General features: G+C 47.2%; 1 protein-coding gene across 1 annotated transcript; it reads left to right on the plus strand.

The window, feature by feature from the left end:
- The first annotated feature begins 14,208 nt into the window (after nt 1-14,208).
- LOC119400571 (uncharacterized) lies at nt 14,209-37,728 on the plus strand. The gene is made up of 3 exons (XM_037667632.1): nt 14,209-14,466; nt 31,061-31,295; nt 37,202-37,728. Exons 1-3 carry the CDS (start codon nt 14,209-14,211, stop codon nt 37,726-37,728), a joined length of 1,020 nt encoding a protein of 339 aa, XP_037523560.1.
- Nucleotides 37,729-72,089: the final 34,361 nt, after the last annotated feature.

Here is a 72,089-nt window from a genome sequence, read left to right on the forward strand (position 1 = left end):
ACTCACTGCAGAATAAACTTGGTTTTCCGCGCGCGTGGTACATAGTGGAGCCGTAGGAGCAGGCTGAAGGGCAAGAAAGTTGACATGATTGTGTTCTTCACGAGAGTGCTTTGCTTACGCATGATCATAAAGGCAAACTGTTCAGCTGTAGTGGAAAGGAAGCCTTTACATGTGGTAGGACTGCGCGACTTCAAAGTGATATTGCATTTTAGGATTTCAAAATAAAAAAAAGTACCAAGAAGTTAATTGTAAGGTGTAACTGGTTGCTTTTGAATACGAATTTATTGATGCACATTTTCCGCCATTTTGACGGCGGTAATAATTAATTTCTCTGCCAAAATTGCTCATAAATTAAGCGAAGCTGGTGGTAGGCTATCGCAAATATTTTGGCAATATGGCCGGCCAGCAACCGCATCATTATTCACACCACTATCGATAGTATTGTCACGTGGTTGTGACGGTGAAGAATGCTGTAGCAAGACTGGGAAATACGGAGCTCTTTATATGGGAGAAACTTGTGCCCGGAAAATCAAAACTCAAAATACAAGCGATACATGCTGCGCACTGACAGCGGCGGGAGCAGTCGTCAGCCGTTGAGCAATCTGATCATCGGTGGAACGCGTCGTCCTTTATACATCAGTCATCAAACCTTCCAGCGTTATCGCTGGTGCTCGAGTAAGCTCTCGAATAAACTTGACTATTCGCGTCCGGCGCGTAATCTTAACAGAATGATCTCAAACAATTGTGAAGCTTCCCACACATTATTGCGCTGTGCTGTGTGTGTCAAACTTTGCTAACAGTCTTTGTGGGTGAAACCCGAATACGTCAAAACAAAGCAATAAACCGCATGGCATAATATCGCTATAGTAATATTAACGATGGCACTACCGATTGCACTCTCGATAGCTTGTCGATAGTAGCACTATCGATAGTTTGTTTTCACTATCGATAGTTTCAAAAAAACTATCGATACTATCGATAGTCACTTTACCGATAGTTCTGCATCACTAAGGCAAGGTCAATTTCTTCTTTCACTTTTTCTCTAACCTTGCGCGCTTCTGGTGTATCGTAAGATACACGGATGTGCAAGACGGCTAATGTCCACTGTAGTGAAGAGTCAATAAAGAAATCACTCATTCGTTTGCCAAAAAGCCAGATGGCCTTTTTTGCGCATAAATGATGATGATGATAAATAATATTAATAATAATAATAATAATAATAATAATAATAATAATAATAATAATAATAATAATAATAATAATAATAATAATCAATCAATCAATCAATCATTTATTTAACGTGCCCAGGAACAACCGTAAGGTCTTTGTGCAGGCGCACGCAAAAAAAACAATAAAAATAAACTATACAATACAGACAGTCTTCAGAAATAAAAAGAGCAAATACACGTAGACAAAGAGAAATGAACACAAAAGGGGAGGAGTAAAATAAGACAACACGAGAAATATTGAAGGGGAATGAAAAATTAGATTGCATATATACAACTATGCGGAAAGACGGAGAAGGGAAGACTTTGTACATTGTGCCATACTATGTCAAAACAGTACAAAGCTCGGATAAAAACAATGATTGTGGACTATGAAAAATGTCAAGATCAAGAAAATTAACATTATAGAGACTTTGTATTCTGTGAACGGTAGAGTGTTGGAAGAAGCAGGCGGGTACATGAAACGGTCTGTTCTCTCTGGTTAACTTACGCGGAATTCGAAAATTAACACAATTGAGAAGTACAGGGCAGGATATGATACCGTGGACTAGCTTGTAAAGAAACAAGAGATCAGAACGATTTCGTCGGCAGTGAAGTGATGGCAATGATAATTCAGCAGTATTTGAACGAGATTTTTTAGCAAAGCGATGGTTATATATGCTAAGGAATTTTTTCTGGACTCGTTCAATGGTGTTACCGCTGGATTGAGCAATGCCATTCCATATCACGGACGCATACTCCAGTTGACGAAGACATAGCGCGGTGTACAATTTTCGGAAGGGCATAGGAGAACGGAATTCTCTAGACAATCTGCAAACACAGCCTAGGGAGCGAAGACCCCGCAAAGCAACACGCTTAGCGTGAGCAGAAAAGTTTAACGTGCTATCAACAACAACACCAAGATCACTGATCTCATAAACCTTGCATAAGGACACAGAATTGACAGAGAATTGAAATGACACGCTAGATGTTTTGCGAGTGATAGACATGAATTTTGTCTTCGAGGCATTCAGAGAAAGGTTATTAGCGTTGCACCATTCGGAAAAAGAGCGCAAATCTGACTGCAGCAAGCGACAGTCGTTAACTGAATGAATTTCCTTAAAAATCTTGATGTCATCGGCATACAAGAGGAAAGAAGAATTACGAATGGCAAAAGAAACATCATTAACGTAAATTAAAAATAGGAGTGGGCCTAATACTGACCCTTGAGGGACCCCACTAGTCACTTTATACAAAGAAGACGTTTGGCCATTTACCGCTACATAACAATATCTATTGAGCAGATAGCTCTGCAGGAGATTCACAACCGACAAGTCAACATCAAATTGCGCAAGTTTAACCATAATCAGTGTGTGGCTGACTACGTCAAAAGCATTGCTCAGGTCACAGTAGAGTACGTCAACCTGTCCTCTCTGAGAAATAGGTGTGGAGATCTGCGTCATGAAACTAGCAAGATTTGTGGTAGTTGAGCGGCCAGCGAGAAAACCATGTTGATTAGGAATCAATGAGCTTTTAACTCTAAAAGACAATATTTTGTGAAGAGCCAGCTCGAAGATCTTTGATGTGGCACATAGTAGAGAAATCGGGAGATAATTAGAAACATCTGTTTTAGAGCCCGACTTAAATACTGGGAAAACACGAGCAGTTTTCCACATGCTAGGAAATGTGGAAGTGTCCAGGCAGTTATTAAATATCGTAGTCAGTACTGGGACAAATATACTACTATAAGCTTTTAGTATGGCGGAGGGGATGCCATCTGGGCCACATGAAAAGGATGGTTTTAAGCACTTAAGGCATTCGCAGATAAGATTTTCATCCAGCGACAAAGCACTGGGTGAGCGAACTGCCTTAGGCTGTCTGATATCAGTGCTAGAGTCTGAGGCCTTATAAACGGATGAGAAATGTGCGGCAAAACAGTCAGCGACGGCATGCACTTCTACCCCATTTGAGTCTAGTAGTCTGAAAGACTCTCCGCTTTTGCTGGACCGTTTACGTACATACTTCCAAAACTCAGCTGGCCTGTCAGAAGCGCTTTTTTCTAAGAATTCAATATACGAACTATGATCCCGTTTATATAGGCGTTTAGCGAGAGTTCGAAAAAAGCTGAACTCTTCCTTCCACTCGCTCGATGGAGAACATTTAGATTTCCTGTGTGCGCGATCTTTATGCTTCAGTGCACTGATAAGTTCAGATGAGAACCAGTGGGGATATTTACGTTGTTTATGTGTGTATTGGGGAATAAAATTACGCATGCTGCTCAGTACAAGCTCCGCAAACTGATCAACCTGGTCATCAACATTCTGTTTGTCAGTAACCTGTGACCAGTCAACGGTGGACAAGTGATGATAGAGGCCCGTGTAATCACCTCGCTTGAACGCAAATCTTGGAGATTTGTTTACGTAACTGCTGTAGCTCGTTGTTTCGGCTGATGCAGATAATCTTACGTTAAGTGGTGCGTGGAATTTGTCCGGACGTACAAGAGAGATGTTGGAGCGGGAAACTTCAAGGGGTTGATCGTTTGACACACACAGGTCTAAGACGTTGCCACTGGAATTGACGACTGAATTATGTTGCACTAGGGAATTAAACGCCAGAAAGTCCAAGAGCAGGCTGCACTTTTTCTCTGTGAAATGATTGTAATGAGAAAAGGTAAGCGTGCTCCAGTCAATTCCAGGTGCATTGAAATCCCCAAGAACAATAATTCTGTGCCCACTATGAGAAGATATCACAAGTTCAATAGAAGACATGACATCGTGAAACGAGGCAGGGGAAATGCTGGGCGGTAAATAGAAGCATCCAATCAACAATTTTTCACGGCGCTCAAGGTTGATTTCTAGCCAGATCGATTCTTCGATAGTTTCTAGGTCTTTCCGTCTAACGGATTTCAGTGAATTGTCAATGGCAATCAGCACGCCACCGCCTTTCTGTTTGGTTTCACTGAAATCTCGGTCACGGCGGAAGGTGGTGTAGGTCGGGGGAAAAAAGTCCGATGATGGAATTTCAGTGCCGAGCCAGGTTTCAGAGATAGCAATAATAGGAAAAGCAGACGAAAGAACATTAGAGAAAAACTCGAGTGTCTTGGTACGCAGACCCCGAGCATTTTGGTAGAATATGTCTACGTCACACGGCACTTTGGATTCCAGTCACTATCTCAGAGGGATGAAGCATGTCATCGCGCAGCTCCCCACGAAATGGCTTGAAGAGGCATCCGAGGGGCCACATCGAAGGGTCATTCAGGCGTTGTAGTGTTTCCTCGTCAACTTCAATATAAAATGAAGAATATGACTGGAACTTTGTTTGAAGTCGCCGGCAGGAGATGGGAGACAGATCCAATGAAGCAATATGTTTCTTAATGTCAGCAGTAGTGGTGTCCGGGCTCAGCTTCGTAACAAAAATGGCCTTTGGCCATTGTGGCCTTTGTGGCCGTTGAGCTACAGATATAGTGGATGTTTTCATAACTCCAAACGAGGCGGGTTTCTTCTTTCTTTCACCCTCAGTCACCGCTGCAGAAGAGGCTGTCACAGGCATCACACTGACACGCTCCGACGTGTCTACGTCAGCTGGCGGCGAAGTCGAAGATGAAAGAATTTTGGAGAGTGGTTGTTCGGAGAACGCAGGTTGCTTGGAGGTCACAGACGGGTCAACGGTCACATGCGCTGGGGGTTTCACAGGTGCCTTCACTGCCACGGCGGCCGTGCGGCGCGTCAGCTCCTCACGCAGGAAGCGGACCTCTGCACGAAGGGAGGCGACCACGCGAGCTTGTTGTTCAACACCGCGGGAATGATCCTTACGGAGCCGCTCGTTGTCTTCGCGTAGTTGGGATACCTCGTCGCTGAGGAACGAGATTCCCTCCAATGCGTCGAGGAGGAGGCGGCGCAGCCCGGCGAGTTCGTCACCCGGAGGGGTACACGTGGAGAGGGAACCGGTTTGAGAACTGCAATGCTCACCGCTGCACCCCGACGAGTTGCTTTCGCTAGGCTTACCAGAAGCACGGCTCAGATCACATAAATTGCAGCAAAATGAGCGCGATCCAGACTTCAGGAGTTGCAGCTCTTCATCAGGCCAGGTTACACATTTCGCATGAACGCGTTTAGAGCAACTTTCACAGCGGAAAAACTGCTGCTTACCGAAAAACGGGCAGGAGCATAGCAAGCATGCATCCCGACTGGGAGCCATGGTGCGGGACTAATAATAATCAATCATTTATTTATTTAACGTGCCCAGGAACAACCGTAAGGTCTTTGTGCGGGCGCACGAAAAAAAACAACAAGAATAAACAATACAATACAGACCATTTTCAGAAATAAAAAGAGCAAAAACACGTAGACAAAGAGAAATGAACACAAAAGGAGAGGAGTAAAATAAGACAACACGAGAAATATTGACGGGGAATAAAAAATTAGTTTGCATATATATAACTATGCGGAAAGACTGAGAAAGGAAGACTTTGTACATTGTGTCACACTATGTCAAAACAGTGCAAAGCTCGGATAAAAACAATGATTGTGGACTATGGAAAACGTCAAGATCAAGAAAATTAACATTATAGAGACTTTGTATCCTGTGAACGGTAGAGTGTTGGAAGAAGCAGGCGGGTACATGAAACGGTCTGTTCTCTCTGGTTAAATTACGCGGAATTCAAAAACTAACACAATTGAGAAGTACAGGGCAGGATATGATACCGTGGACTAGCTTGTAAAGAAATAAGAGGTCAGAACGATTTTGTCTGCAGTGAAGTGATAGCAGTGATAATAATTCAGCAGTATTTGAACGAGATCCAGAGTCATTTTTAGCAAAGCGATGGTTATATATGCTGAGGAATTTTTTCTGGACTCGTTGAATGGTGTTACCGCTAGATTGAGCAATGCCATTCCATATCACGGACGCATACTGAAGTTGTGGAAGACATATTGCCGTGGAGGGCCATGGGAGACCTGAATTCTCGATGATGAAAACATTCCTTTATTAAAATTCAAAGAAAACGGGGAGGGTCCCTATTCCGGGACTCCTATGGCAACCTCTGCGATAGCCCGGGTCCGCTGGACGAGCGCCCGACAGACCTCGGGGGCGCCTTCGCGAAGGATGCCTTCCCACTGCTCTGGGGTACGGGTGGACCGAAGGATTGGTGGGAGGGGAGGGAAGTAGGCAGCGGTGCACTCTACGGTGACGTGAAATGTTGTGGGGATGGCGCCACATCCTGGACAGGCGTTGGTATAGCGAGTCGGATATAATTTTCGAGATATTCTACAAACACATCCGAGAAAACGAAGGCCCCGCATAGCAGCCCGCTTAACGTGAGCAGAAAAGTTTAACGCGCTGTCAACAACAACACCAAGATCACTGATCTCATTAACCTTGCATAAGAATACAGAAGTGACAGAGTATAGAAATGACACGCTAGATGTTTTGCGACTGATAGACATGAATTTTGTCTTCGAGGTATTCAGAGAAAGGTTATTACCATTGCACCATTCGGAAAAAGAGCGCAAGTCTGACTGCAGCAAGCGACAGTCGTTAACTGAATGAATTTCCTTAAAAATCTTCATGTTATCGGCATACAAGAGGAAAAAAGAATTACGAATGGCAAAAGAAACATCATTAACGTAAATTAAAAATAGGAGTGGCCCTAATACCGACCCTTGAGGGACCCCACTAGTCACTTTATACAAAGAAGTGGTTTGGCCATTTACGGCTACATAACAATATCTATTGAGCAGATAGCTCTGCAGGAGATTCACAACCGACAAGTCAACATCAAAGTGCGCAAGTTTAACCATAATCAGTTTGTGGCTGACTACATCAAAAGCCTTGCTCAGGTCACAGTAAATTACGTCAACCTGTCCTCTCTGAGAAATAGGTGTGGAGATCTGCGTCATGAAACTAGCGAGATTTGTGGTAGTTGAGCGGCCAGCGAGAAAACCATGTTGATTAGGAATCAATGAGTTTTTCACACTAAAAGACAATATGTTGTGAAGAGCCAGCTCGAAGATCTTTGATGTGGCACATAGTAGAGAAATCGGGCGATAATTTGAAGCATCTGTTTCAGAGCCCGACTTAACTACTGGAAAAACACGAGCAGTTTTCCACATGCTAGGAAATGTGGAAGTGTCCAGGCAGTTATTAAATATCGTAGTCAGTACTGGGACAAATATACTACCATAAGCTTTTAGTATGGCGGAGGGCATGCCATCTGGGCCACATGACAATGATGGTTTTAAGCGCTTAATGCATTCGCAGATAAGATTTTCATCCAGCGACAAAGCACTGGATGAGCTAACTGCCTTGGAATGTTGTCTGATATCAGTGCTAGAGTCTGAGGCCTTATAAACGGATGAGACATGCGTGGCAAAACAGTCAGCGACGGCATGAATTTCTACCCCATTTGAGTGCAGTAGTCTGAAGGACTCTTCGCTTTTTCTAGACCGTTTACGTACATACTTCCAAAACTCAGCCGGCCTGTCATGGGCGCTTTTTTCTAAGAATTCAATATACGAACTATGATCCCGTTTATATAGGCGTTTAGAGAGAGTTCGAAAGAAGCTGAACTCTTCCTTCCACTCGCTGAATGGAGAACATTTAGATTTCCTGTGTGCGTGATCTTTATGCTTCAGTGCACTGATAAGTTCAGGTGAGAACCAGTGAGGATATTTACGTTGTTTAGGTGTATATTGGGGAATAAAATTACGCATGCTGCTCAGTACAAGCTCCGTAAACCGATCAACCTGGTCATCAAAATTTGGTTTGTCAGTAACCTGTGACTGCTCAACGGTGGACAAGTGATGATAGAGGCCCGTGTAATCACCTCGCTTGAAGGCACATCATGAAGATTTGTTTACGTAACTGCTGAAGCTCGTTGTTTCGGCTGATGCAGATAATCTTACGTTAAGTGGTGGGTGAAATTTGTCAGGACGTACAAGAGAGATGTCGGAGCGGGAAACTTCAAGGGGTTGATCGTTTGACACACACAGGTCTAAGACGTTGCCACTGGAATTGACGACTGAGTTATGTTGCAGTAAGGAATTAAACGACAGAAAGTCCAAGAGCGGGCTGCACTTTTTCTCTATGAAATGATTGTAATGAGAAAAGGTAAGCGTGCTCCAGCCAATTCCAGGTGCATTGAAATCCCCAAGAACAATATTTCTGTGCCCACTATAAAAAGATACCACAAGTTCAATGGAAGACATGACATCATGAAACGAGGCAGGGGACATGCTGGGCGGTAAATAGAAACATCCAATCAACAATTTTTCACTGTGCTCAAGGTTGGTCTCTAGCCAAATTGATTCTTCGATAGTTTCTAGGTCTTTCCGTCTAACGGATTTCAGTGAATTGTCAATGTCAATCAGCACGCCACCGCCTTTCTGTTTGGTTTCACTGAAATCTCGGTCACTGCGATGAGTGATTGAGTGAACAACTTTATTGAACGACCCGGCAAAACAAGGAGAGGGGAATGGGGTGGTGGGGACTCTTGCGTGCATGCGAGCCTCTCAGCCGCGAAGAGAGCCCCTCGCGCTGCGAGGGTGGCATGTCACGTGCTGGACGAAGGTGGTGTAGGTCGGGGGAAAAAAGTCGGATGAGGTTATTTCAGTGCCCAGCCAGGTTTCAGAAATAGCAATAATAGGAAAAGAAGACGAAAGAACATTAGAGAAAAACTCGCGTGTCTTGGTGCGTAGACCACGAACATTTTGGTAGAATATGGCCCGTATTCACAAACGAAACTTATCCTTAACTTATGACTTAAGTAACCGATCGGCACTTAACGCGTTTCACAGAACAATCTTGTACTTAAGTGAAACTTAAATCGCCACTTAAGTACCGGAAAGTAAAGTACAGAGACTTGCTACCTTAAAAAAGTTATCCTCAACTTATGACTTAAGTAACCAATCGGCACTTAACGCGTTTCACAGACCAATCTTGTACTTAAGGTAAACTTAAATCAGCACTTAAGTACCGAAAAGTAAAGCTACTGGCTACCTTAAGTGCTACTTTAGCTGTTTTTTTTGTCAAACAACATGGCCGACCACAAGGCCATGTTGTACACGTCAATAATTTACGTAGCCTCAACACCATGCGACATAGTACTCTAGCACTGATATATATAGGCAACGGCGGCCGCGAGAAGACCCCGAAGCGATGGAAGGCCTAAGCCAACGACGACGTGGCCGTAGATATTGTCACGTGGTCGTGACGTCCACGAAGGCAGCAGTCAGCACGTCCGAGATGAAACTCTTTATTTGGCCGGACTTGTGGCCGGGAAACTGAAAGTCAAACCACAGCAATGCACTGATAGCGGCGGACAGAGCGTCGACCGCCGATCAACTGACAAGCGGTCAAGCGCGTCGGCTTTTATACAGGCGCTATCGAACTTTCCAGCGATATCGCTGGTGGTGGTGTTATCTCTCGACAAAGCTGAAACATTCGCGTGCGGTGCGCAATCTTAACGGAGTGTTCTAAAACAATCGCAAGGCTTCTTACACATCGCGGCGCGGCCTACGCAGCGCGTTGCCCAGTCTTTGTGGGTGAAACTTCAGCTCATGAAAAATAAGACGCGCGGCAATATGTAATAGGCGCGAACGCTTGCTTCCAGCGCAAGTTTGTCTCTGTTTGGATATCCATGCCGTGTGTGTGACTGTATGAGAGCTGCGAAAGATCGAGTTTGTCTCTGGAGTTCGGACACCCGTGTCGTGTCTGTGACTGTGTGCGCTGAGAATCAACGTAGAGACAACCTAGCATCACCTATCTGAAGGCTAGCAACGAAGTAGAAATATCCTAGAAACAACCCGCATTACCTAGCTATGGCCTTGAAACAAACAGGATACAACCAGATTAGTCTTCAGAATCGTCCAGTGTCGCTGTTTCAAGCCTTGGACGGCTTATTGCTCAGTGCAAGCTTCGCCAATGTTTTACAATATAGCGCTCTTTGCCTTCTCATCCTACGGCGGCCTTGCATTACAGTGCTCTATTGCGAACAGCATACGATGGCCGGCGATAAGCCGAACGGTGAGTGCGGTGACCTACCGTACAAACAGCTCCATCCACTATATGGGCTCCGTAACTTTACTCCATCGTGTTCGCAGTGCACGCTGACTGAAGAAAGCGAAAACAAAATAAAAGGGAGCTGAGGTAAGGGGCACTAGTGTTGAAGATTGGGCGAGTTGGTTCGTCGTACTTGATCTGGTACAGCGGATTACGGGAAAAAAAAGGGCACAGTTTCGCCGCAACGGCGAAACAATGAATGCGATATCAACAAACTGGAATGTAACGCAAAGAAGGGAAAGCAGCTCGAAATTGCCAGCGCGTCGCGCCAGCCCAAAGGACGCACGAAAGCAGGACGCACGAAACGAACGAACAGGTACACACAGGACGAGCGCGAACTAAGTGTCACAGTTGTTACTTATTTCTGTTTGAACAGCGCGCTCCTTTCGCAAACGCGGACGCTTCAACAAGCGAAGTGACCTTCGTATGCCCTTATGCCCTGTGACTTTAGAGCGGACATCGAGGGGAAAGCACAACACATAGAACTCTCCGCTCCACCCCCCCCCCCCCGCCCCCCGGCCGCCCCTTTCTTTCCTCGAGATAAGCGCACGAAGGCGACCACGCCAGCAACGGCGTTCGCAGGAGCGGGGCGAAGATCTTTAAAGCGCGCAACGCACGCACGTCGCGCCATCTATGTGGTGATTAAGAAAGCATGCTGAAGCAAATGATGTATATAAAGAGCTCGCCGTTAGCAGGCTGAAAGACGGTAAAGTTGATGGCGTAACCGTCTAACGCCGCGCGCTGGAAAGCCAGAGGTCACCCGTTCGATTCCTCGCGTCGGAAAGTTTTCTGAATTATTTTCTTTGTGGCGTTTATATATATATACATATATATATATATATGTATATATATATATATATATATATATATATATATATATATAGACATATACGGTGCATGACGGCGGCGACGGTGACGGCAAAAATCAGCTGAGACTGTCCATATAATTGCTATCGCAATAAAACGGCCGAGCAGAACGGCACAATAGGACGGTTGTAAGTTAGCGCTCAGTCTTTTTTTGTGTCGGTCTGCTCGGTCGTTTCTTTTTTCCAGTAATGCGCTATACCAGTTCAAGTGAGGTAAGGGGGCCTCAAGCAAAGGGCAGAAGCGGCATGCGCACTATGTTCTTTGGAACGCACTGGTTTGTGAAGCTTGCATGGAGGTGCATGTTGTGGCCTTTGTGTCGATCCGCAAACCGGATTTCCGCAAACTTGAGTCGAGCCGACGACCTCTCGGTCCTCGACAGTAGGTGACGGACGTTCTAACCACTGCGCCACGGTCACCCATGCTGGAGCCTTCAAAAACGCGCCTTTTATCTCTCACTCTTCTCTTTCACAGTGCTCTTGGCGCGGCTTAGTGCTTAGAGCCAATTGTCTCTTTTTGCGTGGCTTTAACAACCTTATTCAAAGCTTCGCTCTACAAACAGGCAGCTGGGGATGTTTCTATCACGAGATTCTGTTTCATTTCCGAAGATTTCGTTGTTACACGTACGATGTTGCGTTTATCAACTACTTCCTACGACGCATGTCAATAGAGAAAGAAGTCAACGAAGGGAAGCGTTAAGCATCGTGGGCTGCGTAATGTTATGAAGAGTTTCTTCCCTTTCACGCCGCAATCTCACACCCCCGTTCTTTTTTGGCATGCCGCAATTAAAAAAGAAGAAGAAAGGAACTTCTTGCCGTGACACATTCTGCCTAAGGGCTTTAAACGCTTCACTCTCATTCGCCTCTTCGAACGAACGAAAGAAAATTGGATAATTTCGCTTTAACGTTAATAGGAGCCTGTGCCCGTGAAGAATATTTATTCTATCCGTATAGGCAAATAGCATGATATGAGCACGTGAGTTAAAATAGGAAAATCTGTGACTGAGAACGAAATTGAGCCTTCAGCCTCGGGCATATGTTCTTTTTCTGTCAACGTAATACGAACTTTTCAGGTTGAGGCACAACGGAGGAGGGGGGGGGGGGCGAATCTTTTGGTTTGCTCGCATGACTGAAACACATCTTGAACTGCCTGCATGCCTCTCGTTTAACTTATGTTTGTGAAAAGGAGTTCGAACCCAAACCAGTTTTGCTTGATATATTTAGGTTGAGCTTTTGAGAATATAAAGATGGGTATCATATAAATTAAAACTATGCCAGCCTGGTACTGGGGCTTTCATTAACGCAGAAGTAATATTTCGCTAACATTCGATCCATATTTTTCGTCCTTTCGGTTTGTTTCTGTGTACTTTTCATCTTCTTTTTGAAAATGTTGACTTTTGTCTAAAGAAATTTTCTGTGGCCTGGATATCAGTGCTCTAAACCGGCGCGGAATGTGTGAGTTGCGTAACTGCGTAATGTTTTGTTGTTGTTTTACTTCTATCGTTACAAAAAACTGGATACGTGCGGCGAACCCTATTGTATTTTAAATGTTACATTTTATAAGAAGTCTGAAAATAAAGCAGCGCTACTTTACGCACCGACGAGGGAAGAGCTAACAAGGACGGGCGCTTAAACACTTTTAAGTCGCCTGTCAGGAACTGCTATACCTTTAACTTCTGTACTTTTTTGGCGTAATTCAAGAGAAATAAAAAATCTCAAGAGGCTGACCAAGTGCTCATGTTGTCGCTCAGAAGCAACTGTCCTAAACATAAAGACCGCTAGCAATGTACCTTTTACTAGATTACCAAATTTAGAAATTTTTACATAATGCAAGACATACGGGTAGCGTCTGCTATGCCGCCTGTGCTAAGTAATCTATTTTTAGTTAATGCTGATAATGCTCTGTGCAGCAGACTTGAATGTAGTTACGTGAAGAAGCTTTTTGTTCCTAGATGATTATTTCATTTTTATTCAGTCCAGCGTGATTTCACTTGAATTGAACATTGTTGGCATTATTTACATAACCCACGAATGTTTCGGATCATTTATCATAGCCCGTGATCTTCCGGTCGAAGGAAAAATGTACTTTCTTCAGTTGACCTTCAATTTTATTGACGGGCGTGTGTGTTGAAGATATCACCCTAGAGCAGGAAAACGTTTAGTGCCTTTGCAGTCTGCGCATTCGGAACTGGTAAAAAAAAGTGCGGCAGGTTTATGTTTCGGAAGTACTCTGTCAAGATCCCGCTCCCATTTTATGATTGCAGGAGTACACCTTCAGTCAGAACGCTTACGCCTAGCTGGCGCCAGTGTAGCAGCACTGCCGCTCCACATGCTCGGCATTTTATACTTCTCGGGCGACGTGTTGCCCAAATGTGCGACATTAGAACTCACGCGTTTTCTAAGAGTCTACACCACGAATTCTGTCTAGACTTGGTCGCCGTGGTGTCAAAAAACCCATCTCGACAGCAGAGCCACCTGACAAAGCGGTTTGCTTCGAGGCACTGGCACGGATGGCGAGGCAACCAGAACGGCTTGTAGGATTTTCTTTTAATACAGCCGGCTTAAATTGTTAAAACGGTATATCTTCTTTCATTATTTCCCTGACATGGCGTAGTCGACCAAAGAAAATCAATTCAATTCATTGCATTCTGCAACTACGTAACAATTAAGGTGTGGGTTCGAGCTAGTTGGTACTCCATGATGAACACTTCTCGCGCAAAATTTTTTCAGACAACGGACGAAACAGACACGGACGGGCGCAAACTTCCAACTGATTTTATTATCGACAAGTGACATATATACATATATATATATATATATATATATATATATATATATATATATATATATATATATATAGATATATATATATATAGAGAAATATGACTATGACAAAACAAAAACACCAATGGCACAGGTGTGCAGTGTGTCCGCGCGCATCAGCTACTCCCTCCCCCAAATGTGTTGATAATAAAATCAGTTGGAAGTTTGCGCCCGCCCGTGTCTGTTTCGTCCGTTGTCTGAGAAAATTTTGCGTAAGAAGTGTTGATCATGCAACTACGTCCTTCGCTGCTGCAACCACCATGGCCAAAGCCACCCAAAACTTCGCCCAAGCTTACTCGACGACCACGACGGAGGAATTGTTTTTGTCCGTAGACATACGGGTCCTCATCGCAGCTAAGAAGACTGAACTTGCCAGCGAACTCAAGCTAGGCCGCATCCCTGACACGGGTGGAAAAGAAGAGCTTGTCAGGAGACTTATCGCGGACAACGAACGGCGACGAGTCAGCCGCTTGCAGAAGCCGCCAACGACGCAAGGAAATATTAGCAACGAAGAGCTGGCAAGCGTTCGCAGTCGCACAGCTACTAAGGCAAAGCTGCAAGCCAAAATGGAAGCCCTCAAGAGTCAAGTTCAACTTTTGACTACGACGCCACCGAACAATCAGAGCGATAAGACAACCTATGGTGGTGTACCCTTCTTTTCTGTGTCCGTGTGTCAGTGTGCGCTAAAAATAAGTTACGGACCCACTATATTCGTCACGAAGACGCCCAAATGAAAGAGCCGAGCACGCTGGCAATTCACGACAACTAAAATCCAGCGACATCACTGGATTACTGTCAATGATGGCCGAATCCAAAACAAAACTGACACAATATATTGCCCGAGTTCGAGAACCAGTACACGTTCATTCAACCAATGAAATGTCAGCTGCAATTCCATTCTACGACGGCTCAATCCAACACCACGTTCGCAATTGGATAAAAGAGACCGAATGAATGGCGTCACTGGTCACCTTCACGGACTCTAATAAACGCTATCACTCGCTTACGAGGTCCTGCAAGCGAATGGCAGACAAGCTACGGAACAAGCTGCTTGCAAATGGGGCATTGTGGAAGCAAGCAGTTTTCGACCTCTTCAGACGAAGAGCAGGAATGCCTTCACTTACAAGCTATGCGTGCGCTACAACGGGAAGAATCCATTACTGAGCCCATGCACTCAAGAACGCTATGTTAGGGAAAGCGCCGTACTACATGGGACCCGAAGCACGAGGGTGCTATCCTCGACTTTCGCCAGTTTATGTATACCCTTACCTCAGAGGAATTTTTTCACCCTAACCAACATGGACTCCAAAAGGAACTCTCATGCGATACTCAGATTGCACTATTTATCCATGACATAAGCGCTAGCGTAGACCTTAAAATACTAGTTGATGCCCTTTTTATTTGCTTTGAGAAAGCCGTTGACAAAGTTCCCCACAACTGCCTACTACTAAAGCTCTCAATTAAGCCTAAACCAACTTGTCTGCAATTGAATTCAGGACTTCCTCAATAACCGTCAGCAATTTGTAGAAGCTAACGATGCGCCCTCATCCGTTTCTAACATAATCTACGGTGTGCCACAACGTTTTTACTTTACGCCAATGACTTACCCGATAATATGTCATCTAACATCCGCCTCTTTGCTGACGACTCTGTAATCTACCGACCTCTTACTAACGTTTCAGATACAATTACTCTCCAGCGCGACCTACTGAAACTCGACGAGTGGTGTCGCAAATGGCTCATGGTTTTAAATACTAATAAAACTGCACTTGTTTCATTTCACAGACAGCAAAACTTACGCACCGCTAACTATAATAATAAAGAGAACTTTTTGTTGTGCGAGTTCGTGAATGTCCATAATTGCTTTTAAGGCGCGAGAGAACACAATCACAAAAAAGGACACGGGAGAGAGCGCCACTAACAACTGATTTATTTGCAGAAACACACGTACATATGTGTCATTCTCAGTGCGTGCGCAGAAAGCATATTCGCATCAATCGTGATCAGAGAATTGATGGAAGCGTTCTGTATTGGCGAAAAAGGTGACATGAGCGATAGTGACACTTCCGTAGTGTTGTATAAATCAGACAAAACGTTTATTGAGCATGCGTTATCTGGCCACCATTGATGCGAATATGCTGAACATGTGCAAAAACAAACTTTTTTGCAACTTTGTCGCCAGCTGTACACATCATTTCACACTATATACATCTCACATTACGTTTTACCTACACTAAAGCTTCCTGATAATGAGTTATTACAGCTCTCTACTCCATATTTCCGCATTCACAAGTCAACTGAATATCAAGTTTGACGAAGTTTAGGTGGCTGAGTAAGCTTCACTTGTGATGTCACTGTATGTCATGTACTTGAGGAATGAACAAAGGAAGGGACTAAAGGGCTCGTTTTTCTTTGTTAGACAACCTTAATGACAACTAACAGACAGTCAAGCCAAGATAAGTATTGGGGACGTTATTTGTAGCAACTATGACATAAATGTGAAGAAACTAAAGTGGATGAAAAGACAACTTGCCACCAGCAGGGACAGCTTATACAACCTTCGAATAATGCATCTGATGCCCTTTCGATTGAGCTACGGCAGCGGTCTTCCTCCTGCCCATTTTATCGAGTATATCTGTGTATATCGGTCGATGCTGGCAGCACGTTGCCTTTTTGTCCACCTTAATTTTTTTTAATTACTACAAATAACATCCCCCATAGCTTCCTTGGCTTGATTGTCTGTTGGTTCTCTTTAATGTACTTGAGGAAGACTTTCCGTTTCATGTAAAATCTGATGAGGCGCCCTCATTTTTACGATTACGTTGGTCACGTTTGCTGAGGCTGAGGCCCTCATTGGAGCATCACCATGAAAAACAGAGCCATCAGCTCATTTCACCCAAAACGAAAAGTCTCTCAAGTACAATCGACCACAAAATAATACGGGCCACACAAGTGTGTGATGAAATTGCCGTCTACACTGTCTAGGGGCGAGCCATCCGCTGTCGAGAGCATAGCTGTGGCCACGCATTCTCCAGAGCAGCACTCTCGACAGCAGATGGCTCACCACTAAACAGCACAGATGGCAATTTTGGCACGTGCTCCCGTGGTCCATATTATTTCGTGGCCGACTGTATGTGAATTATAGCGACATCACAAGTCAAACATCCACCTAAACTTAGTGCATATTCAGTTCACTTGTCAATGAATCACTCCCATTCCTTCGATATATGAGTAACCTAAACAGGAGACGAAAGTTGTCCATCTACCACAAACGAACACATTCACACCGCCACGTTCATTTCAGTTTGAGCCATCCGGTAAGCCAAAAGCATGAGTTGTGAATACCTTATTCAGAATAAATGACAAGCACTGTAAGTTGGAATCTGACACAAGCAAATGAAATGTGATTTTCACTGAACTAAAAAAAATAGCCTGCCCACATCTCTTCCTTCATAAGACAACCTGGCAGAAAGAAAGCATGTCCAAGAACAATACTCAAAAACAAGAATATTGTATTAATTTATCTCTCCCCTATGTATAGGTATCAGTGCAGTCATCAGCCGTATTTTAAAGAAAGATATAAATATAATCCTTCTACTGACCCCCAAAATCTATGCTACAACATATACATAGAAGTAAAGGGGTTATCTACCAAACCAGTTGTTCAGACTGTGAAGCAGCGTACAGTGGGGAAAATAGAAAAAAAAAAGCAGGAGCATCATCACAACAGTGATGTCAGAACCTGCACTTGACAACGCGACGCCTTAGCCAAACATTTAGAGTAGGCAAGCCACAAAATTGGTTTCAGAGAAACTGAAACTAGCGACCAAGACATGCCAGCAAATTCAACTACTCTTTAAATCGTGTTAATTCAAGATTTCTAGAAGAGTTCGAACCGCTCAAAATGAAACATGCCTACCGTTTATATGCCTGCTCTTCACATACGCAAGACAGTGAGGCCATTAATGTGTACTGTCAGCCCTCTCTGACATCCTAGTCACACGAGGAAAAAAAGAAAAGAAAAGAAGTGAATCTTTATAAAGAAGTTTCCTTCTTTCTCTTCAGTTCTATTTGAAGTTTAAAATGTGCCACCTACCATCTTCATTCTTACTCCCTCTTCGAAACGATCAGAGTTGTTACTTAAAAACCCGGAATGAAATGAACCAACTTTTTTTTTCAGTTAGACATTTCGCTTTTAATCATTTCTGAGTGCACCATACTTTGCAGTGGAAAACGTCATCTGCATTAGGAAATGAGTTTGCTTGCAAAGGGTTCTGTTGCAGTTCAGTGTCAGAATTGCTATGCACCGTTGAAAGGCTGACACTGGTTTGGTGTTTAGAACTGTGGTGTATCTCTTTAGAGCTGTTAAATACCTCTAAACTGATAAACGAACCAGACAAACTGCATTAGATGAAGTTTGGTTGGTTTATGAGCGTAAAAATTCAGTTTCGCCGCAAGGGCGAAGCAATGAATGCGATAGCAAGAAACTAATGTTATACGAAGTGAGGCTCGCCAATAGATACTCTCAGTTTGAACAGCGCTCCCGTTGCAAAGGCGGCCGAAGCAGCGAAGGAAACTAGAGTGCTTCAAGTGTCGAGCTTTGATACTTGATAGTTCGCGCTCATCTTCTGTTTGTTTGTTGAGCGGCATCCCTTGAGCACGACTGACTTCCGTACGCTCCGTAACATGAGCGCGGACATCACGGTGAGAGCTCGAAAATCCCCCTTCCCCTCACCACGAGAAAACCGCGTGAGCGGACAGCGGAAGGGCCAGGTTCTCCCTGCGCAAATATAAGAAGAAGCGAGCGAGCTCGCCGACAACTTTTAAATGCGCCCGTCGCGCTCCTCGCGCCATCTCGCTGGTAATGAAGACACGCTTAGAAGCGCCTGCCGTCTCCGAGTCCTGCCAGCGATAAAGGGATGTGTATATAACGCTCGCCGTTAGCTACCTGAAGAATGTGCGCTTACTGGCGTAGTGGTTAGCGCCACGCGCTGCGGAATGAGAGGTCGCTGGTTCGATTCCGTGCTTCGGAAGCATTTTTCTGAATTATTTTCCTTTGGGACTTTGATATATATCTACATACTTATGCATATACGGTGCATGACGACGGCGACGGCAAAATCCAGCCGAGACTGTCCATATAATTGCTATCGCAATAAAATATTTTGGGTGCTGAATGGTAAAGTTCCTTTCATCATTGCAGAAACAGCATTCCTGCCTCTCTTCAATATCTCAAGAGCACATTATGCCATAAAGAAAACGTTCACTACCGAAACAACACACGTTAACAGCAAGCGGAAGAGTAAGGTATCTGCAGTTCAAGCAGTGCAAATGTAACTCGGCGTGGGTAATCTATTGCTTGCCTGTATTTCCCAACCAAGACATTTGTATGCATTTAAGGGTTTTTACGTTGTTATGCAACATTGTTGCACGACTAGTGCAGCCGTTAAGCAGCTAATAGCCGCGCCAAATTGTGCTGAGAGTGGTCTTTCCTGCTTTTCCTCTTCCAAACAGCATTTTTAACAAATGCTCCACGCTTACATCATGGAGGCACAAAAGCTAGCCAACTCGTAAAATTTAATTGAAGACCTAAAGCATGGCATGATTGTCTTGGTCATTGAAGAGTCATTGTCGTGAAGATAGCCGGTGCAATCCATAGCACCTGCAGGTTTAATTTTGTTGCGTTTCTCTCCGGCTGGAGTTTTAGTGTTCTGATGCTGCGCAGCTATTTTTCTCGTGCTACTGTGATGGCGAGCCTGATAAAGAGGTTTTTTAGGTAAGCAGCTTCGGTTAATGTTTCGTTGCAAATTGTTTAGTACAGTGGATCACAGTGCAACATCATTGTACCCAACCCCTGGCTTCAAGAAGCAAAAGAAGGAAGCCTAACCACTGCTGCCTATGGTTGCAATTTAAGGAGCTTTCATACAACACAATGCGTAGTTGTCAAGAGTAAGCTTTGCGCATTACAGGTGAAGAAACGTACCATATGCCCTCGCTGTAACTATGGCTCAGTTGTGCACATACTGATGCATGGTCTGCATTCATAGTTACTCCTAAATCTTTTTTTTCTTTTTATGTTTGCTTGCTTGAGGCATGCCCGATGTGGAAGCGTGTTGCAAGTACAAATTCTAAAAATTGCTTTGCACCATGATATACACATGGAGAAGAGCAAGCCATTAAAATTGAATGAAAATAACCTGGTCATTTAATTTCGAATCCAATCTTGATACAAATATTGCCTGACCTGCCACATATGGTATGTTGACTATTTTAGTTCATGTTGAAACCATATGGTAAGTCTACATCTCACACTGCCTCTAAAGTGGTTTTGTTGTGGCAGATCAGCTTTTTTTAATACATCAGTATGTGTACCGAAATGTGACATGCCTGTTTCACCACTGCAACTGCTCTAAGATGATGATGTGTTTCGAAACGCAGCGATATTCTGAAGTGAAACCCCTTGAGAATATCTTGCCTTCCAACTTTCTTACACATATTTCCATCGTCAAAGTACACTCCATGTGGTGTTTGGCTACCTTGAATAAGTGTGCATCTTTTAGCTACAATTGACTTGTTTGTCTGACATGCATTTGTAGTTATCCATATGGGTCTGGTTACCCTTTGTTCAAGAAAAAAAATTACGCCATCTCCCGCTAAAGGGGACCATGAGCCGATGCGAAGACGGAGCACTTGCACGATCGCGTTCCGTTGGCGTTCGTTGGGCATGCTACGACCTCGCGTCGTGGAACGCGAAGAGGGACGCTACGCGCGTCGTATCTTCCATCTAGCCTGGCCGTTAATTCTCACAGGGCGAGCGGGGAACGCGGTCGACAGGCGGGCGAGAGGGGGGCAGCGTAGGAGAGGAGAGAGAAGGGGAGGGGACGCGCATGCGCTCTAGGTCATCGCGGCGTTGCGCATGAGAGAATTTCGGCATGTCTAGCCCGCGCTTCAGAGGAAGAGTGGAAAGGGAGAGGGGAAGGGGAGAGGGTGGAGGACAGGGGGAATGGTGAGGGGAAGTGGAGAGGATGTGTGTGGGGAGGGTATGCGCATGCGCAGTAAGGGTGGTCACGCCGCACACCACCACCACCACCACCACCAACGGATTGAGCTCTGCCTTAAGATACCTCGCATCTAAAAGATAGAATAAAGCAGAAACGTGGCAGGTTAACTATAGTCGGGTACAACTTTACAAAAAAGCGGCATTTGCACCTCAAAGGCGGATGCACACGCGCTTCCACCAATGGGCGCGCGCTCTAGACTGACGTCACGAGCCGGACGGCCGGTGCCTCCGCTCAAGGAGAAGAAGCGGGACTATTTCTTTGCCGCGGAGGCAATCGGCTGCCGCGCTTCGGTCATATGGGCGGGGCCTCTCCTTTTTTCTAAAGTTGTACCCGACTATAGCAGAACTGGTCATAGCACAAGTGTGGTTGGAAAGATGGTATAGTAATCATAACAGGGGAGGCCTGTCTGGATATGTGATAACAAATAGCAATACAAAATGTATTGTGTTCTACTTGAAGAGGAAAAAGTTAACATTGTTAAACAATAAAAGAAAATCAGATGTCTATAGTTCCTTCTTCGAGCATTCAGGTGTGACGATGACATCCTTTTCATAGCAGAGGCTGCTCTGCTCCCACTTTTGAAGGAAAGTGGGTACCACTGATCATTTAATGAGTACTACCGCACAGGCAGCTGTACCACGGGGGTCACACAGCAGTTATCCATAGTGTGACGACTGAAGGTGAGCACCAACTTCGAGTTTCCACTAACTCTCCCATGTAACTAATTTTGTTACAGTGGCAAGATGAAATGTTTGTTTGATTAACACAATTTCTAGACCAACGAAATCAAGTTTTGTAGCCATTGTTTGGGCTTATGGTGCTGTTGTTTTGCGAGAGGTGTTCCTTCTAGATTCGATGGAACTTGGAAGTATTCAAGAGGTTGTAGCTCAGGTGCCCACGGGCCAAAGGGCCTTCATTGTTGCAAAAGATGTATCGCCGAATGACGCTGCTGTGCAAGGTATGCCAAAATTGCTTTAAAAATGCAGTTCTTGAAATAAAAAAGGTACATTGCAAAAAAAAAAGCAGGACAAGGAAATGCATATGCCCACACAAGAGCTGTGTGGGCTATGTATATTGTGGTCACGCGTCGTGTGGTCAAGCCGTAGTTGTAACGAAATTGTTTTTGAACTGCTCTGATATAGTTCGCGCAACAGTAGTTCTTTGTGTACTCACAAATTCTCATATATTGCGGCCTAAGGTTCACAGCGCGGTGCCAAAACGCGCTCGTAGCAAAAGCGAAACCATCAGTACGAACATACATGCAGACGCTCATTCATGCAGAGGCACCGTTAGTCGTCGCGAACCCAGGCGATCGCTGGTTGAGGCTTCTTCCTGTTATGCTCCGTTTGGTTATACAGGCAGTCTATTCTAACGAGATATTTCACATAGTTTGCACTCAGCGAGTGACTACCTTTCACGCAAGAGGCCGGTTCAGGGGTCTCCAACAAGGTGACCGCGTGAAGCGGGAGCTCGGTTTTCTGCAAAGAGACAGCGACTGTAGACTATCTTATACTTTCAGTTCGTCAAAGATGATTATTTTGAAAGTAAAGAACACAGTTCCTTTCGAAAGTACATACAGAAATGCCATGGAGGGCTTCCGCGAGGTGTTTTTGTAGAGCGCCGATAGCAAAACCTATGGGGAGCGCGCCGGCGGTATCATACCTAGCACGCAATCGAGGCGCGTCCGATAGAGGGCGACTCCGTAACTCCTCGCGGCCAATACTGCGTGAAAGACGGATTGGATGCGGAGGACATCAGAAGACCTCGTTGCCACGTCAACGACATGAGGCAACATAGATCATTTCATCGTAAGAGGCATCCAAGAATTCCACCAGCTGCACCATACCTCGCACTTCACTACACTTAGACTCCTCATAGCGGCGATCACGAACGGATCCGAATAACAAGTCCGGTCCAGTTGCTGGTGCTCGTTGATCACGGTGATGATGACCGTGTTCAAGAATTATCAAGAACTCCTTCTACACATACAGAAGGGTTCGTGAAACGTGCGTGCATTCTCCATCATAACGGACAACCTATGAGTATAACTGAATGACATAATGCAGCGCTAAAAACACACACACACACAAAGTAAGGAACACAAACCGACGGGACAGGCGCTACTCACAACTTTAATGAAGATTACAAGATTTTGGCACATATATACACATCCCAATGCGCAAACGCAACGTCACAAACCATAGGGGGCGTATCATATCAAAGATTTGAAAAAATTGTGTTCCGCATTGTACAGGAAGACTGACGTCTGACTGACGCAATCATCATTCTTCTCTTTGATGTGGAAAGCCTCGAGAAGTTCACGCGCCGTTTTATCATGGCTTCTGCCCAGAATCCTCACATCATTAAATCTTGGAACACAAGAGCAGGTCTTACAATGCGCCGAAAGGTGCGCAGCGAAATCCTTCTTTAGATTGTTTGCGTGTTCCCTAATGCGGTCATTAACACATCTGCCCGTTTGTCCCACATAGGACTTCCCACAAGTTAGTGGTATTTCATATACCACCCCCGTCGCACACCGAGTGTATGGGGTGGCATGCTTGACTTGGCAGCCCGTCTTTGAGGCGCCCATGATGCGGGGGCACAGTTGGGCCAGCTTATTGGGTGCGGAAAAAACCACAGGTACATCGTACCTGTGAGCCACCTTTTTCAATTTGTGGCTCACCTTGTGCAAATAAGGCACAACAACCGGCCGTTGGCCGCTCCGCTCACCAGCTGTAGCCGCGTTTCCCGCGCCCCTGCTTTTAGCTTGCGGTGCAGAGATCCTGCCACAGATGCAATGACCGAATGAGGGAAGCCGGCTTTTGATAGCCGATCCAATTGGTGAAGAAAGCTGTCCCGCATCTTGTGCTCACAAGACTTTTTGAGCGAGGATCCCAGACACAGTGTGGCAATGGCCCTCTTCACCAGCTTGGAGTGGGCAGACTCATACGGCAACAGTTCTTTTTAGGGGCGAAGCTCCTTAAGGCGGCACCCGTTCGTCCCTCGTCGTGCTCGTAGTAGTGAGTAGCAAGTCTTACGCTTTGACATCCAAGGTGGTGCCGGTGGGAGATTTCTCCTGTGCGTTGTTGAACAATAAAAAATTCGCAGCGTGCGCGTTAACTAAAAGCCGAATTCTTCTGTCTCTCATTCCCCATTAGCAGCCATTGGCATGTTCCAGTAGGAAACGTTAGTAGAAGTAGAAGTGCAAGTGTTAGCTAAAAGCCGACTTCTTCTGTCTCTCATTGCCATTAGCAGCCATTGTTTACCTCCAAGGTAGTGCCTGGTGAGATTTCTCCTGTGCGTGATTAAACAATAAAAATTTTGTTCAAAACGCCGTTGATTGATGAAATAAACCAACGAAAGACGCCAGATGTTTTGTAAAAGCAGAACGAAAGAACGCCAGATGTTTTTCTTAAAGTGTATTCGCCTTTTCGGTCGGTTTGAAGATTGCGATAGTAGCAGCGCGTGTTGCACCCCAAGAAACTTCCGGTCACTTCAATCATCAGATCTCTAACGGCGAAGCAGAAAGCGTGTTTTTTATGTTGTGCCAAAGTAAGGAAAGACACTTTCTTCGCTTTCAGGTAAAAGGAGGGCGCTTAAAGTGATGGCCTAACTCTTGTACTGCTGTGTGTGCAGCTCAGAAGAATATTTATTTAAAATATTTGGCCAGACACAGGGAGAAAATTGGTGAAAATGTGCGGGCTACTCGCTAAGGCTTTTTATCCCCGCCAATGCTACTAGGCTACGCCGGCGCACAAAACCGGAAGCCGTCTAGGAGCTGTGTTTACAAACAGCGAAAAGGTCTATTAGTAGTACTTGTATGTAGCCACCTCGCCCGATCGTCAACGTGCGAGGTGGACCGGCAACGGCGCGAGGACCCTGCCGTACGAGAGTTAAATCACACTAAAAGACATACTTTGCGGGCGATACACTCTAGTGAGCTTTCAACTTTTCGTCTTAATGTACATGATAAAGAAATTATTTCTACGAAAAACGCAAGGCACACCTTGAGCAATATGTTTGGTTTTGGGACGCTAAATGGAACCATGAGGCGATGCGAAGCCGGAGCACTTGCACGATCGCGTTCCGTTGGCTTTCGTTGGGCATGCTACCGACCTGGCGTCGTGGAACGCGCGTCCTGTCTTCCCTCTAGCCTTGCCTTTAATTCGCACAGGGCGAGCGGGGAATGCGGTCGCTCTTTCGCTCGGGGGCGGACTTCTTCCTTGCATTTCACCGATCACAAGTGATAATGAAGGGACCACGTAAACCAACAGTACAATAAAAGTTTGATGTTTAATATATACACGATGTTTCACACTCTTTATAGTATGTACTGGGCGCATTTCACGGAAGAGTTTCACGGTTTACAGATGATTCCCTCCGTAGCTTCGCCCCACTCATCATCATTCACCCCGTGGATATGCTGTGATTTTTTTTGCTCTCGGTAAATAGCACCAGCAAACGTGATCCTCTGAAAAAGTTAGTCTCAAATCTAAAAACTGTATGCTATTTCCAATGGGGTTCTCATGGGTAAAAGTGAGGCCTTTACCATTAGCTTTAAAAACATCTAAACCTTGTCGACCTCGGAAACTTTAAAAGAACACGCGTGGTTCATCACAATTAAAAAGTCGTCGACATATCTAAAAACCTTTAAAACAGGCTTTCCCATGAAGCAGTTGTCAATGTTCTGATCTACTTCCGATAGGAAAATGTCACAGAGTAAAGGTGCTACGCACGAACCAATACAAATGCCCTTCTTTTGAAGATACAAACGGTTGTCAAAGGTGATAAAAGTATTCTTAAGGTAAACATCAAGTAAAACTAAAAAGCAATCTACACTTATACCCACGGCATTTTGAAACTGAACTTCCCCATTATATTCAACACATTTCTTAACCGTAGAGAAGAGAGCATCATGTGGCACAGAGTCAAACAGTTCTTCAATATCTACAGAAAAAGCGTAGCCAATTCTCTGATTATCCTGAAAGAACCGACATATTTCATCGGAGTTACCAACACGACAAGGATCACGAAGTTTCAGCTGTTTCAAGCACTTCAAGAGGAATCTACTAACATGCAATTGCCAAGTACCGCGTTCACTCACAATAGCTCTCAAAGGAACACTAGGTTTGTGCGTCTTAGCATTGAAAAAAATTGACAAAGCCCCACAAGCACTCTTATCTATGTTTCTCGCGAGTTGCTGCAAATTATTCTTATCACAAAGATTGAACATGTTCTTCTTCGCTCTTGACATGGTAACTTTAACCGGCGCGAAATTCTTGTGAACAGCCTGTGATGCTTTTTCAGTAAACAAATCCTTAGGCATTACAACAAAATTGCCCTCTTTGTCAGCGTGTAGAAGGCAAAGATTATTGCCTTTAAAAAACCTAGTCAAGCGCCCAAGGGGGGCACTTTTGCTAAGGCAGTCTTTGTTAGCATGTTTTTGTAGGCAGTCCATACCTTCTAGAAGGCATCTTTCGCGTTGCTCAGAGTTCGTAGTTCCCGCCAAACGTCTGTTCAGTGCTGCCAGCTCATGCGCGGGTATCCGAGGAGCCACACCGTATTTGGGTCCTTTCCCAAGAATCCTTGCGCAGTCGTCGGGAACGGACGTACCTCCCACCACTAGCAAACCAGTGGTACCGCTGTTATTTCCGTCCTTCTCTTGAGGCTTTCTAAGGTGTCCCAGTAGCTTGACCAGGATGCTATTCCAGGCAGCCTCTGTGGTTTCATGGACGGTGCGCCTAAAGCCATGTAACTCTCTCACCGCTATAAAGTGCGGGTGACGAGAGAAGCACAACAATTTTAGCCAGTCATGACATAGACGAATCTTGCTCCACAATTCGGACCGTAGAATTTTGCACACCCGTTTAACGTGACTCCAAGTCGGTGTGGTAGTGCCGAAGAAGGCAACCACTTCGTTTGGGACGAAGCCTTTCCTGGTACAAAAGCCGATGTATCTCACCCGACAGCTCCACGATGTTGGCGATGAGCGTGAACACATTAGGAAAGGTCGGAGACACAGGAGTAGGGAAAGTAAGGCCCGCTGTATGAGAAATATACTGCAGAAGAACGTGTTGTTGGACGAGTTGGTGCTTGCTGAATGACATTTTGTTGTAATGCCTAAGGATTTGTTTACTGAAAAAGCATCACAGGCTGTTCACAAGAATTTCGCGCCGATTAAAGTTACCATGTCAAGAGCGAAGAAGAACATGTTCAATCTTTGTGATAAGAATAATTTGCAGCAACTCGCGAGAAACATAGAAAAGAGTGCTTGTGGGGCTTTGTCAATTTTTTTCAATGCTAAGACGCAGAAACCTAGTGTTCCTTTGAGAGCTATTGTGAGTGAACGCGGTACTTGGCAATTGCATGTTAGTAGATTCCTCTTGAAGTGCTTGAAACAGCTGAAACTTCGTGATCCTTGTCGTGTTGGTAACTCCGATGAAATATGTCGGTTCTTTCAGGATAATCAGAGAATTGGCTACGCTTTTTCTGTAGATATTGAAGAACTGTTTGACTCTGTGCCACATGATGCTCTCTTCTCTACGGTTAAGAAATGTGTTGAATATAATGGGGAAGTTCAGTTTCAAAATGCCGTGGGTATAAGTGTAGATTGCTTTTTAGTTTTACTTGATGTTTACCTTAAGAATACTTTTATCACCTTTGACAACCGTTTGTATCTTCAAAAGAAGGGCATTTGTATTGGTTCGTGCGTAGCACCTTTACTCTGTGACATTTTCCTATCGGAAGTAGATCAGAACATTGACAACTGCTTCATGGGAAAGCCTGTTTTAAAGGTTTTTAGATATGTCGACGACTTTTTAATTGTGATGAACCACGCGTGTTCTTTTAAAGTTTCCGAGGTCGACAAGGTTTAGATGTTTTTAAAGCTAATGGTAAAGGCCTCACTTTTACCCATGAGAACCCCATTGGAAATAGCATACAGTTTTTAGATTTGAGACTAACTTTTTCAGAGGATCACGTTTGCTGGTGCTATTTACCGAGAGCAAAAAAAGAACTGTTGCCGTATGAGTCTGCCCACTCCAAGCTGGTGAAGAGGGCCATTGCCACACTGTGTCTGGGATCCTCGCTCAAAAAGTCTTGTGAGCACAAGATGCGGGACAGCTTTCTTCACCAATTGGATCGGCTATCAAAAGCCGGCTTCCCTCATTCGGTCATTGCATCTGTGGCAGGATCTCTGCACCGCAAGCTAAAAGCAGGGGCGCGGGAAACGCGGCTACAGCTGGTGAGCGGAGCGGCCAACGGCCGGTTGTTGTGCCTTATTTGCATAAGGTGAGCCACAAATTGAAAAAGGTGGCTCACAGGTACGATGTACCTGTGGTTTTTTCCGCACCCAATAAGCTGGCCCAACTGTGCCCCCGCATCATGGGCGCCTCAAAGACGGGCTGCCAAGTCAAGCATGCCACCCCATACACTCGGTGTGCGACGGGGGTGGTATATGAAATACCACTAACTTGTGGGAAGTCCTATGTGGGACAAACGGGCAGATGTGTTAATGACCGCATGAGGGAACACGCAAACAATCTAAAGAAGCATTTCGCTGCGCACCTTTCGGCGCATTGTAAGACCTGCTCTTGTGTTCCAAGATTTATTGATGTGAGGATTCTGGGCAGAAGCCATGATAAAACGGCGCGTGAACTTCTCGAGGCTTTCCACATCAAAGAGAAGAATGATGATTGCGTCAGTCAGACGTCAGTCTTCCTGTACAATGCGGAACACAATTTTTTCAAATCTTTGATATGATACGCCCCCTATGGTTTGTGACGTTGCGTTTGCGCATTGGGATGTGTATATATGTGCCAAAATCTTGTAATCTTCATTAAAGTTGTGAGTAGCGCCTGTCCCGTCGGTTTGTGTTCCTTACTTTGTGTGTGTGTTTTTAGCGCTGCATTATGTCATTCAGCAAGCACCAACTCGCCCAACAACACGTTCTTCTGCAGTATGAGTATAACAACTGTAACTGTGACTGTAACGTACGAGCAGTACGCCTGCGCGTGCCACTCGGCTGTGTATATATCTAGGGAAACTTTCCTGAATGAAGCTTAGTGGAGAGTAACGCACGTCCTGTGCATCTGTGTTCCTTCTTTGTCCTGTTCGAGTTCGCACTATCCAGCATTGAAGAATATAAGCACTACATATCAGCCATGTTGCTGTTGCCGTCGTTACGCAACTGTAAACAACTGGCTATATAATAGATATGCGACTCTTCAACATATGAATGTGGGTATACCACTTCCATATTTCTCTAGCGTCATTCCTTAACGTTTCGCTTAATGTGAAAAATTAGCCACAGTCACCATCTCGCGCATGATTCGCATAACATCGATTCCCACGGTACGTGGGATCTGTCGAATTTTTTTCACTGAGTCCTCGTCGGCGTACCGGTGTGCGAACCCACACACGGTCGCCGGGCTGGTATTCTTCATGGTGTCGTTGAAGGTTGTAGCGACGGCTGTCGGTCTCTTGCTGGCACTGGATGCGCAGACGAGCAAGTTGTCGGGTTTCTTCGACGCCTTGCAGGTAGACGGTGACGTCGATGTTTTTCTCGTCGGTGACGTTGGGTAGCATTGAAGTAAGGTGGCAATTGGGCTAGTTGGACATGTTTACCTTAGCGCAACGACGACGAGGACACCGAGAAGAGGAGACAAAGCACAGCGCTGTCCTCTTCTCTGTGTCCTCGTCGTCGTTGCGCTAAGGTAAACATGTTCAAGTATTACCACCAACTGGCCCAGCTATCAGTTCTTCTACTGGGCTAGTTGGAACGTACTCGCCATGTTCAGCGCAAAAAAAGGAACACGAAAACACAAGGAAGTGCACGACACAAGCGCTGTCTAACAATTGAAATTTTAATGGAAGAAACGTGTCATATATATGTTTGGTTTTTGTGGTTTTTTGTTTTGTATTTTTGTTTGTTTTTTGTTTCTTTTTTGTGCTTATATATGACACGTTTCTTCCATTAAAATTTCAGTTGTTAGACAGCGCTTGTGTCGTGCACTTCCTTGTGTTTTCGTGTTCCTTTTTTTTGCGCTGAACATGGCGAGTTGGGTAGCATGACGTCGAGGGTCATTGCCGGGCTCCTTTCGTAGACCAACTTGTATGGCGTCATCTGCGTCGTTTCTTGTACGGCCGTGTTTTATGCGAAAGTCACGTACGGAAGGATGGCATGCCAAGTCTTGTGCTCGACGTACGTGGCCAGCGTGTGGGCCATGGTCTTATTTAGACGCTCTTTGAGGCCATTAGCATGGGGGTGGTAGGCGGTGGTCCGGCGGTGATTTGTCTGGCTGTATCTCAAGAGTGTCTGGGTTAGGTCCGCAGTAAAGGCCGTACCTCTCTCAGTAATGAGGACCTCTGGGGCGCCGTGACACAGTACGATGTTTTCAACGTACAACTTGGCAACCTCGGCGGCCCTGCCTTTCGGCAGGACCCTTTTCTCGTCGCAGCGGGTGAGACAATCGGCAGCTACGAGGATCCATTTAAAAGTACACGATGCTGGGCTAGTCGGTTCATGTTCAACTACAAGCCACAAAAGTATGTGTCATGATGTGCATGACGCCCGGCACGTTTTGCTTGAGCAAGCGCAATCGACAAACGAAGGCGACAAATATACTATAAATACACACTTCCATTCCACTCAACAACACAATTACACACACAGAAGAGTAAAAACAACTACGAATATGTAGGTCTCCTAAACACAAAACACATTATAGTATTTAACACGTCCTACCACGGCAAAGTTCTACGCGCGTCCGTAATCACATTTCGTGAACCAACGTCTATAGAAGGTAAAACGTCGGGTCGCTTACGATGAAGATCGTTCGCGCTGGCACCAGACCGGCGCTCACCGCGTCCGTCGCTACCAGCGTTTCCGCTGGTGTAGAAGGGCGCTCCGCAAAGGATGCGAGGTACTCGTACGTCGTACCCTTTTGGCAGAATGAGATTGGTGCCGGCCGGCACTTCTGGCACGTCTCGGCTCACCCGGGCCCGTGTGCCCGGGTGAGCCGAGCCCGTGCGCGGCCCCCTGTCTGCCCAGCCCGTGTGCCGTTCGCGGGCCAGACAAGGGGCCGCAAGCCCGGGCTCGTTCACGGACGGCGGCGTAACCGCTGACCTGTCCCGGACAGCCGGCCAGCTAGACGACCGGGTCATGAAGACAGCCGCTCGCCGAGGCTGGCACTCCGGCGGGCCTCCACGCTCCACAGGACTGGGGCAAGACCCAGACTGCCCGGACCATCGGCTGTCTTCTCCGTCGTCTTGGCCACCGTTCTCTTGTGCGCGCGCCAGCCCTCCAAGACGGCGTATATGTCGCACACCTCTCGCTTCTTTTTCATTTTGCATTTTCTTTACTCGCATTCCTTCTCTGGTCTTCCTCTTTTTTTCCACTTCTCTTGTCATCGCTGACAAGAGGGCCCCCACATTTTCGAGTTTTTGCTCGCGAAAAACTTCATTCATAACAGCCACCACACTCACAGTAGCACACCTCACTTCGTTGCAGGTAACCGGCGCTTCACTTCATCATCACTGCACTTCACCATTACGCACGTCACATGTCGTCGAGTATTCTGCACTAGCACTGCAATTCATCATCACACACATCACATCTAGTTGAGTACCGTCGGGTTGCACCAGACCATCATAAGGAAAATAAAAAAAATTCACGCACACACCGAAACAACCCTCCAGTCCAAAAGGTAGTATTGTCTGTACGAACGATTACTGGTGGCAGAATGCATCGCCCTACTCATAAAATCAGCCCCCACATTGTCTCCACCCTTGATGCACTGCACAGAAAAGAAAATCTTCGAGTGCTAGCCGGGCACGACTTTCGCGTTGTTATGCTTTACCATGTTTAGATATTCTAATGGCAGATGATCAGTATGTACCAAAAACTGAGTTCTATGCAAGCAAATATGAAACCATTTTACAGCCCATATTAAGGAGTATCATTCCTTTTCTACTGTAGCATAGTTCCTTTCACGGTCATTGAATATTCTACTTACGTAGAGCATAGGGTGTAATACGCCAAAATAGATCAGCACGAAGGACGGGGCGAAAGACACAATAACCACATGACAAGTACTGACTGCCAACTGAGGATGATTTGATGAAAGTGTCTTCTTTATATAGTCACATGTCACCACCGTCAAGAGCAAGGTAAATGTAAATGGTAGCGAAGCTTCCATAGAAGCCCATACGTTCAGAAAATGGCGGCTCATCAGCTGCTCAAGGGGCTTAGCGCCATCTGTGTGAGGAGGGAACACTTCCGGCGGAACAGAAAATAAAGCGGATGTGATGCAATATCCGGTAAAAGGTGACGTCGTTTTGTTGTCACTAGCGCGAAATTTGACCTCAAAATATTTTTCTTGGGCCCCTCATTACTAAGGACTCGCGCTACGGCGAGCCGGCAACCCATTGGCGAGTTCATTGAAGCCATAGCGCTGATAAGACATGGACGACAGAAAGAGGACAGGACGTGCACGTCCTGTCCTCTTTCTGTCGTCCATGTCTTATCAGCGTTATGGCTTCAATGAACGTAACAAACCAACTAGCTCAAAAGCCTGTCCCCTTGGCGAGTGCGCTTGAAGCCAACGCTAGATAAACTAATATCGACACGTGACTAAACAGCGGTGTTTAAGTGTACCGCCGTTCAATTCGCCTTGGCTTTACTAGGAAACCTTAGTCTTGGAGCTTTTATTCTGCGTTGGTGTCATCTTCCATAGGGTGAATAAAGTAGGCAGCAGCGTACCTTTCATGTTCGCAACGTTGCTGATGTTCTTCGCACATGCGCAGGGGACTTAAAGAGCGCACTGCATGTGTGCTTCAGTTCTAATGAGAAGAAGTGACTCCTGGTCACGCCAAAATAATGATATTTCAGTTTTATTCAATGGTCAAAATAACACAATTTTATCACACCCTACACAATGCGCAACAAATGTCGTAGTAAGTACAAAAAGTGCGTACACTACATGCACTATGTTTTGCCTTAGGTTCCGATAAATTAACCTTACGTGTAACGTATCAAGACATGCGAATTGTAGCGCAACAGATAACTTAGCGATCTGCTCACCGATAGCAGGAAATAAAGTAGGCACTGCGTGTTCACGAAGGAAACCGGGCAGCAGGAATACTGATCCATGAAAATCCAGCAAGCACACTACTCCGAACCGTTGCCCCGGTGTCTTATCTAGAAGAGAAGGCTCGCCAGGCATACGCTTGTTGCTACTGCATCCTTGGAACACCACATCGTTTCCGCGATTACCGAGGAAAGCGTTCGGCGTGAAATGTTAGCCTCGTCGTGGCGTTGCCCGTTGAACACCGCAGCCAACACGTTCACCAACGATCAAACGGACCTCGCAACTTCGCGAACACCAATATCAAATTCTCACCACAATAATTCATATAACGCATGCAAGTGCGAAACACCAGAACACGTGAGGGGGTGTGTCGTTGCAGACGAGTTTACGAGCGCGCCTTTCGATGCACCGCAAGGGCTGCACTGAATAACAATGACGTGCGCCTCTCTTCAGGGGGCGCTAAGAAAAAGGTTTTTCGTAATAATTAAACACTATCCTACGTTCTTGGCACATTGCACCTACATAATATTGTTCACGAATTAAATGTAATTTGTAAATCATCAAGATTGCTTCGCCCTTGAATAAAACTTGGTTTTTCGGTATTAGTGTTTGTTCCCTCCAAACATAGTCGCGCTTCAATCGCAGCGCCCATAATTCTCCTTGCTGGTGTCGTTGGCAATAGATTCTGAACCGCTTTTCGCCCGAAGCTTCGCGACCTATTTGGATCGACCTTGGTCAAGAGCCCACACGCGCGAAACCAGTAATAGCAGCAATCATGAACGCTATCTCATAACAAAACCTGAATCGACGCACAGTTAACAACCGGAACAACACACACAGATTATACAGACGCACATGGCAATTGTCAAAAGACACTTAAAGACACACTATCGAGTTTATTTTGTAAGTGCACACATCTCGTTAAGAAACTACATTGCACATGCTCCTCCTATCAGCACAGAAAGCAAGAATTTCGGTGACTAAAACGTGGCAGCTTCGAAAGACGAAGAACACACCGCAAAACCGAGGCTGCTCTGACATACAGAAGATGATCAACAAATGAAACTCAGCCCTGTCTAGTTAAAACTTAAAGGCTGCTCATACGTGGCCTTCCAAAAACGCCGGATCGAATCCCGGCCGCGGCGGCTGCATTTTCGATGGAGGCGAAAATCTTTGAGGCACGTTTACTTAGATTTAGGTGCACGTTAAAGAACCCCAGGTGGTCGAAATTTCCGGAGCCCTCCACTACGGCGTCTCTCATAATCATATCGTGGTTTTGGGATGTTAAACCCCTGATATTATTATATTTTATTCTAAAAACGCCATCTCGTGTTTGGAGAGAAATAAGGAAGGTTTTCTAACACACTGATCGCCAGCTTTGTAGATAAGAAATGCCTCCATTATTTCTCTCCAATTTGTTGCTCGCTCTTTTTAAAAATCTGCTTCTCTGAAATTCTGATGCACAACCGCACCAGCGGCAGTGGTCCGCCAGGTGCCCTCCTGAATTGTTTTGCACATTCAACCTGTGCTCTCGAGCCTGTGGGAACCACGCCCACCGGCTATCGCGAGATAGCGCTACGTGCTGCGCAGAGACGGTGCGCGTGGCCCAGCTGCGCGGCTTAAAAGGGGCAGCCTGCACGCTGCCCAGAGAGACGTGCCTGGGCTGCCAGGAAGGACGGATGCTGCCACCCGCGCTGGCCGATTGCTGCTGCCGCCGATCATGGTCGCCGCCTCGTCGTCTCGTGTCCCTGGACCGACAATTATTATAGCGCAAAGCAAGACGAAGACAAAAGGTACACAAAGACGAGCGCTAACTTCCAACTGGGTTTATTGTGCAGAACACGAAAATATATAGGTGGCAGAACCACGTGACATAAGATGAGCAATGCAAAGAATACCAAATACATACAAAGAAACCAAAGGAAACATGAAGGTTTCGTTTTTTTGTTTTTTTTGTTTTTGCTTTTCCTTGATGTTTTCTTTGGTTTCTTTGTATGTCTTTGGTATTCTTTGCATTGCTCATGTTGTGTCACGTGGTTCTGCCACCTATATATTTTCGCGTTCTGCACAATAAACCCAGTTGGAAGTTAGCGCTCGTCTTTGTGTACCTTTTGTCTTCGTCTTGCTTTGCGCTATAATAATTGTCATGACCTACCAACTAGCCCAAGGCGCTACCCTTTCCTGGATCGACCCCGCCGTATGCAGCGTAGAGTTGAATAAATTATTGTTGTTTGTTGTGACTTGAAGACTCCGTCGTCCTTGCTTGAACTACGGACAGGACGCAGCAAGCCCAGTACCCACAGTTGGCGCCCAACGTGGTTTTTGCTCCCGCCCGTAGGAATAGCACGGTGGACGTAGGTCCAGTCCCTCGTCCTGTTCGTTGAGTCTCCGTGTAGCGCACACTTGTGCGTGTTGTTTTGTGGCGCGGGTTTTTTTATTCCTCTTCATGGCGCAGGCAGACGGAAAGCACCTCCGGTCCGGGACGATCGTGCCTACCGGCGGCGAGCAGGATTCTTCGCACGAGCAGGCTGACCAGCTGCTGGCACAGCAGCAGAACACATTTCAGCGTGTCGCTGAGTTGTGCAACACGGTCATGGTCCGCATGGGCACTCGGGCCGGCGAACCACAGCTCCTACCTCCGGCCACGCTACCCACGTACACGGGTTACGATGACCCGAAATCAGTGGTTGACTTCCTAGAGGAAAAAGACAGGTATGTCAAAGCGACCGGGACCTCGAAAGCGCACGTGATGGCTCGAATCCTGCCGTTGGCTTTACGGGATGCCGCAGGACGGTGGTGGAGGCTACAAACGCCTTTCGCCACATGGGCAGAATTTGAACAGCGCTTCCGAGAGGAATTTCTGCCCCCTGGGTACGAGCTCCGAGTCCAGCGTGAGCTCGAACTAAGAACACAGCATCTGGACGAAAGTTTGCTCGAGTAAGTCTGGACGATGCAGGAACCGACTGCCTCGGTTCCTCCGAGGCAGCACCGACTGCCTCGGAAAGGGACCAAGTAGCTCGGGTCATTCGACAGAGTCATCGCAGATTCAGGCCATTTCTTTATGGGAGCACATTCGAAACCCTTCAGCACCTCGCACGGGAGGCCCGCGGTGTACAAGACGCCCTGTTAGCTGAGAGCACTTACGTGCCACCGCCAGCGCCGCAATCTACTCTTGAGCCGTCACTGGCTTGGCGCGCCCCCGTAGCCAGTCCCTCATGCGACCTGACGAGCCCAGGAGCATTCACGGCTATCTCCTCCCGCGCCCTGGACCCCTTCGCACATGAGCAAGGGCGGCGCGGGGCCCCATTCGATACCGTATCAGTAGTAAGCTGTCCCTGGGAGCAAGTGTCCGCGGAGCAGCGTCGTAGTGCAGAGCGCTCCCTCCTTACTCGAGCCATACAAGAGCATAGTCGGTCGGAACCCCAGTCCGGATACGCCGGGTTCACAAGTCATGCGCGAGCCGACTGCGACAGGCGCCCCTGTTATGGGTACTCCGGGGGCCACTCCGCCAAAAGGCTTGATTTCAGTGATAGGTTAACTGGCCAACGCAGACATACGCATGACGTATGCTACCAGTGCGGTCAAACTGGTCATGTGAGGCGGCAATGCTTTGCGCGCAGTAGCACGAATGCAGGAGGTTCGGGAAACTGCTTCGGCCGGCGACACCAAACACTGGCGGTTTGTCGCAACCCACGGCCGTCAATGCCAGGAGCGTGGAACGCAGTCCGGGGTGCGTAATGGAGGAACATCAAGCTGGTGAGTCAGTCATCGTTCCCTCTGTTTGCCGCATAATGCAGGTAAAGTCTCCAGAACCAACGATGAAAGTTAAAGCGCTGGGCATTACCGTACCTGCACTTCTTGATACGGGTTCAGGAATCTCGCTCATCGGTGACATGTTGCTGGAGAAGTGTAAAGCCAAAAAAAAAGTGTACGACAAATTTCGTAACACAAATGTTCAATTGCGGATGGCATCAAACCACGTATGAAGTTCTGAAGGTTGTGTTCGTTTACGAATAAGTTTTAATGGCAAAACGAAGCGCCAGCGATTCTTTGTTTGCCTGGTTTATCAGTGTCAATGTTTCTCGGCCGACATTTTCTTGCAGACGAGGGGTTCACACTCGACTTTCCTACAAAAGGCTACCGCCTTCACAGACAGTCCGAGGCAGCGCCCTTTGCGGAGAAGATAGACTTCGTGCCTGTACCAGGACACGCGGAAGGCGTGGCAGCCATGCACACCACTCTGTCGTCAGCAGTCATGCAGTCCCTCAGCGACTTCACGGGAACGAACCACCAACGGAAGCAGCTAGAGGCCGTGCTGACACCGTTTTCAGGAATGTTTACGGAACATCCTGGGAAGACCGACGTTCTAGTGCATCGCATCAACACCGACGACGCCCGGCCATGGCGTTGCAACCTGAGACCGCTGAGCCAGCACAAGCGAGCCGTTCTCGATAAAGCCCTGGACGAAATGATCGACATAGGAGCCGTACGACCCTCGGACAGTCCGTGGGCCTTCCCTGTGGTATTGGCCCCAAAGAAAGATGGAACGGCACGTCTTTGTGTGGACTACCACAGGCTCAACGCAGTCATGGTGAGACATTCCTACCCTTTGCCAGCAATATCGGCATAAGTTATGCGCTGGGAAACGCAAAGTTCTTCACCACTATCGACTGTTCTCGTGGGTATCTGCAAATCGAGGTTCACCCTGATGATATCCCGAAAACGGCATTCGCATGTCATAGAGGCTTGCTCGAGTTTGTGCGCATGCCCTTTGTTCTTTTCAATAGTCCGAGTTCCTATCAGCGCATGATGGATATGGTCCTGCGTGATGCAAAGTTTAATTATGCACTTTGATATCTTGATGATGTGACGGTGTTTTCGCGCACGTTTGAAGAGCATCTTGAACACTTGCATACGGTGCTACAGCGCATGTCAGCAGCCGGTCTAACTGTTCATCCCGGAAAACTGCATCTCGCTACTAACAAGATCAACCTTCTTGGGTTTGTTGTCGACAACGGCGTACTAAAACCAACCCAGATAAACTGAAGGCAATTGCAGATTACCCCCCCCCCCCCAACCTCAGAATACTAAGAGCTTGCAGATGTTTCTCGGAATGATTCCTTTTTATCGTGACTTGATGTCGCAGTGCGCAGACATCTCCTGACCACTAACTCAGCTGCTGAAGAAAGGCGCGAAATGGCTCTGGAGCGGTGAGCAACAAGTAGCTTTCGACACGCTTCTGAAAGCAATCACCAGTAACGCCTCCCTTCAGCTGCCAGATCTTAACAAACCTTTTGTGTTACAGACAGACGCCAGCGATTGCGGACTTGGCGCAGTACTTTTACAGGAATGCGCAGGCGCTCTGAGGCCCGTTGCCTTCGCAAGCCACACTGACCGGGGCAGAACGCAACTACTCGGTAACAGAAAAAGAGTGACTGGCTATAATTTTCGCATTAAAGAAGTTTGACATGTTTTTGGACGGGGCTCAGTTTGTCATTCAGACTGATCACCAAGCCCTCTCTTGGCTGAAACGATTGCCTAATCCCTCGGGACGATTGGCCCGATAGGCGCTTACCTTCCAGCGCTACGACTATGTCATTGAGTACAAGAAGGGTAGCACTAACACAGTTGCTGACGCACTTTCACGTGCACCTTTGTCTATTGAGCCCCAGGTCGAGCCGGAAACAGTGTGTGCGGTTACGACACCAGCTGTGACAATGTAGTCACGTGGGTACTTTGGTGAGTAAACAGGAGCTCCTTGCAGCACAGCAGGGTGATGGCCTTTGTCGTAAGGTGTCAGAAAAGCTAGCGGCTCGTGATCCAACAGACACCGGAAGCGACGAGGAGACCGACTGCGACCTGCTCGGAGAAGGAGGCCTCTTGTTCCGGTAATTTCCTCAGGTTGACAATGGCAGTATGGAGTCACCGTTTCGAGTTGTCATTCCTCGTAAACTTGGCAAATTGTTCATAAACCATGACACTACCACTAAACCACTACCATGACAGTGCTTTAGCTGGTCACCCTTCAGGGCAGAAGACGTACGAGAAGCTTTGTCGTACGGTAACCTGGCCAGTGTTGAAACTGGATGTATTACGCTATGCGCGTTCCTGTTCAGTTTGCGAAAAGGCAAAACCACGTGGGGGTTTACCGTTAGGAACAATGCAGTCAGTTGAGAGTACATCGCCATGGCAGATTGTGCATGTCACGTAATGGGCCCGTTTCCCATGAGTCCGCGGCGAAACCAGTATCTGCTTGTTGTGACTGGTCATTTCACGAAATGGGTTGAATTGTTTCCTTTGCGCAAGCTCACTTCGCAGAAAGTATGGGACTGCCTTCTCGAAACCTTCACGAGGTTCGGATTCCCTGCTCAGCTGATCACGGACAACGCGACGTACTTCACCACCAAGGTGTTCATGGATTCCTGTGACGCCTTGGGAATTCGTCACAAGCGCACGTCTGTGTATCACCCGCAAGCCAACATCACGGAATGGGTAAACCGAAATCTGAAATCAATGGTTGTCGTGCATACTGAGCGTCATAAAAGCTGGGATCTGAAACTGGCAGAAATAGCGTTCGCAAATAGGACGACAGTTAATCGCTCAACAGGTTTCACTCCTGCTCAGCTTAACATGGGCAAAGAATTGCGCTTGTCGCAGGACAGTGCTTTGACATGTGCAACCGCTTCTTCAAGGCCTTACTCAAAGTTTGCAGGGGACCTGAGACAGGGTGATCGACGCGGTACAACAAGCCAGACAGCACCTCGATGTGTCCCGAATGGAACCGGCAGGACGGTATGAAAAGCGTCGAGAAAACGTTAGCGTTGAGCTTGGGGACTTGGTGTTGAAGCGGACACACCCGCTCAGCGACGCCTCGAAAGGTTTTGCCGCTTCCTTAGCTAACAGGTGGGACGGACCGTATAGAATCACCCAGAAATCTAGGCTCTCCTACATGCTGAAAGATTGCTTAACTAATCAAGCGTGTGGCCCTATTCATGTCTCAGATCTGAAGCCATTTTATGCACGGCAAGACGCAGCAGCTGGTGATCCAGATATGCCTCACCAAGGCTTGACCCCCCCAGTCACACACGCCACCAAGCAAGTGATACAACCTGCGTCCCCGGTGACGGACAAGAGGGGTTTGCGAAAATGACTCATTCCCTGTGCTTGTATTTTTTTCCAGTTCCGTTTCTCCACGAATTCTGGAGGGAGGAGGAAGCATTCGTAGGCCTTCCCAAAGTACTCTAATGTCCCGTTCACATTGTTATGCGTTGAATGCACATAATTTTTTTGGTGGCGAGAACAAAATGTGTGCTGGTTTTCATTGTCCTCGCTATGCTTTAGGGTCCCTGCAGCCCGACCTTCCGGACCATCCTCCGGTCCCCACCACGTCATTTTCAGGGAGGGGACGTGTGGGAACCACGCCCACCGGCTATCGCGAGATAGCGCCACGTGCTGCGCAGAGGCGGTGCGCGTGGCCCAGCTGCGCGGCTTAAAAGAAGCAGCCTGCGCGCTGCCCAGGGAGACGTGCCTGGGCTGCCAGGAAGGACGGATGCTGCCACCCGCGCTGGCCGATTGCTGCTGCCGCCGATCATCGTCGCCGCCTCGTCGTCTCCTGTCCCTGGACCGAGCCCGCCGTATGCAGCGTAGAGTTGAATAAGTTAGTGTTGTTTGTCGTGAGTTTAACACTCCGTCGTCCTTGCTTGAACTACGGACGGGACGCAGCAAGCCCAGTACCCACAAGCCCTATCATTAAAACATGGGCCCGTTTGGCCGATGTTTTTCCGCGTCCGCAACTGAGCGGGATTTCATAAACGACCTGAGACAGTGTGTTAGTGAACCTTCCTATTTCTCTCCAAAGAGGAGATGGCGTTTTGGGAAGGCCATGTGTGAGCAACCTTTAAGTTTTAACATTTATTTAGACAGGGCTGGGTTTCATTTGTTCATCATCTTCTATATGACAGAGTACCCTCGGTTTTGCGGTGGGTTTTTCGTCTTTTCCAGCTGCCACGTTTTAGTAGTCGCAATTCTTGTTTTCTGTGCTGATTAGAACGAGCATGTCCAATGCAGTGTTTTAACGAGATGTATGCACTGTTAAGGTGTTTAATAGACGGCACTGAACGACAATGCGTAATGGCGACAGTCACGGCAAGGCACGAACTCTCTGCACGAGCGGCGTCCTTTCATAAGAAGCCAAAGAGGACGACCCACTAGAAGGCGCTGGAGAGAGCAACCCATTACTGTGTTCCAAGGCTTCGCTACAATTACCCCGGGTACGAAAAGGGAGCCGCCCGGCGACCTAACAGCTGGTCACTGTGGGCGGGCATAGTAGGCATTGAGGCGCTCCACGTTGACAATGTCGCGCCCTCGACGGCGCATGTCCTAAGATGGTTCGATCAGGTTGTTGACCGGGGATGTGCACTCGACGACACGGTAGGGGCCTTCCTATTTCGGCAGCAGTTTTGACGAGAGCCCACTTGCAGTGGTAGGGACCGAGAGCCATACGAGCGCACCAGGGAGGAACGTGGGTGCAGAAGTGGTGGTGTCATCACGAATGCTCTCCTGCCGCTCTCGTTCATGCGTCCTAAAGGTCTTGGCAAGCTCGAGACACTCTTTAGCAAGCCTGGCTGTGTCAGAAATAAGCGCACACTCCGATGGATCCGGCTTGTATGGAAGTATCGTGTCGATGGTGTGCCTTCCATACAGTAAGAAGAAGGGTGAAAAACCAGTAGTGCTCTGAGGGGCGGTGTTATAGGCGTAAGTGATGAAGGGCAGAATGGCATCCCAATTCGTGTGATCGGTGGCGACGTACATGGAGAGCATGTCGCCGAGCGTGCGGTTAAAGCGTTCGGTTAGGCCATTCGTCTACGGGTGGTAAGCAGTAGTTTTGCGGTGAAGAGCATGGCACTCTTTGAGAATGGCTTCGACGACTTCCGACAAGAAGACACTGGCCTCGATCGCTGAGAAGCCCCTGCAGTGGACCGTGACAGCATGAATCGGTGTAGCAGCAAGGAGGCAACGTCGCGCGCTGTAGCCGCTGGGAGGGTGGCGGTTGCGGCGTATCGCGTTAGATGGTCAACAGCGACGGTGGCCCAACGCTTACCAGACGACGTCAGAAGAAGTGGCCCCTACAAATCGATGTCCAGGCGCCCAAACGGACGGTTAGGGCACGGTAATGGTTGTCCTTAAGAGACAGGAAGAGAGCAGAGTGGGTCAGGGAACAAAAGGGGGTTAAGGATATCATAGTTGAAATCAAGAAGAAATGGATATGGGCCGGGCACGTAGCACGTCGGCAGGATAACCGGTGGTCATTCAGGGTAACTGACTGGATTCCAAGAGATGGCAAACGCGTGAGGGGGAGACAGAGAATTATGTGGGTAGATGAGATTCAGAAGTTTGTAGGTATAACGTGGCAGCAGAAAGCACAGGGCCGGGTTGATTGGCGGAACATGGGAGATGCCTTTGCCCTGCAGTGGGCGTAGACAGGCTGATGATGATGATCATGAATAGTTGTAGACCGGCTGGCGACACGTGCGTTGAAAGTTTTCGGCGTTGACAATCGAGGCACCAGCGAACAAACATCTGCACGTAGCGGTACATCCCTCGCCAGAAGTATCGTTGTCGAATGCGGTGGTAAGCTTTGGATACGCCAGAGTGCGCGCATTGCGGATCAGAGTGGAAGGACTCGCATATTTCACAACGCAGACTGCGGGGTATCACTAGTAGCCACTGGCGGCTGCTGGCGTTCTTATTCCGTCGGTGCAGCAGGTCGTCACGAATGGCAAAATGGTGGGCTTGACGATGCAACGCGCAAGTGCATGGCGTTACTGACGGATCAGTGAGCAGGTCGATCAGCGAGGCGATTCATTTATCCTTGCGCTGTTCGGTAGCGATGGGGTGAACTCGATGGAGGAAACAGCAATGTATGATACTGAGGAGGGGGCATTGTCGTCAAGCAAGGGCGAGCGCGAGAGGGCGTCGGCGTCAGCATGCTGGCGTCCGTTGCAGTACAGCACGCCGATGTCGTAGTCTTGCAGGTGAAGTGCCCAGCGGACGAGACGGTCTCAGGGATCCTTCACTGATGACAGCCAGAATATTGCAGAATGGTCGGTGACGACATGAAATGGGCCACCATACAAATAAGGTCGGAACTTTGTAAGGGTCCAGATGATCGCCAGGCACTCTTTTTCCGTGACGGTGTAATTGGCCTCGACTCGAGTAACCGTACGGGTTGCGTATGCCACGATATATTCGGGGAACCCTGGTTTGCGCTGCGGAAGGACAGCGCCGAGGCCTACACCGCTGGCGACCGTGTGTACCTCCGCTGGGGCCATAGGGCCGTAGTGGGAGGAGACGTCAACAAACGACTGAGCTTTCCGAAGGCGTCGTCACAATCCGATGACCACGAATTTAGGGGTCCGTTACTTCCAAGCAGTTTCCTCAGCGGCGATATGATGGTGGCAAAGTTTCGTATGAAGCGTCGAAAGTATGAACACAATCCTACGAAACTACGCAGTTCTTTGACGGACGTAGGTTTGGGAAATTCGGCCACGGCCCAAAGCTTGGCTGGATCGGAAAGGATTCCGTCCTTGGACACGACGTAGCCGAGGATTGTCAGCTGCCGTCCCGCAAATCAGCACTTCTTCAGATTCAGTTGGAGGCCGCCGTTGCTCAAACGTGTCTAAACATGTCGCAGATGTTGGAGATGCGTGGAGAAGTCCGGAGCGAAGACGACGACGTCGTCCAGGTAACAGAGGCACGTTTGCCATTTCAAGCTGCGCAGAACGGTGTCCATCATGCGCTCGAAGATCGCGGGCGCAATACAAAAACCAAACGGCATGACGTTGAACTCGTACAAGCCGTCGGGCGTGACAAAGGCTGTCTTCGGTCGAGCGTCATCTGCCTGTACCCCGAGCGCAAATGGAGATGAAAAGAATTCTGCTCCTTGGAGGCTGTCAATCGCGTCGTCGATTCGCGGCAGTGGCTAAACATCCTTGCGGGTGATCTTGTTGAGTCGTCGGTAGTCCACACAGAACCGCACAAAACCGTCCTTCTTCGCAACGAGAACAACAGGAGACGCCCATGTGCTGTCGGAGGGCCCAATTACATCGCGTCCAAGCATATCGTCCACTTGCTCATTAATTACCCGACGTTCCACGGGAGACACGAGATATGGACGTTGCCGCAGTGGTGGTTGGGTGCCAGTGTCGATGCGATGCGTAACAGCTGACGTGCGGCCGAGGGAAGCTTGGCCGACATTCAATTTTATTTCATCTCAAGGATGAGGGCAGGCTCGGGAGAAAAGTGACGTTTGTCACTTGAGGAGAACCCGAGCCTCCCTAATACATGGCAAGCAACGAGGACATGGGTGAATATAGACCATGAACATATAGGCAATGAACATAGACCATGAAATGTTTGGCGCAGTACAAGTGGAAAAGATGCACGTACAGTAATGCTATGTACAGAGACTAATATACGTAAGCAGTTTCTTACTGCACAAATTCCGAAGTACAATGCAAAATGTGACGGAATACATAATACTATATATATGACAACAATGCTATGCATAGAAATTGCATATACATATACGCATATATATATATACACATATACACACACATATACACATATATATAGACAGTTCGAGTAATGCCTGAACCACCATTTTCTCGATTTTCACGGTAAAAGCACTTCCCTAATGTCACGTGTGCTGCAACATCAAAAGAATGAGGAAATTCATCCAACAAGCACAGAAGCTGGGAACGCTGCACCGACGTAAGGTTGTCAGCAATGGATGGACCAAATACATCAGCGGGTGACGAGTCAGACGTGGAAACAGCGCTGATGGCACGGAAACTGGTTCAGTGCGAGTCATCGGGTGGCTCCAGAACTTGTGCGTCTTCAACGGGTTCCACTTTGCCGAGACATTCCCCTCGAACCAACGTAACAATGTACGGGAATGGGTTGGCAACAAAAACAGCGGTGCTGCCCTGAGTGACTCGCACTGTCGCGAAAGGTACCAGCAACCCTTTCCTAGTGCACACGCGGTCAGATGGCGAAAAGAGTGCAATGGTGTCGGAGAGACCGGCGCAGTAGACCGACACAACCGTTGACGAGTTTTGAGGCACTTTCGTATCGTCTTTGACGAAGATCTTGCTCACTGCCGATGGACTGTCTGCCAGCGTCAAATGTAAGAACGGTGAGAGTTCGATTTGGGCTGGTGCGCAATGAATTACGACGTCGTGGCGGGAGAGAAAATCCCATCCCAGGATGACGTCGTGAGAGCATGCCGCAATTATGATGAACTCGACGTCGTATAGAACGTCCTGAATGACGGCGCGAGCAGTGCATACTCTTGTGGGATGAATACGCTGGGAGCTCGCGGTACGGAGGGACATCCATGATGAAGTGGCAGAGTTTTGCGTCCATAACGGATACAGCGGCTCCAGTATCGAAAAGGGCCGATGCGCGAACACTGTCCACAAACACGTCGATTACATTCGATGGACTTCGCTGAGGGTTTTCAAAGTTCGATAGCGTCGCAGCCCTTGCCTCGTGGACTGCGAAGACTAGTTTTCCTGCTCCCGTGCGACCGAGCATGGCCGCATGGGCGACAGTGAGCGACGTCGTGGAGACGTAGAGCGGCAAGTAGCTGGAGGTGGGCGTGACATCGGTGTCATAGGTGGAGGTGGGTCCTAGAATGCATGGCTTGACTGGCTCGTGACAGGTGACGCGACTCGAGCCGGCTGCACGCGTTGGCAATAACGTGCCATGTGACCGGCATAACCGCAACTAAAGTAGATGGGCCGGTTGTCGGTTGTGCGCCATCGGTTCACCGGTGTAGGTCCCGCCCAAGTCGCAGGACTCGATTGACGGGGCGGCTGCTGAAATGACTGCATGGTGGGCTGCAGTCGGGGCCGAGGGATGGCGTCAGCATATGTAGCCGGTACACCCGCTTCAAAGAACGGAGGTCTAGTGGCGGCTTCGGCGTAACTCATTGGGGAAGCCGCAGGAATTACTTGGGGCGTTCTGGCGACAACTTGAGCGTAACTCTGGGGCGCAGGAGCTGGATGTTGCGGGTGGTACTCAGACATGACCTCCGCAATTTCCTGCTCAATCGCTCGGCGGAGAGGAGGAAGAAGGGTGGTCGACGACTGTTGAACGTGCGGCGGGTGGGCAAAGGCCAGGAGAGAGAACTGGCGTGCAGTTTCCTCGCGGACGAATGACTTGACTTCTGCCAGCAACGCGGCCTGGTCAGATATTGCCGCCAAGCCAGCAAGCTCTTCGTCGAGTGATGGGGAGCGACGGGTCATGGAACGCTGCCGGCGGAGCTCCTCGTAGCTCTGGCACAGCGTTATGACCTCGGCCACTGTGCCAGGGTTTTTGCGAGCAGCATGGTGAAGGCATCGTCATCAATGCCTTTCCTTACGTTCCGGATCTTCTCAGACTCAGACATGGTTCCGTTGGCTTTCTTACACAAGTCGAGGACGTCTTCAATATAACTGGTGAAAAATTCACCGGCCTGCTGAGCGCGTTCACGTAAGCGCTGTTCTGCTTGCAGCTTACGAACTGCTGGGCGGCCAAAAACGCCGATGACGGCGGTCTTGAAATCGGACCAAGTCGCAAAATCGGACGCGTGGTTGTTGTACCACAAGCTTGCTACTCCCGCGAGGTAAAATACCAAGTTGCTCAACTTGCCTTCTTCGTCCCAATTGTTGGGTATGCTGACGCGCTCGTAAATTGCGAGCCAGTCCTCCACGTCGGTGCTATCTGCGCCAGTGAAGATAGCTGGTCGTGGCAGGCGGTTCTTCATCTTTTCCAGCTACCACGTTTTAGTCGCCGTAATTCTTGTTTTCTGTGCTGATTAGGAGGAGCATGCCCAATGGAGTGTTTTAACGAGATGTGTGCACTTACATGTTAAACTGTGACAATGTGTCTTTAGGTGTGTTTCGACAATTGCCATACGCGTCTGTATAATATGTGTGTGCTGTTGCGGTTGTAACAGTGCGTCGATTCAGGTTTTGTTATGAGATAGCGTTCATGACTGGTGCTATTACAGGTTTCGTGCGTGTGGCCTCTTGACGGTGGTGACATGTGACATTATAAAAAACGCACTTTCACCACATAAATCTCAGTTGGTAGTCAGCACTCGTCTTGTGGTTATTGTGTCTTTCGTCCCGTCCTTCGTGCTCGTCTATTTTGCAAATTTCACACCAGCTTGCCCAGACAAAGTCGCTGTAATACGCCATCCACCTCTTGTAATGGCACAGCTCCCAAACACCTGTCTGCCGCATCTCATAGCACGAACTGTTTGCTAAGATCTGGTGCCAACAAAACTAAGGGATTAGAGAATTCAATTGAAAAACGTTTATTAAAAAAAAGAGGTGTTTGAGAAGCAGGTGATGTGGGCCCCTAGTCCAGGGCTCCACTGGCCTCAGCAGCCCGCCGCGCCTGGTCGAGGAGAGCCACTTGGGCCTCATTTTCCTCGCTGGCGAGCAGGGTCTCCTACTGCTCCGTCCTGAATTTTTGCGCCGGAATCTGAGGCGAGTTAATATTGGGGGGCCTTAATTCACATTTCCACGTAGTTTGAGAAATGTTATAGCGCACGAAAAAACACGGACAAAGGAAGACGTGACACACACAGGCGCTAACTTGCAACAATGTTTATTTCGAAAACAGGGAACCACATATATAGGCAACATCGCTCTTCTACCACCATCATTACACGCACTTTGCAAATTCAACTATCTTTATGTAGATAGGCTAACTCCTTTTAGGAGAGGGCAATGGACGGTTTCAACATTCATTTATGTTCCAGCCTATCAGTCAACTCAGCCTCGATAATTTCGCGCATTAGCTGCTCTCGGCTGATATTGACAATTGAACATTCCTGAAAAATGGGCATGCACGTGGTATGAAAATTGTTACTTGCACCTCAATTACTGCAGTGCCTGCAGTGGGCATCGAGGAACCCACCCCTTTTTTCCTTCACGTTGTAGTGGCGCTCCTTCAAACGCTCTTTGACGCACCGTCCACTTTGACCCACATAGTTCTTGTACACTACTGCATCAGCACATTCGACAAACCTATTTTTATGCTTCTTTTTGCACCCCTGCTTCTCCAATGAGGCAGGTCTGGTTAGTCTGCACAAACACTGCAATTTTGTGGCAGCCGAAAACACTACTTTTACGTTCGCACGTTGTCTTATCTTTTTTTAGTCTTTGTGATAACGCGTGGACATATGGAATGACCGCGACTTTCCTCGTGTCAGCTAGACCCTCTCTGGCAGGAGTCTTTTTTGACGAGTTACACTTGAGGATAGCCTCAGAAACGCTGACAAGCACGTGCGTAGGGTAACCCGCGGACCGAAGGCGGCCAATTTGTTCATTGAAACTTTCTCTCATGCGCTCAGGACATGACTTGCGTAGGGCGCTGAGCAAACAGGTTTTAGCTATTCCCCTCTTCACCAACTTGGAGTGTGCCGAATTATACGGAAGCAGTGGCTTGTTGGCGCGAGGATCGTACTTCCAGTGAATGTATTCGTCAATAGAGGTCTGCACGGGCCGTAATTCTCGGCCCGGGCCCGGCCGCGGCCCGGGCCCGGAACTCGTTCAAATTTACGCGCGCCAACCCGGCCCGGTGACTCAAAATTAGAACCGGGCTCGGTCCGAACCCGAGAAAAAGTTTCGCCTACCCGGACCGGCCCGGCCCGGCCCGGCCCGAGCACAGATCAGGCCCGACTGAGGCCCGACCCAGTAATCTAGGGGGTGTTGGCCGAACGTGGAATCAACAGCAAGGTGTTTTAAGTGGCAAATATCTACGCTTTATTGGTGCATGTTTCGCTAACAATTCTACTTTAACATACGGTAACTTCTGGTAAAATCCCTGCCATGATCTTTCAACTGTAAGATCGCAGTAATTATAAACAAAAAAAATAAAAAAAGAGGCTCACGGTGCAAACAGTTGAGCGGACATACCGGATACAATGAATGTTTGTTCGGTACTGGTATACTGTACCGATTTTTTATGCAAATACACTGGCGATCATGAAGGGAGTTTTGTAGCGGACATTGTAGCAAGGAAAGAGATTTTCAGCACGAGTTCAGTTTCAATAGAGAACGCAATAACTACAAAAGATGGATTGATGGATGGATAAACTTTATTATGGTCCATCGGAACGCGCTCTAGCATGTTGCGGGCCGCTCTGACATCGGAACAAAAAGACCAAGTCTCTCTGTTACGTCGCGGGCCCGCTGGTTCTTCTAGCGCGGAGCTGGTAATAGCAGCCTTCCACTTGGACAGCGTGGTGACTTCGCCGCCGCGTAACACGGAGCGTCGCCAGAGCACGTGTTCTAGATTGGCTTGGCAGAGAACGAAACGCTCACTTCACTTTGTTTTTATTTCACTCTATAGCCTATTGAAATTTATACCGGCCCACGGGCCGGGCCAGGCCCGGGTTTTCGGGTAGGCCCGAGCCCGTGCAGTGCTCTATCGTCATGGAATGAAAGCCTGATGTCCAGAAAGTGAATAATACCGTCAGTCGGCAACTCATGTGTTACGACGAGATGGGTAAGCCCTCGCGTACGAAAGAAAGAGCGTTAGGGGCTAAAGAATCAAAACACCACTCCTCGGGCCTGGCGTGAAAAACACCCTGGAATTATACGGACCCTTCCCAGAAATATATAGCCGAAAGAATTTTTCGAAAAGCTAAAGAAGGACCGGAGATATAATGATCGCAATATTTACCCTCTCAACTCCCTCTCAACTCGCTTCATTCCGGAGGAGAGAGGGATCGCCGTTTGAGGTGCTCCGTCCAGTGCCTTACGTCACCTCGCTTCAATGTTGTGTGGATTCCTTTCCGCGTAACTTGGCGGTGTTGACGGCTGCTGCTGGAAATTAAAGGACCCCTGACACCGAATTTGGAAACTCGAGATGCTTGTGTTGTTTGATAGTCCTGCATGCGGGGGCACTTCTGACCGATTATGAGTGACGAGCGTTGCCTTTAAGATATTTTAATTTGGTTTTAAAGTAAGCCTGTGTGCTCATCTGAATTTTGAACTCCTATCAACATAACCACTAGTATGACGTAGACGTAGGCCCCTTGTGACGTTGCAGAGGTAAAACAAGTGTTGTCGACGTCACAGACAGAAATATGTGCGGTGCATGCACTGTGGTATATTGCGAAGCATGTCTGCTTTCCCACCTTCTCCTTCTTCGGTACGTGTCGGCAGGCAGCGTGAGCTCTCCGTGTGTGTGTTCTCCAAATGGCAGTTCAACAAGCGCGTGGCTGACGTCACCCAATACTGAGCGCACGTCATCACGCGTGCCCCGAGGCGCGACCGCCACGGCGCGGCGCTAGTTTCTTATCCTCTTTCGGCGCGCGTTTTGAACCTACACTAAAAATGACCACAATGAACGCTGCTAGGTTTATTTAGACATCACGTTGGAGGATTTACGGTGTCATTCCGTGATTACAAGACACAGACCTACTTATTACGACATAAATGTCACAAACAAGAAATCGGCTGTCAGGGGCTCTTTAATAGTTCCGGCCGGCTGCTTCTCGCGGCGCGGTGCGGTCTATCGCGTCTGGGTTGTAAGCGCTGACACCATCTATTTGCATTGATACTGCCGTTACTTCGCTTATGTCGCATTGATATTGAAACTTCGCATTGGTACTGTCGTTACCTCGCTTCGTGACTTCGCTTATGTCGTTTTTCCAGCAAATCAAAATTAAACTGAAAGGAAAAGCCAGCAAGCCCTCGATGCAGCTGATTGGCACGGCATGTACACTCAATATACGCGTTTAGATAACGAACTGGCCAAGGCGGCCTGCCTCATCGCACGGAATGAAATCCCGTGCGGAGAAAACGCGACGCAAAAGCAAAAAAAAAAAAGCGCTATTCTTTTTAAGCGGCCGCTGTGAACGGGAGGGAGAGAATAAACTTTATTTGGCTCTGGAGCTGTTCTTCAGAGCGCTGTTCCGCAGAGCGCCTGTCGATGGGTCCTCAGTCCAGGACTACCGCGGCCTTTGCTGCCCGTCTGGCGCGTTCAACCAGCCAGATCTGGTCGTCCGCTTCCCGGCTGGACAGCGCAGCCTCCCAACCCAGCCGCCTGTAGGCGCTCAATCTGGCTATTAAAACTATCCTGAGCCAAGTGAACGCAGGACTTTGCCAGCACCGATTCAAGGCATTGTGAGGCAATAGCTCGTTTTACAACCTTACTATGAGCAGAATCAAAGGGTAAAAGCTGTTTTTGGGCTCGCGGACAGTACTTCCAGCAAATATGCTCCCCCTAAAAGCATATTGAGATCTAAAAATTGCAAGGTGTCATTGTTAGGAAGTTCATGGGTGAAGGTTAAACCCTTTCCATTTCGTCTAAACAGGTTTAAAATATCATCAACAGCACTAGTATTCGTCTAGAAGGGATTAGTGCTTAAAATCACGAGAAAGTCGTCTACATATCTAAAAATTCGTAGAACTTTCTCGCTGTCCAATAGGTTATTCAAGACGCGGTCAATAGCAGCTAAAAAAAAATTGGGGGACCCTTAAGCTTCGCCTTTAAGAGTTGAACGCGAGAGCGAAATCCGGCCCCTAGTGCGCACTTCAACCACTAAGTGCATACTTATTAATGTGTATTGTTACACTCACACACGGACGCACGCGCGCGAATTTTACAGGCTTTCGATCTAAAGCAAGAGTCGCATGGCCTCCAAGATATACGCCGCGCGCCGGCCCTCTCGGATGCCATAAAAAGTCGAGACATATTTCTCACAATGCCTCACAGATGGCAGCACATTATCTAACGTTTGCTGCGTTGGCTTGATATGTTTTCCTCTAGATGGACATAGTTGTCCATTTCTAGAGCTGTTTGAAAGTTCGTGTGTGTATTTAGCGGCGATGGCTGCACTATAGACGTCAGACTCTGCCCAGGCGGCGCTGCGAAAAACACCGCCACCAGCGCCCTCATCGTAGCCCTGGCCCTAACTGGGTAGTGCAAAGAGAGCCGCCCGCAAGCGAATGTGCATAGGCCGCAATATAACCCTCCTCTTTCGTTGGTGTCGAGGCGCGGTTTCCTGAAAATCAAGGACCTGGAAAGCTTCTTCCGCCAATCCACGCTTCAGAAACAAAGGAAGCTGATCAAAGCGAACTGCGAGTACAACAAAATAAGTTTTAGTTATTCCCGCGCGCTGCAACTCGCAAGTACAAGCGAGCATCACACGACACCGAGTTCGAGGCAAGCCCTCCGACATCCGTTCTCTAGAGCCTAAATGCGTTAAAATCGGGTATATACGTATGCCGCAGCGATAAAGTACCTACATACACGATCAATTTACTTAGCTATGCATCTTACGATCAGCGGTACAAAACTCGGTTCATCAGGGGCGAATGGCCCCGGCGATTTTCGCCTTTTCAGTTGCATTCTCCCTTAATTCATCTCTCGCTTCCTGTGCATTGGAGTGTTTTATTACGCATCCTCAAATGGTCTCTTGATGGTCGTCTTCCGTTTGTATGTACTGCAAATGGGGATACGTGCGTGTCCACTTTCGCGGGGTACAACCAAAGGCAAAACCGTGGCCTCCGAGATAGCTACGGCAACCGCGGAGGACACGGGCGAAACAAACCTGAAGGGGGTCACGACCAACATTCTGCGATTTACTTGTATGACGCACGTGGTGTTAGCTAGTTAGAACCAGAACTCTGAGCCTTCAAAATGTACATACGTCTGCGATGCTGTGTTGTGACGACCAACTCGTCGCGGTGTGCGTATCACGCGTCTCCAATCTGCCTCTAGCTGCTCACTTCGTGTAACACGACAAGCACCGCGGTCAGAGCCTCTGCTGAGCTTCATAGTCAAGGTTACCACGGTTTTGCATCAGGGCTACGCAAAACAACAGCAGAGCCACACATTCATGCCACCGGCTGTGGAGAACGCGGGTACTTCGCTTACCGAATACGCTCGCAAACGGCCCGTATCCAGCGCTCTCGCCTTTCTTCTTCGTACGACAACTATGGAAATCGGTAAAACTGAACGTTGTAAAGCGTCTCGATACCAGAGAGGTAGAGTGGCCGCGCTGGCGTCGCCGAGGCACCCTTGACGCAGTTACGTTCTTTGCCTTTGGCTTCGTGTTAGCGTGCGTCGGCTCATCGTAGTAGTGCATCTTCCACGTGCACCAACGGGATTTCTCCGCCGCCGACTGCTTCAATTGCGAGAGCACCTACTAACAAAACTGCTGCAATACGCGTTGCAGAAAGGACGCGATTTCGACGGGCGAATGTCGTGCCTTGGTGGAGCGAGAGCAGCGCCTGCGAGACAGAGGCCAGCGGGATGCACGAGTTTGCGGCTCAGGCTGCGAACCTCTACCCCCCGTGTTGCTGAAGCGCAGTGTGTGTTATGTATGCATGAGAACGTGCGTCGGCTACCCATTACTAGAAAGCGCACACCGTGCCGTTTCTCTCCTTAATTGACGACGCGTTGAAGAAGTGCACACCGGGTACCAGTGTTGATTATGAGCTTGTTGATATCATCCTTACGCGGGATTCATTTTCAGTCTTTTACGTCCGTGGCAATTCACAACGCAACAGTGCGTCTTTTGCGGAGTTTCTTCGTAGCGTGCGGAGGGCTCTCGTCTGCTGCTGTTTTCGCCGTCGTTCAGGCGAATTATCCAGCAAGCACTTCACGACGGTTCGGTGGCGCGTCCGACTAGCGGAGAGCAATTCACAGCTCTCGTTCTGAGTGCTAAATGCGCAAACACACGCGACATTAAGCTCAATCGTTGTTTCGCACTCGCTAGTTGCACCTGGTCCCATAGCAAACTATGCGAGAGAGTCGGTCTATGCACTACTCAATACTTCTCCGATAGGTGGCGCCACACATCTTGGAAACTCCAGAGTCTGACGTCTATCCCGGCGTTTTTCGACGTAGTTTGATGGCCTCGCGAATGCGCCTACCGTATGGGCTCGTTTTCGTCGTGACGCCTGCCGAACGAAATGCGTTAAGGAGACTCCTTCTACTACATGGCATTTATGTAGTGTTTTTGTCCGAAGCAGCTGCAAGCAACATCGTGGCTTTGTGGTAAGACACCTGCTTGCCACGCGAACGGCCTGGGTTCGATCCTCATTGGGACCGAAGATTTTGCCGACGCCGACAGCGGAATTTCTGCGACACGAGCTCTCTAACGCTACCGCGTTAATATTGCTCTGAGAGCACTGGGGCAACACATGAACCAATACAAATTCCCTTTCGCTTGATGAACGTCTCGCTGTCAGAAGCAACATAAGTTGAGGATAGGTAGTACTCTAGTAAGGTCATAAAATTATCGACCGAGATACCGGTAGAATTATGGAAAGCGACATCTCCGTTCTTTTCTATACAACAGCGTACGGCAGGTAACAGGGCATCGTGGGAAACGGTGTAGAACAAGTCCTCTACATCTATCGAAAAGGCAGATTTGCAGGAATCAAGAGATGCCAGAAACGTTGTACTTCATTACAATTTTTTTATTTAAAAAAAATTATTTTAAAAATTCTAAAGAAGTACAACGTTTCTCGCATCTCTTGATTCCTGCAAATCTGCCTTTTCGATAGATGTAGAGGACTTGTTCTACACCGTTTCCCACGATGCCCTGTTACCTGCCGTACGCTGTTGTATAGAAAAGAACGGAGATGTCGCTTTCCAGAATTCTACCGGTATCTCGGTCGATAATTTTATGACCTTACTAGAGTACTACCTATCCTCAACTTATGTTGCTTCTGACAGCGAGACGTTGATCCAGCGAAAGGGAATTTGTATTGGTTCATGTGTTGCCCCAGTGTTCTGCGATATTTTTAGCTGCTATTGACCGCGTCTTGAATAGCCTATTGGACAGCGAGAAAGTTCTACGAATTTTTAGATATGTAGACGACTTTCTCGTGATTTTAAGCACTAATCCCTTCCAGACGAATACTAGTGCTGTTGATGATATTTTAAACCTGTTTAGACGACATGAAAAGGGTTTAACCTTCACCCATGAACTTCCTAACAATGACACCTTGCAATTTTTAGATCTTAATATGCTTTTAAGGGGGCAGCATATTTGCTGGAAGTACTCTCCGCGAGCCCAAAAACAGCTTTTACCCTTTGATTCTGCTCATAGTAAGGTTGTAAAACGAGCTATTGCCTCACAATGCCTTGAATTGGTGCTGGCAAAGTCCTGCGTTCACTTGGCTCAGGATAGTTTTAATAGCCAGATTGAGCGCCTACAGGCGGCTGGGTTCCCCTGCTCGAACTTGACTGCTGTGTCCGAAACCCTCCTTCAGAAACTGAAGGGGAAGAAGAGGCCTGGCTCTGCTCGTGCAGAAAAAAGGCCGGAAGTGGTGCCGCACGTGCACAAAGTGGCACACAATTTAAAAAATGTGGCAAATAGGTACAATGTACCTATAGTTTTTCCAGCGCCGCATAAACTGGCTGGGCTATGCCCTCGCATTTCGGGACCACTTAAAAAACCGACGTGCGGAAAAAAGCACGTCCGGCCCTACGTCACATGCGCCGTAGGCGTCGTGTACGAAATCCCACTCACTTGTGGCAAGGTTTATATCGGACAAACTAGTCGTTGCGTCAACGATCGAGCACGGCAACACGAGCGCTCTGTTAAGAATAATTTGACTTTTCATCTGCCTATGCATTGTAGGACCTGTGCCTGTGAGCCAGTGCTGTCTAGCATTCGAATTCTGGGCAGAAGTGGGAATGCGCTGGCGAGAGAACTAATGAAGGCTTATCACATTAAAAAAAAAGACCGTGAATGTATCAGTGACACTTCTGTTGTTCTGCGCAGTAAGGAAAGACTGTTCTTAGACACTTGGTTATAGTGCGAATATGTTTTGTTATCCCGATCCTCATTAGCATTGTCGACTGTCATGTGCATTGCGCCTGCGCACGCCACTCGGCTGTGTATATATGTAGGAAGACGTTTGTGAATAAAGCTTAGTTGCGAGTAGCGCCTGTCCTTTACTTCAGTGTTCCTTCTTAGTCCTTGTCGATTTTCGCGCTAGCCAATTTTGAAGATTATGAACTAACTAGCCCAACAACGTATACTCTTAAGGGTACGAATTTGCTTGCAGCTGCCGCCAGGATACCGACTGCTCCTTGTCCAGTTTCTTGTGGGGCGGGGGATATCACCTTCTTGTTTCTCTTAAATGCTCCAGAAATGAATCCACACCAACTTGCCCAAGCGTCAACCCTTGCAAGCTCCAGAATGTCCCTGTAAGCGCAGGCCACCGCCTCGATGCTCCCGGCCACTGGTCTCTCTCGGCTAGCGTATCCTCGAGATACGAGATCGGCCTGACCATTCCCGGCAATACCCTCATGCCCTGGGGCCCAATTATTTGGTGTTTTTCGTTGCTCGCTCCGCCGGTGTTTAAGATACCGGCGGCTTTCCGGCCTACCCTACCAATGGTATATCCCCGGCAGGCGTCCTGAGAGTCCGTCATTATTATTTGCGACTGCCCTGACCTGTTGCCTTTGGCGACCGCTAGAGCAACGGCGGCCTCATCGGCATCTGACACGGTGCAATTCTTCAGCGATGCGCTGACCTTCTCTTTTTATTGAGCGTCGATCATCGTCACCACAGCGTCTTTCCCGTTCTGGTATGTAGCAGCGTCAACATAGACGGCGTTTTTTCTGGTCTGATAGGTCGGTAATGCTCTGCGCCCTGGCTCTGCGCCTGCCCTGGTGATCAGTAGGGTGAATGCGTTTAGGAATGGGAGCGACCTTGAATGTAGATCTGATCTCGTCCGGTATGTCTACCGTGCGGTCCAACTCTCGTATGCTATCTTGGTAGCGTAATCTGCGGAGGAGGGCTTGTCCTGTCGTAGTGCGCTGTAGTCTTGTCTTCTGAGAGGCAAGCTGCGCCTCCCTCTGTTCGTCATTGGTATTTGTTATGCCGAGGTGTATTACTTTTGTGGTTGCCGTGCTTCTTGGCAGACCTAAGGCTGTCTTATAAGCCTTCCTGAGGATCGCCTCCACTTCCTCCCTTTCTCCTTGGTTTAAATGCTGGTAGGGGAGGCTGTAGGTGGTTCTACTCACCACAAGTGTTCTTACAAGCTTGAGGGTGTCATCTTCCTTGAGGCCGTTTCTTCTGTTGGTTATGCGCGTAACCATTCTTGTTATCTGGGCCGCCGACCCAGACAGCAGTCTGATTGTGTGGTCCGTCCTCTGGTTAGATTGAGTCCACATTCCCAGAAGCCTTAATGTCTGTACTTCCGGTATGCGGACCCCGGCTAGTGTGACTGTTAGGTCGACTTTGTCGCCCTGTCTGGGTCTGCGCACCCTAAGTATTTCCGACTGTTCAGGTGAACATGACAGTCCTCTTGCTTTTGCGTACTCTTCCACACAATTGGCAGCCACCTGGAGTCTCTCTTCTCTGAGTCCGAGCTAGCCCTCCGTCGTCCATATCGTGATGTCATCGGCGTACATTGCATGCCAGATGCCTTCTATAGCGTTCAGTTTCTCCGCCAGCTCAACCATTGTAATGTTGAAGAGAAGAGGTGAAATCACGGACCCTTGCGGCGTGCCCTTGTTGGGTAGCCTGAACGTGTCTGACCGCAGGTCGCCCATCCCTATGGTCGCAGTCCTATCAGTCAGGAAGGCCTTGACGTAGCCGTGAATTTTTTCCCGCAATTCAACTTGGTTATGGCCGATAGTATGGCGATATGGCTAAGGTTGTCAAAGGCACATTTGAGGTCAAGAGCCAGTAATACATGTTCTCCATACTTAGGAACGTTGCTGAGAACTTCTTTGATGAGAAGTAAGACATCTTGCGTTGATAGCTTGGGACGGAACCCAAACATCGTATAAGGCATGAGGTCGTTATCTTCCAGCTAATTTTGCAGCCTGATCGTAATTATTCGTTCATATAGTTTCCCTAAGCACGAAGTCAGTGAGATAGGTCGTAGGTTTTCTAAGCTCGGCTTTTTGCCTGGCTCTGCGATGGTGATGATCTGCGCGTGTCGCCACTCCATTGGAACGGTCTCCGCTTCTCAATGCTTGCTCAGGAATTCCGTGATAGATTTGATATCTTCCGGCCCCAGGTTTCTTAATATTGCATTGCCGATCCTGTCTGCTCCGGATGCTGTGTTCTTGACAGCCATTCTGACTGCCGCGTACACCTCTTCTTGCGTAATGGGGCGGTCGAATTTATCGTTTTCGGCACCTCGATAGGGGTCCGTGCAGGCAGCGACGTTCACAGTCCCATTGTTTCGTTCCCTGATCTTGCCTAGTAGCTCCGCATCATTACCTTGGAAGTTGTGGGCGATTCTGTGTAGCGTCTTGTTGTTTTCTGTTTTGGACTTGGTTGGATCGGTCATGTTTCTCTGCAGCGCCCAAGTTTTGGCAGTCCCTAGCGTGCCCTTGAGCGAGTCACAGAATTCGTTCCAGTTTTGCTTCGAGAGCTCTTGCGCGTATTGCTCTGTTTCGACCGTTAACGCAGCGATTTTTCGCTTCAATTTTCTGTTACCTTTCTGTCTCTTCCATCTCTTGGTCATGCTTCTACGAGCTTCCCACAGGCGTAGAAGGTAATTATCGATTTCAGGGGTGGTGTCCGTCCTTTCCACTGCCTTTGTTGCCCTTTCGTACGCCTCGCGGATCCCTTTGCTCCATTCCGCGATCGTTTGAATCGGTTCTTCTTCGCAGTCTTGTCTAAAGGCATTCCACTTTTTTATTTTCACCTGTCCGAGTTTTCTTCGCACTTTCGCGGTGGCGACTGACATCCAAAGGATAAAGTGGTGGCTGCCGAGGTTCTCTTCAGTGTTTTCCCAATATACGTCATGGGTGCTTTTTACAAATGTGAGGTCTGGACACGTATCTCTGCTGACACTGTTCCCCATTCTAGTCGGCTTCGTGATGTCCGTGACTGATTCGAGGCCTGCATGTGCTGACACTTGAGCCAGATTCTTCCCTTTGCTTGTTTCTTTTACATATCCCCAACTCTTGTGTTGCGCATTGAAGTCTCCTACTATCACCAAGCCGTTGTTCTTGGCTGTCTTGCTCTCTGCTTTGATTAGTGGCTCGAAATCAGGGTTCCTTTGCCTAGGTGGGCTGTACACGTTCAGAATGAACACGCTCCCCTTACCTCTCTTGTGCTGTATGATCTCGGTTAACGCGTGCTCGATGTCAGTGTCTAATGCCGGGTGTTGGATTGCCGTTATTGCTTTGGATACCAGGGTCGTCGCTTTTCCCTCTGTCTGGCTCAAGTATGCGTCGTACCCTGTTAGACTGTGAGAGCAAGCAGTTTCTTGCAGCGCTATTATATCGGGCCTGACAAGGGTCGTCTGCATGTACTGCCTAAGGGTGCTTTGCGTCTGACGGAAACCGCGGCAGTTCCATTGCCAAATTTCTAGTCTTTCTGTGTTTCCCTTAGCGATTCTGGCCATTATGCATGATTAGACTCGCTGTCGCTTCCGGACGGGAACGAAAGCCTATTATATGCCTTTTTCTTGATTTTGTCGGTGTGAAGTTTCTTCCTGAGCGCACTCTTCACCTCGGAAAGTTGACTTTGAAATTGCTGAATCTGCTGCGTCAGCTGCGACTGCGTTTGTTCTTGTTGCAGCTGTATCTACTCTGCAGTTGCTGTAGCTGTTGTTCCAACGGCAGTTGCGTTCGCGTGTTTTTCATGAAAGCGGTCTGGTCGACCCTCGGGGCTGTCGCCTGTGGCACGTGCATGTCCTTTCCAGAGTTCTCCTTCCCTGCTGCGGCGCGCATTCCGCCCTGGCCACCGACGTTGATGTCCCTGTCTTTGATAGCTTTCATTAAATTATCTACCTTGCGGGTGAGCTCGTTGCATTTGGCGCGCGTAACTTCGAGTTCCCGCCTGATGCTTGCGCATTCGTTACATTTGTTTATGACTTGTGTTGTGTGTGTGTGTTCGCCGGAGCATTGGAATCGGCAACTATTTCTGCCCAGCCTACCTTTGTGGTTTTCTTGTTCTTTTTCTTCCCCTGGTTTGGGTTCCTTTCGTCCTGCTGCTGCCTCGTTGTCGACGTCGAACGTGACCTGGACCTGCTCGCGGAGGTGTCCCCCCAGAGCTGAACTATCGTCTCTTGTTTTTCGCATCACTGCTGTCTTTGCGGCTACGCCGAGTATTCCTCCCGTCGGTCTTTTTCTTGGTTGTGACTGGGCGGGCGTGTTGCCCTTTTCAGGCGGTCTTTGCACTCGCGAGCACCGCCGAGATGCGCTTCACTACACAGCACGCACTTGGGCACACAACTATGTCCCGTTTCAGGGTTGCACAGTCCGCACTCTCGGCACACACTCAGTTCTGGTGTCGGGCAAACGTCCGAACGGTGCCCCAGTTTGAGGCAAATGTAGCAGACCTGACTTGTGGGGCGGTAGAGGTGACAGGGTTCGTCACCTCCGTAGTAATTCACCAACCTCGGTACCACCTTCCCGTCGAAAGTGATCACCGCGGTCTTGGATTTTCCAAGCATTCTGGCTTGTAAAATCTTGACCCCTTGCGTGCGGACTCGAAGATGCGCCATGAGCTCATCAGGTGGTGTGCCCGCGTCGATGCCGTGGACGACTCCGCGAACCACCCCGTCCGGGGTCGCCACGTACGCGTTCACCGCGTACGACTTGCTGTCAAGGGTCAGCTTAGTGATTCTTCGTAAGAGATTAGCAGCTTCCTCCTTGGGCGTGCTAGCAATGATGATGTTCGAGCCGTTTCGAAGCCTTATAAGAAGGTCTTCGTCCCTGCATACTTCGTTGTTTCCACACGCGGCGGCGAGGGCTCGCGCCACATGATGGTTGGTGAAATCCCGCACGATCAGTCCTTGCTTTGGCCTGATCATTACTTTGATGTCGTTCTTCGGAAGCGGAGGCAATTTTCGACGGAAGGGCCGCTTCGTTTCCTCTTTGCTTTCTAGTGCATTCCTTCCTACGTTGGAAGTGACATCGTGTTGATCCTCGTTTCGCTGTTCTCCAGAAACGTCTGCAGTCCCAGTCGCTGTGTTTGCGTTTCCTCGTTTCAGCTTCTTCCGATTTCCCTTGCTCAAGGCAAGCTCGCAGTTTGAGTTCTGCTCATCATACGTCCATGGTCGATCGGTAGTCCCGCGGCCTGTATTTTCTGCATATCCTTGCGAATCCATTTCAGAGGTGTCACTCGTGGTGGGCGAACTGACTTGACATCCACTTAGTCCAGCCGAAAGACCTACTTGTTCCATATTTCCTTTGCCAAGCCTAACCTCGCCTAGGCTTAGCACACCTGTGTATTCCCTACGGTGGGATTCATAGCGATAGACTTAACTCAGCCTCCTCCGCTTCAACACTTCAAAGGCTGATAAATGCCTGAAAATAGCACCCACAGTCTCGAGAATTATATCCACGGATGCCGCTCGTTGGTATCTCTTCGTTCGCTTCAACCTAGTGGTGCTGCGATGATTTCGTCCGGGTAAAATGGTCTTTGCTGGTGGAGCCCAAGTGAAGCACGTCTGCTGACTTCGGCCGCCAGGAGGAGCTCCCTGTGAACGGGAAAAAACGAGATAAAATGCCCTTCGACCTTCGGACGGCTGCTGCCCGCCTGCCGTGGGCGAGGGCGAGGAAATCAGACAATCAGACGCGTCGGAATACAAGCGAGGTTTGAAAAAGCGTCGTGACGTGCGCACGCGCGAAGGGGAAAAGAAGCAAAAAAGAAAGAAACGCAAGAAGAGAGTCGTTTTAGGCTGGCCCCAGCAGCGTGCGGGATGCCCAAGCAAAGCCGTCATGGGATTAGCTTGGCCTTGTGAACGCCGCTTCTGAACTGCCCAGCTGTGTCGGCCGTGTGTGCGCGTTTTGTGCCTGCGCTGTGCCACTGGACGTGAAGTGCGTGGTTTGACGACAGTGCAATATGCCTTACTGCGGGTCTTACTGCGGGTGCGATATGGTGTGACAATAATGTCCCGGCGACTCAAGCGAGCCTGCCGCTGTGTGTATTACCAAGCAGATGATGGGCACACTGCGTTCGCGGTACCATCGAGAACACTATGGTAAGTAATACTCTTGTTTCCTCTGTTCGCGCGTCCTTATCGTCGCTCGGGCAGCTGTAGGTATCCTCCTGTACATTGGGTCGAGTGAAAAGTGCAATGAAAAATCGAAAAAGAAAGAAAGAACAGTCATTAAGCTCACATAGCGATGATGTGTAATGCGTGTTTAGAAACTCCTGTGAATATATAGCACATGCTTCGATGCGCGAGTGCGCCTTCCAAAAGGATGTTTGTACAGCATAATTTCCTTCCTTCCTTGCGATAAAGCATAAATGAAGCAGAGTGCTTTCAAGGAGTATACACGAAAGCAAAAAAAGAAAAAGCCGCTATTTTCACGCTGGTATGTAATGAAATGTGCATTGAGGCCAAATTTGTTTTCTGTTTAGCTGTTTTCAGGCTTGATTTGCTTGTCTTGATCCTCCGTCTCGATGTAAATTTGTGCGCGTTAACATGGGCCATAATCGTCACATAATTATGACCATATGATGAAACATAATTATGACCATATGATGTGACAGACATCCGCTAAGTGAAAGTGTGTGTTGTGAAGAACATGCATTTTATGGTATTGCCACTTCATTAGTCACATATCAGCACTGGAACTTGCCAGGGTTACATATGCATATTTATTGCCTTTAGGATATGTATTAGTTATGCAAGAGTATTTTAATCACATTGATATAAGCCAGTTGAATCTGTTGAACCACCTTGTTGAATCACCTTGCTTCTTCCCTCTCGTTATTTTGTTTGAATTATGTTGCCATAGTGTTTATTATCTGTACCCAGTATTCTCATTGTTGACACAATTTCTAACAAGGAGAAAACGCTGGCATTGTGTCCAGATCTTCTTTTGTCCTCACTACGAGTATGCTGTTAATTTTCGCCATGAATCAATACCAAAGTTGCCCAATATTCAGTCCTAAACAGAGCAGCTGTGGTTGATCAAGAATCTTGTGTCCAACGTGTTTAAATACGAAGTGAACATCGCTTACATTCACACCCCTTTACATTATAATGCTAACTTGACTGACATCGAAATCTACCCAAATGGTGGTACACAGGACAAGAGTAACGCTTCTGGTGTTGTTTCGCATTTATTTACCTTCGTGTATTTTTTCGCCCTGAGTACTTGAAAAGTTGACAAGAAACTACTTAGCAGCCTCACAATTCTGCATTTGTTTCACGTTTTGTTAAAAGGTCTGCAATAAGTATAGTGAAGTGTGAGTCCTTTGCGAGAAATTCATTTTTTGTGGACACAAAAGCTTAATGAACTTCTTTTTGTGTCATTTTGAGGAAGACGTTTCTGGCAAAGCAGCAAGGGTTGCTCGCCCACTGCTTGTCTACAAGACGGTGTATTGTGGGAACACTCCACTGTGCCTTATTGTACACTATCTCAAACATTTCTTACATCTTACAGCATTTGGGCAAATACTGGGATTGATGCAGAGTGTTATGCAAGGATACTGCGTGCAGCCATTACAGTAGCATGTGCATTAGAAAATTTCGCATTGTTCAAAATGACACTTCGTGGAACTGGCTTTATTCAGCTAACTTTATCCTAAAATGGACAGCTGCGCGAATTGATGTGTGTTCCTAGTTAATGAAAGGGCGGAAAATCCCCACAGCACAGAGAAATGAGAATGAAAGGCCCAGGATGATGCGCTACTAGCAACTGAAGTTTAATGCAAACCGCAGAAAGATATACACACACAGTATGAAAAACTAGAAAATTAAAGAAGCACGCAGTCGCAGAAAGAGTAAAAACATGTCTAAAAAGCCAAGCACGTGTTAAACTTCAGTTGCTAGTACTACGTCATCCTGTGCCCTTCATTTCTACCTGTGTTGTGGTTTTGTTTTCCCGCTTTCTTTTACTATGAACTTAAGTCCTGACTGCTTTACAGTCTCTATAAGTGTGTGGTCAAATTTTATTCAACCTCATGGCATATCAAGTACTAGGATCCAATGTGCCAAGCCATCAGCCACTATTTATAAGAAATCTTTAATTTTGGGCACATTATTGCCTAATTTCAAGTTCATCTTGAAGCCATAATGCTGGGCTTAATTTTCAATGTGGTAAATATGCATAAGCCATGAAGTGAGGAATTAAATATGAAGAACTTTAAGTTGCAGATGACACTAGCTGGCATGGATATATTGTAAACATAGATGTACTAATTATGCATAATAGAAGTATTGGTACATTGTAGTCATGTGATAACGCCGACAAGTTCCCAAGCATAATTCCAGAAATTTACGTTAGTTTGCAGATATCTGTGAGCAAATATGTGCATCAATATATGAAGACCGCGTTGTCATTTTGTGGGCATTGCTGAATGCTTTTATAAATTGTGATAAGTGGATCTACAATCAATTTTAGACGTTTCTGCAGGAAACTCAACTGTATGATCATGTGCCGCCTGTTTTGATGCCATAGTGCAAACTAATGCATTAAAAGTACTAGAACATGCCTATCTGCATGGTTGCATATTTCTCAAAAGTAAAGCTAGCCTTATGGTACTAATTTAGTTGCCTTCTGTGTAGGCTGACACCAAGTTCCTTGTGCATCCCATTTCTTTGGATTGTGCTTAGATACTGGCACTGTGAAGTGCACATATCAATATGCATTATGAGGAGGTTTTACACACTACTTTCATGTTGCTTTACTGCTGTGAATTATATATAGTGCTTGGGCTCTACTGTATATTTTCTTATTTATTTGTAAATACTACAGTCCCTGTTTGGGATTTTCGTAGGGTGGGAAGTTGAACAGTACGTGCCTTCCGTACATCGTCATCTGAATTGTGACTTGTCCGCTGTCCCTCTTCAGCTGCCGCCTGCTTCGGCAAACCGCACGCCAGTTCCGGTGGTAACAAACTACCCCATCTGGCAACCTGGAATCGCGGCACCAGGTGCTGGCACAGACGGCGCAGGATTCATAAGCCAGCCAGGAGCCATCCACTTCGGGCACGACATTGCGCCAAGCATGTCAAGCTTACGGTGGTTGCTTTTGCAGGTTAGTTACCTTAAAGGTGCCATTTGCTACAGAACTAGTAATTCTGTCCTAGTTGCGGTGTCGTGCCCACCCGAATTCATAGATAAGATGAAGCGTATGAAAGATATTTCTTTTGTGGTGCGCGGCGCTTTGTGCTCTTTATTGTTACTTCTCGCCGGTGACGTGGAATCTAACCCGGGGCCTATGACGAAAACTGAAGCCGAAACATTTTCTCAAGCTCTAGACGCCATACGAAAGCTTGAAGAAAGCCAGGATACCTTACTGGCTGAATTGAAAGCTCTGAAAGAGAAACATATTGAAGCCACCAACGAAATCCAGTTGCTTATGGCTAGAGTCGCGGCCCTGGAAAGCACTACCACGTCACCACATAACACAGGTGTATCCGAGACAAGTGCCATTGCGTTGCGTACAGTACCAAGCCAAGTCACAGAAATTTCGTCGCGGTGTAATAACTCTGAAAATAGATTACGGCGCTCTAACTTTCTTTTCTTTGGGCTGGACGATGAACCTAAGGAATACTGGGCAAAATCGCAACAGAAAATAATCGACTTCTGCTCAGAGAAATTAGGTATCACTGTGACGGAACGGCAATTTGAACGTGTCCACCGAATAGGCAAATATACAGAAGACACGCGGAGATCTATAATAGCAAAATTAGCGTTCTTTAAAGATAAAGAACAAATCCTGTCGTCTGCACAAAACTAAAAGGTTCCGCATTTTCCATACGAGAAGATTTTTCACTGGAAAGTCGGCTGTCCCGAAGGAAGCTGATTGAATTCGCGAAAACGCAGAAAAGTGCGTATAAGCTCTCTGTGGACAGGCTACGCATCGCTTCAAAGACATACACTTATGACTCTGCGACGAATACAGTTATCGAATCTGTCAGGTAGCTACAGCGTTGCACGCGCGTTCAGAATCAACGACCGAAACATGCTCATACCTCATTGTCGCTGTCAATCGCTAACACACGCAGCATTATGTCGAAGCAGGATTGGATCTCTGCTTTTCTGGATGACAGTAAATTTGATATCATTGCCTTCACAGAAACTTGGATAAATCCTTCTATCAGTGACGATGAGATATTCACCTCAGCTAGCAGTTATCACATCTACAGGTGTGATCACACTGGTAAAAGAGGAGGCGGTGTTTTGGTCGGCATAAGGAAAACCATTACTTCATTTTTGGTCAACACTAATTCTGACCTCGAAATAATTTGGGTAGCTTGTACAGTCCCTTCCTCCAAAATCCTTGTAGGCTGCTGCTATCGTGCGCCGGACTCGGACTCTTCTTTCATTAATATGCTACGCGACAGTATAAGCAGCGCTTCTGAAATTTTCCAAGCCGATATAATTTACTTATTAGGCGACTTCAACTTTCGGCTCATTGATTGGGCCACACTGTCATCGCCCTGTCACATGTCAACTGAATTTCTTAACTCTAGATTTCAACCTCTTTCAAACTGTTCTGAAACCTACACGTGGCCCGAGCACTCTTCATCTTATCCTCACGACCGCTCCGGAAACAATACGTAATACAGATCACTTGGACGGTTTGAGTGACCATAATTTACTCCAAGTAGATATAAACATACCCCTTCCCGTAGCCGGTGTACATACAAAACAAAGTCGGGACTATAATAAAGGCGATTATCAGGAAATCAACACACAACTAAGGCTTTTTCCGAAAGCACTCGCCTGCCGTGTTTCCACAATAGATCCGTCGAAGAGAACTGGCTAATTTTCAAGAAAGTTTTGTGTACGTTAGTTGACAAGCATGTTGCACTGGTTAAAATTAGCAATGGTAAATCAAATCCATGGTTCAGTAAAAAGCTTCTGAGAATGCGGAATAAGAAAAAACGGCTTTACAATAATGCTAAGTGCTCAGGTAGTTCTTCTTCTTGGCATAAATATAAAACCTACCTAAAAGCACATTGCACAGCTTTAAGTAAGGATAAGGAGAAGTATTATTCTAATGATCTACCCACACTACCGAAAAACAACCCAGCTAAATTTTGGAAAGTCATAAACCCCACCAGCGAAAGCCAACACATTTCATTGCACGACTGCAACAACGTCCCTCTCCCAGCTAGCCACTGTCCAACAGCATTTAATTCCTTTTTCACTTCTGCATTCACGAAAGACAATAGTACCAACATACCCAACGTAGCTGAGGTCGATTACCAATTTATGGAACCAATAGACATTCAATTAAAGGGCATAATTACAGCCATAAATAATCTTAAGCTATCGTCTTCATGCGTCGTGGATGGAATCAACTCAAAGGTGCTAAAGAATACAATAACGGTCTCAAGCAAAATACAACTTCATATATTCCGGCAGTCTCTCGAAACAGGCATGATACCGTCTGACGGCAAGTTGGCGAAAATAATTCCAATATTCAAAAGTGGAAATAAAACCTCATGCGAAAATTACCGTCCTATTTCGCTTACGTGTATTTGTTGCAAAATTCTAGAGCACATCAGCGCTTCACATATTTACAGGAATCTGGAATCCAATCATTTCTTTTTCAAAAATCAGTATGGTTTCCGAAAGGGCTTTTCGTGTGAGACTCAGTTGTTTGAATTTACCACAGAGCTTCATGCAAATATGGACAATAATTATCAAACTGATTGCGTGTTCCTCGACTATTCGAAGGCGTTTGACCGGGTTACACACTGTCGCCTGATATCGAAACTTTCCGTCCTGAAATTAGACTCCCTTACATTATCATGGCTTCGCAATTTCCTTTCGAATCGTCAGCAGTGCACAACAGTTAACAATTTCTCTTCTTCTCTATCTGACGTTTCATCAGGTGTACCACAGGGCAGCGTACTCGCGCCATTGCTTTTCCTCATATTCATCAATGATCTTCCGCAGCACGTCTATTCTTGCATCAGGGTGTTCGCTGACGACTGCTATATTTACCGTCCAATCAAGAGCAGTGAAGATCACCTGTCACTCCAAAACGACCTCGACCTAATTAATGGTTGGTGTAGTACATGGCTCATGACACTAAATGTCTCAAAATGCAATGTAATGTCGTTCACACGTAAACCTAGCATATCCGAATTCTCTTACAGCATTAATCATTCCATTCTATCGACTGCAACACAATATCGGTACTTGGGCGTAATACTGACAACTAATCTATCCTGGTCCGACCACATTAGGGCAATCTCTGCCAGCGCCTCGAAATCACTGGGTTTCATGAGACGTAACTTGAAAGCTGCACCACCAAGCATTCGCAAATTATCTTACTTAACACTGGTTCGCCCTCAACTAGAAATAGCCTGTTCGATTTGGTCTCCCTATCAAAAATACTTAATTGATTCATTAGAAAGAATCCAGAATAGAGCAAGGCGCTTCAGTGCCAATGACTACAGTCCGCATTCCAGTATATCACAAATAAAACAGGAACTTTCACTCCCACTCTTGAACATTCGTCGCCACATTGCCTTGCTGTCATTATTTCACGAAATTACGCATTCTTTCCGAATCACCGTTACCGGTCTGCAAAAACCATATCTTACTTCAGGTAGACTACACAATCATCTTAGCTATTCCCGTGTATACGGCTCAACAAACGCGTTCAATCAGTCCGCACTTCCACGTGCTATCCGTCTGTGAAACAGTTTGCCTGACGACATTGGATCCCAGACAAACTGTGACACATTCCGTCACATCTTATCAAGCCACTTCACAAACCTCAGCAAGTAGATGCCGTGTCATAATTCATTGGTCCGTTTTGGCCCGTTTTTGTGATTGCCACATCCATGTGCGCGAGAATTCTGCCATGTGGCCGCTGCATGCGCGGGAAATGCACAGTTTCGTTCACGGTTACTCACGGTTCACGGTTTCGTTCACGGTTACGGTGAATTTTTTGTACATGTTTATGCTTTTTGTTTTGTACATGATGATGCTTGTTGTTTGACTTATTATTTTGGAATTGTTTCTTTTGTATTTTTTTTTCCAGTTTGAGGTGTATATATGTATTGCCCCCCTTGGTCAATTGTTTCTTTTGTCTTTTTTTCCAGTTTGCCGTGTATATATGTATTGCCCCCCTTAGTCAATTGTTTCGTATTTTTTCCAGTTTAAGTGTATATATGTGTTGCCCCCCGTACTCAATGCCCCCCCCCCCCATGGGGCCTGTAAGGTACTTTGAAATAAATAAATAAATTTGTTAGCAAATTCCAGTCATTCACCGTCCTTGGAAAAAAAGAGTATTTATATGAGCTATTTCGTGTGTGATGCGGCGTTAGCGTTCTATCATGCAGTTGTCTTGTGCTGTATCTGGAGGTGAGTGGCGTAACGGAATATGCGTCGACCTTAACATGCCCCATTAATATTTGGTAGAGAAACTTCAAACGTGAATGACGGTTTCTAGTGGAGAGAGGTTGCAGATCAGCTCTGATCAACACGTCACTTAGTGAGGTACCGTCGTAACGATTATATATAAAGCGAACTGCTCTTTTTTTAATCATTTCTAATTTATCAATATTCGTTTTAGTATATGGGTCCCAGATAGCGGCAGCATAGTCTAACCTGGGCAGAATAACAGATTTATACGCAAGGAGACGCACAGTGGCGGTGGATAGTTTCAGTGCTCTGCGAAGAAAAAATAGTTTTCGTTGTGCCTGAGCTATGACTTGGTCGATGTGTTTATTCCACCGGAGATCACTCGTTATCAAAAGTCCTAAGTATTTGTATTCGGCTACCTCGGTAAGATAATTGTTGTTGTAGCCGTAATAATAAGTTAGAGGCGTTTTCTTGTGAGTAATTTTCATTGCTACTTTGTTTTTCAAGATTAAGACACATCGGCCAACTCTCGCACCATGGCACAACCTTTTCAAAAGCTTGATTTAAAAGCAGTTGGTCATTCGGGGTTTTAATGTCGCGGTAAAGAATGCAGTCATCGGCGTAAAGTTTAATTTTTACCGGGATGCCATCAACTATGTCATTTATAAAAATAAGGAAGAAAAGTGGTCCAAGGACCGAACCCTGCGGGACACCAGAAGACACGGAAACTCTACCTGAACAGTATTAGTTAAAAGAAACAATTTGTTGCCGACCAGTTATATATGATGAAATCCAAGATAATAGTTTAGGGTCTTGAAGTAGTGAATTTAATTTATACAGCAGTTTGTTATGAGAAACCGTGTCGAAGGCTTTACGAAAGTCTAGAAAGATAGCGTCAGTTTGATTGCCGTTGTTAATTGATACTGCAAAATCATGTATAGTTTCTACTAATTGAGTTTGTGTAGAAAGGCCCCTGCGAAAGCCATGCTGTCCTTTGGTGAAGAAGTTTTGTTCCTCGAGAAATTCTGAAATGTGTTTGTGTATTATATGTTCCATCAGCTTGCAAGACGTTGAGAATATTGATATGGGACGGTAATTTTTAACGGAGCTTTTGCTCCCACTTTGGTGTAGTGGTATAATTTTGGCTATTTTCCAATCTTTAGGAACCTCGCCCTCCTCTAAGGATTTCGAAAACAATACGTGAAGGTACTTTGCCATCCACTCCGCATACCGCTTTAAGAATTCATTTGGGATGTCGTCAGGACAGCAGGATTTCTTTGTCTATTTCTAAGAGCAAGTTGAGTATTCCCTGTTCGTTAATGACGATGTCTGGAATTGCCGGAAGAGAAAGACTGAAGTCAGGCAGTAAATTGTTGTCTTTGGTGAAAACAGATTGAAAATGAGTGTTGAACGAGTTCGCGATCTTGGAGCTGTCGTGAGTGATGGAACCTTCAATTCCAAAAGCCATGGAAGAACGTGATGAAGGAGAAATCAATCTCCAGAATTTTTCTGGGGACGTCGAGATGAAGTGCGGTAGTTGTACACTGTGGTAGTTTTGCTTATCCTTCGAAACTTCACCCAGTAGTTTAACGGTTAAAAGAGATATTTCTTGTCTTTCAGATTCTGTTCAAGATCCCTTCTTCTTTAATCTTTTAAGCTTTCCTTTGAGGTGCAGGGTAGGCCATGTAATCCAGGCGTTTTTATTTTTTGGTTTCTTGGCAATGCCTGGCACAAAAACACCAGGCCTGCGCTGAAACCGCAGCACAGTCACAGCGAAAGCTGGAAGAGCGGCGTTTCTAGAGCCCGTTGTAAGCTCTCTTGGGGCTACAATACAAGTACACTAGAAAGGTACCCACTACGCCATAAATCACAATTTTTGTGAAGTTGGGAAGCACCTACTAAGCCATTATTCGTCATTCTGCGGAGAAGCGAGACACCAGCTACACGTCTGTAAGGCATATTGTGCACTTTGTTGACGCGACGACTGATAACGATGAACAATTATGGCTCAGCCCTTTGTAATGGGTTGGAAGCTTTAAACGGCCCACCAGTTATGTAATTTGCACTGGGTGACGCCCGCTCGCTATTTCCCTCTCCCGCCATGATGTATAACATACATTGACGTGGGAGAGAGACAGGGGGGGGGGCGAAGAACTTTACTGAGACCCCGAGGAAATCGATCATGCGCTTATGGGCTTCCTTGGCAACCAGTAGAAGTGCACTTGCGAGGAACCCACTACGCTATAAATCATTGTAATTTTTGAGAAGTAGGGCAGCAGGCAATGTGCCATTTTTCGTCATTTTACGGAGAGCCGTGGTACCTGCTAAACGCATGTAAGTCATTATGCGCACTTTGTTGATGCTGTGCCTGCTGACGACGAAGAATTATGGCAGAGCCCTTTGTAATGGGTTGGAAGCATTCAACAACCTACTCGTTGCGCAATTCGCATTGTGTGACGCCTGGTTACAGAATTCGCGTTGTGCGACGCTTGGTGCTTATTTTACTCTTCTACCACGCTATATTGCATATGCTAATGTGGTTTCTTCCCGACATGAAGCCTGTATAGGACCTTTTTGCAAAACAGTTTCAAGTACCGGCATGGCTCAGAGGTTGAATACTGAGCTCCCACGCAGAGGGCCCAGGTACGAACCTCGTTCCATCCTAGAATTTTTTTCTTATTTCGTTTTTTTT

Source organism: Rhipicephalus sanguineus, chromosome 7, assembly GCF_013339695.2.
Source record: "Rhipicephalus sanguineus isolate Rsan-2018 chromosome 7, BIME_Rsan_1.4, whole genome shotgun sequence".
Taxonomy (NCBI): Eukaryota; Metazoa; Arthropoda; class Arachnida; order Ixodida; family Ixodidae; genus Rhipicephalus; species Rhipicephalus sanguineus.

What these genes read in the sequence shown, in the direction of transcription:
- LOC119400571 (XM_037667632.1), top strand. Translation starts at nt 14,209, where the DNA reads ATGGCCAAAGCCACCCAAAACTTCGCCCAAGCTTACTCGACGACCACG. An exon ending in ATATTAGCAACGAAGAGCTG is followed by an intron (nt 14,467 to 31,060) that starts GCAAGCGTTCGC and finishes CTGTCTGCCCAG; the next exon opens with CCCGTGTGCCGTTCGCGGGC. An exon ending in GTCTTGGCCACCGTTCTCTT is followed by an intron (nt 31,296 to 37,201) that starts GTGCGCGCGCCA and finishes ATTTTCTTGCAG; the next exon opens with ACGAGGGGTTCACACTCGAC.